General features: G+C 39.6%; 3 protein-coding genes across 3 annotated transcripts; 2 read left to right on the forward strand and 1 right to left on the reverse strand.

The window, feature by feature from the left end:
- Positions 1 to 702: 702 nt before the first annotated feature.
- On the forward strand, positions 703 to 5858 carry oaz1a (ornithine decarboxylase antizyme 1a). The gene is given in 6 exon segments (XM_036586423.1): positions 703 to 884; positions 2748 to 2805; positions 2807 to 2893; positions 3358 to 3533; positions 5076 to 5161; positions 5250 to 5858. Coding segments are annotated over 6 exon segments (663 nt in total). The 5' UTR covers positions 703 to 765; the 3' UTR covers positions 5387 to 5858.
- Positions 5859 to 9536: 3678 nt separating this feature from the next.
- On the reverse strand, positions 9537 to 14557 carry peak3 (PEAK family member 3). Its single transcript, XM_036585947.1, has 4 exons — positions 14233 to 14557; positions 13144 to 13298; positions 9614 to 9908; positions 9537 to 9546 (listed from the first exon to the last, which is right to left on the reverse strand). The coding sequence occupies exons 1-4, from the start codon at positions 14298 to 14300 to the stop codon at positions 9537 to 9539; spliced, it is 528 nt and encodes a 175-aa protein (XP_036441840.1). The 5' UTR covers positions 14301 to 14557.
- A 10243-nt stretch (positions 14558 to 24800) lies between these two features.
- org (oogenesis-related gene) lies at positions 24801 to 28391 on the forward strand. The gene is made up of 7 exons (XM_036587413.1): positions 24801 to 24854; positions 25146 to 25226; positions 26148 to 26373; positions 27213 to 27367; positions 27939 to 28043; positions 28211 to 28253; positions 28345 to 28391. Exons 1-6 carry the CDS (start codon positions 24801 to 24803, stop codon positions 28229 to 28231), a joined length of 642 nt encoding a protein of 213 aa, XP_036443306.1. The 3' UTR covers positions 28232 to 28253; positions 28345 to 28391.
- The last annotated feature ends 24506 nt before the right edge of the window (positions 28392 to 52897 follow it).

A 52897-nucleotide genomic window follows, 5' to 3' on the forward strand; every position in this document is an offset into this window, starting at 1 on the left:
TTAGTTATTTGGTAGCTCTGTACACTCTTAAAAAAGATGGTTCTTCAAGGGTTCTTTAGTAAATAACTGCCGCATTGTGTAGAACAACATGGGTCTATTTAGAACCATGAGTTCTATATATAACTATTTCATGTTTAAATGGGTCATTGCATAGTGAAATGCTTCTTCAAATTAATTCAACAGGATGCTCAGTTGCTGGTTCTTGAGGAGCCTCCCCCCTTGAACAGCCGAGTACGATTTTTGCTCTTTGAGCGGCGAAATTGATGGAGAATGCGCTGTACATGGTTCTATATAGAACCTTTTTGAAAATGGTTCTATATCGCACCATAAAGGGTTCTTCTACTGTTAGGAAGTCAAGCTTGTAACAATTGAAGAACCCTTGCTGACATTATATAGAACCATTTTCAAAAAGGTTCTAAATAGAATCATATACAACACATTCTGTGTCAATCTGAAGTCTGAAGAACACTGTCACCATGCAAAGAACCACTTAAGCATGAAATTGCTCTATATAGAACTCATGGTTCTGAATACAACCATTTGCTTTACTGAAGAACCAGAGTGCACTTCAGCTTCTATTTAAAATAACAGCCAACTTTAGTGTTTCTACTACGTTAACACAGGATGGGTGAGTGGCAGGTAACAGAAGGGAGGCGCTCCGGTGGATCCTCCCCTCCGCCGAGCATAAATCCTGCTGCTTCAGCTCCACAGCGACCATATTCAGCCGAGAAAGGACGAAGAGCAGTGGGCCTTGACGTTGGCCGGATGGTTAAATCCAACCTCCAGACGATCCTGAATAGCCACTGTTTTGTCAGAGAAAAAGAGAGAAATATATCCAAGATGCCAGTAGCCGAAATGACCCGTAATAAACCCGAGATCGAGAGGTATGTTGTGAGTTTAATCTGGTTAGCTTGCTAGCTTTGCGGCCTTGCGTCTTCGATAAAGCCTTCCTGGACTTTGTCCAGCTAGCAAGTAGACTTATATAATAAATATAAGCTCTAGGGTCCCGACACAGAAAACAATGGCCACCATTTTGTTATACTTACTTTAGTGCTTAAATAGACATTGACTTTCTGTTTTCTGGATGCTGTAACGTTAGCTAGCTGTTAGGTAGCTAGCTAGTTGTTGTGTTGATAGCTAGCTAGCTAATGCGCTGCTCCTGTTACCCAATATTAGCCAACTAGTTGGCTAACGCTAGTTACTTAACGTATAACATATAACATTACCCTGCTCTGCCGAGCATATTACAAGTCGTTTTAGAGATAATGTCATTGCTCGCAGGGTTAGTGGATATTAGTAATTACGATGGCTTATTATAAGACGTCCTGCCCAGATATTAATATGCGCAACTCTTTTTGTTTTTTTGTTGGTAGCCGAGTTAGCTAGCCTAGCTAGCGGCCTCAACAAATCCGTTCTTGGCTCTCTCGCCAGTCTATCAGTGACTAACGCAGACCTTGTAGTTACGTGTGTGATCTCCACGTCCTATAAACGAAACCCGACTTTCCTGGAATAATTTCACATCAGCGGATCTGCGATCATTAAGTTAGCTAACGCAACAGCTATGAGTAATCTAGATACCTGTAACCCGCAGGAGTGTAGCGGGGTGTTTCCACGAAAGGGGGCCCATTTGTGTCCCACTGATATTGACAGATATGTGTGAAAAAAGATAAACGACATTTTAAACATAGGTGTCCTTCACAACAATCTGTGCGCATGTTTCAGATAAATAACTTAAAGGGAGACTCTCCCAATTTTTCAAAAGTTTCACGTAATTAAATGGTCAAGATGTAAACAAAGCCGTTCTGAGTGGTTTGGTGTGGAACGCTCCATTGCAGAGAAGACTCGGAATTCTTCACGGTGGTGGTGATGGGAACCAGACGTCTGATAGGTTAAATGCTTCTAAAAGCTCCCTCACAAACTTATTACAAAAACAGGTTATGAATACACAGCCTGATCTCTGAGATATTGTTTTACAATAGTTTTGTAATAAGCTTTGGGCCTAAAACGTGTTAATCAGTTTATTTTAATCTATTTAGGCAGAGGGGTACATGTAGGGCGTTGTGAGGCAAAATAGTCCCTTAATGTCTTCCACCTTTAGCATAGATACTAGTTAACCACATTTTGTGTGTTTGCTAATTATGTGGTTAAAAAAACAAAAACTTGCTTTAACCCTGTTACTCATTTAAACCTTTATCAGCAAAAATTCAACAAAAAATTTGTTTTTGAGATGGGTAAATTTTTATTTATTTATTTATTTTTAAATACATGGTTAAATATATGTTTTCTTAGTGTCAGAAAATAATAAATGAATGTTTAATTTTCAAGTTAGGAGGGACAAATGGCACCTTGAATTTCACCCAGTAACTTGTAGGAGCCTTCTAACTTTTTAGTAGCGAGAAAGTGTATATGCTGAAATGTATTATGTATAGTGTATTTTATGGCCAGCTCCTGTGGATTTTGGTGGGGACTCTTTTGATCTTAGCTTAAAGATTAGCTGAGTTTCCCATTACTGATTTCAGTAGGTCTAGGTTTTTTTTTTTTTAATAAAAAGGAAGTGCTGTGGTCAGTGTGTTTGGCATGGGGGGGTGCTCAGACACTCTACACAGGAAGTAATACACCACCAAGAAGACATAGACATAGATTGGTCCAGGGGTGTTATTCTCTACAAATTTGACTGACTATTCTGAATATTTATATAGTCATTGTATGGTTATTTCTCATTCATGATGTGCATCTGCTTCCTGCAGCCCCCGCCGGTGCCCCCGGTGTTGCAGTAACCCGTGTCCAGGGCCTCTGTGGTGTTCCTGATGCCCCTCACCCACCACTGAAGATCCCAGGTGGGCGAGGGAACGATCAGAGGGATCACAATCTTTCAGCTAAGCTATTTTATTCTGTAAGTGTCTCTCATGTTTCCTTTTTCTGTCTGTGCTTGATGGTTTACATAAAGAATGGATAACCTTGATCAGCAGTGGAGCTGAGTTTAGTTGCTCATCCATGTTAATTCCAAATCGAGTCTTCTTGGAAGGCTGTAAAAACATGGCAGTACTTGTGAAGTCTGAAAGTACACTAAAATAAGTTAATTATTACTTAATACTTGGAAAGTCAGTGGACCTGAAGTTCTTAAGGTACTTTCAGCACATTTTAAAACTGGTTCAACCTCAAATGACTGAGGGAAGTAACTTCGAAATCCACATAATCTGTGCAAGTTGCCTCATGTCCGTTGTACTGATCCACTTTACACTACTTAGTACTACTTGCTTTGATCATGGAAAGTGAGCATTTAGCCAGTCCAAAGGGACAGGAGTGCATTTGTGCACCTATAAGCCGCTGAATCCCCTTTTTCCCTTAATTCAACAGGATGCTCAGTTGCTGGTTCTTGAGGAGCCTCCCCCCTTGAACAGCCGAGTACGATTTTTGCTCTTTGAGCGGCGATGCTCTGACGCTAAGCCGCTTGTATGGAGGGGGGCACTGACGGGGGCCAAGCTTTACATCGAGATTCCCCCTGGAGCCCTTCCTGAAGGCAGCAAGGACAGGTTGGCAAGCTTTTGGTTTCACCACTCTTCTTTGGGTTTTGAAATTGGCAGTGTCATCCTTTTTCTCTTTCGTTTAAAGGATGTGGGAGACAGAGGGGAACCTCTGATTTCTGAGAACTTAAATACGTGTCTAACTTTTAGTTAATCTTTTATTCAGAAGAATCATGCTTGTATTAGCAAGTATTACAATAAAACTTTTGGTTGTTTCAGTTGGAAAGGGTTCAGCTCTCAAAAAGACCGAAGGAAAACTGTCCAAGTATAATTTTTTACCCCCGTGGTATCTAGGTAGATACGGCTAAATGAGCTCTACCATTGGTCAGCACATCACGAATTGGAAAGAAGGTCTGATGTGTTAAACTACCAAAACAATTAGGGAGTGCCAGAAGAATCAGCCAATCACATTGATTTCCAATATGTAGGACCAATTTTTTTGCCCCCTCACCCTTATTTTCTTTTGCCACTTTAAGGTACACCTTCCTGATGGTGATTGGGGTGGGTGGGTGGTGCTCTATATTCTAAGAGCTATGAAGTTCTCTTGAAAAATCTTGTACAAAATGTAATTAGATTTTTTGTGTTAACAGTACCAAATATTTCTTATTGAAAATTTCATGGGTTGTTAATTGGGATGCAAGGATGTTGTTGGTCGTGGTGTTGTTGTACACTACATCCAGATTCAACAAATGTGCAAATGTCCTCAAATATTGTTTTAAGTATTGGTCAAATCTAAATGTCTGATTCAGATATCAAACGTCTGTAAAATGTGGGTAAGAAAATAATTTGGCTATTGAAATCAAAACTCAAGATGCATAATCAAATGTAGTATTTTGGCACCTTGAATCAAATCTAAACAAATCTTCAGGTGCCTCAATCTCCCGTCTTTAATATAGTACAATATGTACAATAATACACACTTAGATTGTAGCACCACAGAGGGTTATGCTATTGTCAAGTCATGGAACCTTTTTGGTAGTATTTAGAACCTTTTTTGCAAATAGTGTAGTCTGTAACTTCTAATAAAATGGCCAGAGAGTGACCTTAATTCAGGGGTGTCTGTAAATGGTCATTGTGGCTGCAGGTTTTCATTCCAACCAGGCAGGTGCACAACTGATTTCTGTTTGATTAATCAGTTGGTTTCAGTCCTCAACAACTGATCAGGTCAACTCCTGCTCTGTTGGATGGAAACCTGTTGCTACACCAGCCTTTTGTGGATAAGACTTGACATCCCTGACTTAATTCCTGAAAAGGAAACAGGAAAAAAATTTAAGATGCTCAACAAAGAAGATGCATTAAGACAAGAATGCATTCAGTTAATTGTTTAATGATGGAAATTAAGTGTATATACAGGAAATTATACAGGAAAAATAGCCTACCTCTATTGCTGTCATTTGTGACCAAATGGTTTAAAACCACAGAGTTATTCAAACTGACAGCTTGCAAGGCTGGATGTATGAGACTTAAATGTCCCACCTTGATTTTGTTCATCCTTGACTTTTGGTGTAGAGATGTTTGTTACTAATTGACTTTTCTGCTCCTGTCTTGCAGTTTTGCTCTCTTGCTAGAATTTGCAGAAGAGAAGCTTCAGGTCGATCACGTTTTTATCTGCTTTCAGAAAAACCGTGATGATAGAGGTAAGTCCTCTCCTCAGGTCTTTGTCTGTCTTGATAGTGTTTGGAATCAGTGCTTGGTACCTTATGCTTTCTCCCTGTCTCCCTTCAGCATCGCTACTGCGGACGTTCAGTTTCCTGGGCTTTGAGATTGTGAGGCCTGGTCATTCCCTTGTCCCATCCCGCCCTGACGCTTTCTTCATGGCTTACAGCATCGAAAGAGACTCGGACGACGACGATGATGAATAATGCTTATTAATACCACGCTTCAATGATTTTTGTGCTCGTTCACCCCAACGTTATCATTGAAAGAATCTAAAAGATTATCAACACACTGCATTGATTGTTTTCTGTGAATTATTCTTCAGTAGTTCCCCTAAAAGTTGTGCTGTATTTCAGTGATATTTGCAAACCAGGATTTTCACTGCAATCATTAGGCCATAAATCATTGTCTATTGGGTTCACCACCTAAAGTAATTGTTTAATGCTGGTTCTACTATTCCCGTTCCCACACATTGCTTTGTAGATTGTAATATTTATGGTTAAAATTCCCATTCAACAAAAATGTATGTAAGTAGTTTTGTTTCCAGTGCTATTTCATATTGATTTTTCATGTTTGTTTTGATTTTTATTAATGTGTGCATGAATCTTCAAATTTTTTATGTTCCAAGTTGGATGAATCTGCATGTTGTAACAGTGCAGAATAAATGTGCTCACCCTATGCAGTGGTTTAGTTTTACTTCTTGTATGTTTGTATGAGTTATGCCCATTAACGCTTCGGAGAGTGTGAGCCTGTGACGAGACTGATTAAGCCTAATCTTAGTCTCCCACTGTCTGTACTAAAAATATGAGATCACCCTTCCTTTATTTAATTTCCACTCAAAGTTGCCAGTAAGCAGTAAGTCTGTAGGGATGCTTTTCCACACTTTGTATAAGCACTTCAGTCTTAGAAATTGCTTGCATCTTGTACTGCTTGTGGTCCAAGTAGTCACACATTCTGCAATGTTGAGGTGCGAACTCTGGGGTGCACAGCCCGTTGCTCCGAGAATACCAGCAGCTTCTTCTTATTTTCAAGTTTTCCTCTTTTTGTGTGTTTCTTTTTTCTCAGTACAGCTTCTTGGCAGCTACATGTCCTTTTATAGACAGAGCATTGAGTTGTCGTCTTACAGTGGAAGAATGGACAAATAACTGTTCTTTCAGAGCTGAAGCAAGAGTGGAGCTTGGTTTCTCTTCTTGCAAAGATGGAAGCTGCTGTTTATCTGATGGTAATAGTTTTAGTAGTTTAGGTTTCTGACATTTACATATTGCTCTACATTCAAGAAAGCAGGCCTTATTTGTGTAAGATGAAAATGAAATGGGTGCTTATGTTTTTGTATTGAAGTATGAGCCGCAATGTTGATCTGTTATGACAACCTTTGCTTATATTTTCTGTTGTTCCTGGTAGACAGCAAATGAAAATTAGACTAAAGTAGAAGTACTAGGTGTCATTTTCTACGTGCTTGCTGCTTTGCTAGCATTTTTTGGAAACACTTGGGCTGTGCAGTGTTTTTTCTTTGCTCTTAAACTAGCCTTACGTTGCTGTACAGGCCCAACTGTGCTGTTGTCTTAAGTACAGTCTCTGGCTCAGCAAGGGCGATATACTGCAGGCACAGATACTCCTCCCAATCCAAATCATTCTGATTTGAGAATAGTCCCTTTTCAGCCAGCTTCAACATCAGCAGCGAGCGTTTCACTGTCAGCCAGTTGTGAAGCACTGTTGTGTTTGGTTGGTTCTTCTCAAAGAGTCCAGCTCGGGGGCCCCACAACAGGGCCTGAAGAACTCCTACTATTTCCACCATTTGAAGGCCTGGATTCTCACCAGTTAGGTGGCTGATCAGGCGAAGCAGGCCAGATGTGTACTCAGTATTTTGGTCCATATGCTGGTGCAGACAAAACTTAAGCAGGGTTCCTAGTTGGAACCCATTAGTTGGCGCATCTTGAAAAGATTCAGCTTGGACGTTGGTGTGGCTAATCACAACACGAGGAGTGCCCCACCTCTCCCACAGTGTATGAATCCTTTTCATGCTCTTGTTCTCATGCAGGATGTTACCCTTGCCAGTACTTTCCCTCTCAGGATAATCTGTGTTTATTCCAAGCCAATTCCTTTTCTTAACTTCCTTCAGATCTCCAACGGCTTCAACCTTCCCCATTGACCTCTTGTTCTTGGTATGCAACCACACCAGCATAATTCTTTGTGGTCTCAGTTCCGCATGCTTGACATTGTGACTGTCTAGATGCTGCAAGCCCAGCGCCAGCTGGACAATCAGCAGGCAAAGCCGCCTCTCATACACATCAGGCTGCGAATGGTGCAGAGAAATTCCCTCCTGGACAAAGTCCTCCAGCGTTCCCCAGGGAAAATCCCTCACTATAGTGACTGCATGGCCTCTTTCCAGGAATGATAAGACTGTGTCCCCCTTAGTGACGGTATCAGATTCCTGGCTTAGCTCAGCACTGCCCTCATGTGATAATTCTGATGCTTTCGTTACAGCTAATAATTTTGAGAGCTGTTGTTTTTCCTGTGCCATGCATGGTAAAAAGTGGGCCAACACTTGTTCAACATTGGGATGAGGCAGCAGTGGGACTGAGCAAATTGATACAGAATCTTTTCGGTGTACCTGAGATGAGAAAATGTAGATACATGTGAGTATTCTTTAACACTTTGTTCAGACTACACAAGTTAATATTAAAGTGGACACAGGTATATTCATTTAAAGGGGCATTCAGGCCTAAAACTAGCTATTAATATGTTATTTGACAGCACTTTATCCCTCAGCCTCACTGGTTTGACAACATTTATGATTTTGTATCCTTTTTCTGTTTTCTTTCGTCACCGTACCTCGCATGCATCATACAAATACCTCATACGGCCACTGCGATTCCCCCCCAACAATGATTTAGAAATGCGCTGATGTAGAGGCCTTTTGAGCAGGTAGCACTGGTGTTGCAAAAGTAAAAGTTGCAAGCACAAATTAAAATTGATGAGATAAAAACTACATAAAATGCTTCTTAAAAGTATTCTTCTAAGCAAGTGGAACAATTTTTAAATTTATTTTGTAGATTAATTGCAGCAACAAACTTCATTTTTCTATTTTAAAGTTTTTTGGCATATTTTTAAATCCTAATTCCCATTACCACACGTGTCCACATACATGTATATAGTTTGAGCCTTTATGTTAATGTTTTCCTTGCAAACTGTAAGGAAGTGGAAGTAAAAAGAAAACCTTCAGTGGCTGTCAGTGTGTTGTAGTGATTACATAAAATTGCAATAAACACTATATTTAATAATTAATAATTACTTAATTAAAAAATTACTTAGCCCGACAACAGCATGGAAATTCTAGAAAGAAAAGACATTACATTATCTACAGATTTACCTTATTTACAACTTTACTGTGTTGCAGCAGTGAGTATCTGGTCACAAAAATGTTACTAAAAATCAATTTAAAATCAAGTAAATCATTCAGGTTTATTTTTATTTATTCAACCCGGCACCACTGTTTGAATATCCAAAAAAAGGAAAACATGAAGTTTTAGTCACTTAATGTAATTAATTCTCTAACTTGAATTACCTGATGGACTACAGTTATCAAAGACTGTGCTTGACTACAACTAATTGACTACAACTTCCATGAGCACTTGCACTTGAAAAATATTTGAATGCCACACTGTCACACTGTACCATCCTGGATGTGATATGCCTTCCTTCTGCACTGGCCAACTAGAGGGAAAAAAATAATTCGAACAGACTGCCCTCCAGTACTCGCCCAAAAGCGCTTGTAGTTTTTTAAAAAATCTCCAAACTTCAAGATATATTCATCAGAAGTATCGATATAAATACAATGTGCATATAAGATGACTTTGAGCCTTTTTCACACCCTCATAGTAAGTCGTTAGTGCCTTTGCACAACACCTGGTGACAAAAAGGAAGTGTGGGTCAATGAGGTTTAGTTCTCTGAGCAGTGGGTTGCCTTATAAGGGTGTGAGTGCTGTCTGTGGCTTAGGGGTACAGTATGGGAAAGTGTCTGTTTAGAACAAAGCCTCTTTTCTTTTGTGCCCCAAGCTGCCTGGCACACAATATTAAGTCTTTGTGCTTATATTTTCCTTGATTTTAACTTATCGTTTGCTCCTGATATTCCTGATATTCCCACTATGCACTGACAGTAATGGCCTACATTTCATAATGGAAAAACAACATTGATGTGTAGGTTTTGCCTCACCTTTGCAGAGAAAAACCCCTCAGGGACTTTAGGGACGTGCACCGCGAAGAAAACATCTTGCTCCGTCTTCTCAGGCTGAGGATTCTCACATATCACAAAGTCCTGAGGTTGGACTGTCCTCACCCACTCAGCTTGCAGTTCTTCTAGGAGGACCTGTGCCTCCAGGTGCTTCACAGCGTTCCTCACAAACTCAAGGTAACGATTCTGGATGCCCACATACACTTGCTCCTGGTGACAGAAGCTGCTGAAAAAGCCTGGAAGATGCTGATCAGGGGTGTCAAAGGTTAACTGGTTGAAGCAGTAGGCCTTAAGGGTATCCTCCTTCTTATGCTCTCCAGAATGGTCCAGTGGTGGGTTTTCAGCCATGTAAGGTGGACTTTCAAAGCAGCGAGGATTCTGGACATGGGGGAACAGAGTATCTGTGGGCAGTGACAAGGTCCGTGCCAACTTCTTCTTGGGAATTGGAGGAGGTGTTTGGTCTGAGAAGAATCTCTCCTGGTGATAGCCTGAAGTTTCTTAAAAACACACACACCAGGCTGACTGGTTATACTCAGGAATACACACTAACATGGGACATTCTGGCCTAAAACTAGCATTTAATATGTTGTCATATTATTCAATATTCTGTAGCGTAGCATTGCATTCCCTGCATGTTTTTGTCCATTTCACTACAATACCCAGCATGCATTGCACAAAATGCATCATACAACCACTAGAAATCCCTCCACTGACATGAAGAAATTGACTGATGTAGAGGCTAATAAACACATGGTGTTCAGCTTCTTAGCAGTAATATTAGATTTTTAGTATCCTTCAGCGATCGCCAACTAACAGGAAAAATGCAAGCAGTCTGCCTAAATGTCTCTGCCCAAAGTCTTTGTAGTTTTCCAAAACTTCCTCCCACCTTCAAGATGCATCATCAGAAAGGGGTTTTCCCAACCCTTACAGCATTTGGCAGACGCTCTTATCCAGAGCGACTCTGTTTTGATAATTTTACACAAGAAGGTGAAGGTAGTGTTTGGAGTCTTGCACAAGGACTCTGTGGCATGCGCAAAGCCCGAGCTCCGCCGAGGGACGCCAGTCACGCGAGTGAAGGCGGGAGGAAGCAGAAACGACAAAAGACTGAGGAGCAGCAGGTGAAGACCCGACAGATGGTCAGGAGCCTGCTGGCGGAGCGGCAACCCTCGGTGTGCGTGGGGGCAGGAGCCCCCCTCTCACCACCCCCCCAAGCCTCCAGTCCCAGCTCCCAGGAGGACTGGAAACGTTTTCCCCCCTCCCCTTCCTGCTGTCTTCGCCGAGGTTCGTCGCCGCTGGGTGTTCGGGGGGCGGGCGCATGCCACAGACTAGTATTGGTATAGTGTAGGGTGCTTACCCAGGTGGGGAGATGAACCTCAGTATACAGCATAGAAGGCAGAGGTATTACCCACTACACTTACTCAACTGACTCAAACTGCATTGTGTAGTAAAAATGGATCAAAGTATTTTAGATTATAGCTGTTTGCGACATACACTCACTGTTCACTTTATTAGGTACACCTACTTACCACATTCATTTCTATGCAAAAGTCAGAGACCATCCTCCATTCATTTAATTTCTAGTTAAAACAGCCATTAAGTACAAATTCATTTCAGCAAAGCAGAAAACTCCTGTATATTTAACAGACAATTTTATATCTTTATCACAGCTTGAATTATATATATATGTATATATATATATATATATATATATATATATATATATAGAGAGAGAGAGAGAGAGAGAGAGAGAGAGAGAGAGTCATACAACTTGGTTGCATTTTCTGTAGAGTTGTCTTCTCACAGTGGAAGGACTGACAGAAACAGCTGTGTATTTTTTCAGATCTGAAGCGAGAGTGAACTTTGATTTTCTTTTCTTTTTTTAAAACATGAAAGAAGTGCTGTTTGGGGACAGTTTTGGTGGTCATTAGATCCCAGATGTTAGGAGTCCCATTTTCTGTCTTTGATAACCTTTTTTCTTTTGATTTTCCCCTTCCTTATGAAAGTGGGTTTTATATCTAATTCCAACACTATACGAACATTGGGAAGGGCTTCCCTTTGCTCTTAAAGCAGCCTGAATTCTTTGTGGCATGGATTCTTCAGATTTTTCAGGTGCACTTTCATGCTGCAAATCTCCCGTTCAACCACTTCCCAGATTCAGATGACTGGGAAGGCCACTGAAGAACAGTGAACTTATTGTCATATTCACGAGCCCAGTTTAAGATGACTCTTGCCTTGGGATATGGTGCATTATCATACTGGAATTAGCCATTAGAAGATAAGTAAATTGTGGCCATTAAGGGATGTACAAGGTCAGCAACAATACTCAAATAGGCTTAGGCATTCAGGCAATGATTGATTTGTATTAACAGGCCCAAAGTGTGCCAAGAAAACATTCCCCACACCATTACACCACCTCCACCAGCCTGGACTGTTGACATAAGGCAGGTTGGGTCCATGGATTCATGCTGTTGGCACCAAATTCTGACCCTACCATCTGTGTACCTCAGCAGAAATCAAGATTCATAAGACCAGACTGCATTTTTTCCAGTCGTCTGCTGTACAGTTTTGGTGATTCTGTTCCCACTACAGCCTCAGCTTTCTGTTCTTGACTGACAGAAGTGAAACCCAATGTGGTCTTCTGCTGTTGTAGCCCATCCGCCTTAAGGTTCGACATGTTGTGCATTCTGAGATGCTTTTCTGCTCGCCACAATCACAAGTATAGAGTGGTTATCTGAGTTATCATTGTCTTTCTGTCAGCTCAAACCAGTCTAGCCATTCTCTGTTGACCTCTCTCATTAACAAGGCATTTCTTTCTGCACATTGTTTCTTTAATGCACTATTTTGAGTAAACTCTAGAGACTGTTATGCATGAAAATCCCAGGAGATCAGCAGTTATAGAAATATTCAAACCAGCCAAATCATGACACAACCAAAATCACTGAGATAACATTTTTTCCCCCATTCTGATGGTTGATGTGAGCATTACCTGAAGCTGCTGGCTCATATCTGCATGATTTTATGCTCTGCATGGCTGCCACACAATTGGCTGATTAGGTAACTGCATGAATGAGAAGTTGTATAGGTGTTCCTAATAAACTGCTTGGTGAGTGTTGATAATGCAAATGCGTTTTCTGACGTTTGCACAATACTATAGGTACACTTTATACACTCTCTACAGTCTGTTTCTCTGCAGAATGTAATACCCCTCCCCTTTCCATTGCATACAACAACTACAGAATACCCCAATATGGTAAGTGTACCTGATAAAGTGAGCCTCAGAGATGCAAGGTACTTAATATCTAATAAAGTAGTCTGTGAATGTTACTATCGCTTTACGCTGAAGTTACTAATTAAAGATCAGGTATTCTTCAGCCTATATAGATGTCTCATATCATGCATGTAAACACAGGCTCACACCTGTGCCATCACCCAGCTGTGATCTAGCACACCATGCAAGGGTATGTTGTGACATTTGCTGAGAACTTGTGCAGCTCTTTCAGTTTTTTGGCACACAAAATGCAATGCGGTTGAGCTGTCAGGTGGCTCACAGGTTTGGTTTCAGATATTACTTCCCCTTATTCATTTCATGAAAACAGAAGCAGGACCAAAAAAGGTGCATACAAAACTCGAGCACGTAACTATGACTACAGTCATGTCCTTATCACCTAAGTTAGGTTACATTACTGTCGAGTTTCAGTTTCAAGAAATTAGCCTTGTTATGCACTTACTCACCATAGTGGTGATGGATTGGGCACTGGGCAGCGTTGCAGTCAGTCAGGGCAGCAAACACCTCAGTAAAAGGTGAGGAAAGAGGAGAAGAGCCAGGCACATTCAGGGTCCCCTCCAGCTGTAGATCTGGAGCAGAACTTGAACTGGAGGAAAGACTCCTGCACAAGCACAGGTTATTCAGCTTGATACGTGTTAGGGTTGTCATGAATACTCAATTAAACATGATGACTCAAAAAAATCTATCTAAAGATTAGATATGAAAATGAGTGTCATTATCTTGGCAAATCTGAGCACAATGTCTGATTTTTTTTGAGATACACTAGTAAAACTCAGAGAAGACACATGTAAGATTACTCCAGCTGCAGGAGACCTATGAGCAAACATCTCCTTTATCTTTCTATCTGGTCTCATTGTTGTTTACGAGAACCTACAGAGATATTAGATTTTTCTTTCCTGTAGGATTTACTTGGTTTGTGAGAAGCAGAAAATGCAACCAACTTCTAAAACTGAACTTTGGAGGTGTGGAAAAACATCCTTGCAGATTTCTTTGAAAAACTGAAAGCAATTCTATTCAGAAGACTGGAAGCTGTAATAAGGGCAAAGACTAAACACAGTGAATACTGAAAGAAAATGTTATATTTGTTGAGGTTTAAGTGTAATTTTCTGCTTTATTTGACTGAAAAATGAATAACTTGCACTTAATAGCAATTTTGACTGGAAATTAAATAAATGAAGGGGTGGTCTCTGAATTTTTATATATAAATATGTATTTCAGAATGTTTGAAGAGCTATGGTTGGTTTTGCTAAGTTAATGTTTATCGTTGGGCCTAATTATCAGAAATAATCGGTAGATCATTAATAGTGATACGGCCTATTTGTGCATCCTTTTCACATAGTTCAGAGCAAATGAGACATGCAAATGCTAATGAAATGACTAAGCATGTTAGTGCATCTTTCATACAGAGTTGCAAGCTATTTTAGTGCATGGTATTTGCAGATTTGCAGTAGTGTTGTAGTATATACAAAGTTATGTAATAGCGTCTATTATGTGGGTCATCAGACAGCACAGAGTTAAAGGTGCCGCTAGTTTACCTGCGCTGTTTGATGGGCAGTGCAGGGGGCTTCCTGTCTGTTGTAGCTCCTTGGAAACTGTAGTCCATTTCTGAGAGCTTTTAGCCAGAGTGGTTTGTCAGCCTCCGTCAGAATGTCTGAGTGTGAACGTACTCACTTCTCCAAATGTCAGTTCCTGTAGGGTTATTCTTCTCATGCGTCAATTCATAGTCTCTCTCTCTCTCTCTCTCTCTCTCTCTCTCTCTCTCTCTCTCTCTCTCTCTCTCTCACTTTCTTGCTCTTACCTCACTTTATCTCTGTCTGAGGTTGGAAGCGGAACACTCGTGTCTTACTGAGCGTCTCTTCCTTGCTCTAACCTCAAGCTTCTAAAACCCGGAACACATCTCCAAAACTCTTGCTGAACTGCTTCTGACTTTTGCTTGCATAGCTGATATTTATTAAAAATAAATAATAATAATTAGAGCTTTTTAAGTAATTTCAACCTACTGGCTGTCTGTCCATTTGACTTTTGAGGCACTAGAGGTTGCACATACTGATTTAGGAAGAGAAGCTGCATGACTGACATAGACAACTTATCTTCTATATCTTTATCTTATCTGCTATGCCGTGCCAAGTCAGAGACCGCCCTTCGTTCATTTCATTTCCAGTCAAAACCTTCAAGTACTTTCAGTTCAAGATAATCGCTTTTGTTCAGCATCAGAAAAAAAGCGAAACACATGTACAGTCCTATGCAAAAGTTTAAACACCGCTGATCAAATGTCATGCTTTGTTGATTTTCTAAGTAAAAATACGTCAACACACCCCTTACAGAGAACAAATGTAAACATTGCATTTTTCTGCAAAGTTCAAATTTCTAAAAATGTGCTGAGTGTAACATACTCTGAAAAAAAACTGAAAAATAAAAAGCTCTATAATTGAGAAAGGCTAAGATTAATATTGAGAAACCAGTCTAGCTATTCTCTGTTGACCTCTCTCATTAACAAGGCACTTCTTTCTTTCTTTCATGACACTGAAATCACTGAGACGGCACACCCCTTACAGAGAACAAATGTAAACATAAAATTTTTCAGCAAAGTTCAAATTTCTAAAAATGTATGTAACATGTTGGAAAAAATACAACTGAAAAATAAAAAGCTCTAAAATTGAGAAAAATTGAGAGATTAATACTGAGAAAGCCTCGTATTGGAAAGTGATGATCAAATCTCAAGGCAGATTCCTGGTACTATTCTAAACATAACATCTAATAGTTTTAAATCTTAATTTTATCCCAAACCCAGCACTTTGTTTACTAAATGATGGTAATTTTTTACACTCAATGAATGCAGAATGCTATCTTCTGGGTTTACTGCAGCTAAAAAGTTTATCATTCAAATCTGGTTTGCTCCTAATTATAAAGACCACCTGCACACAAAAAATATATGAAGCACTACATAGCAGCTTTGTACATCATGCATAAGCTTGAACCTATTACAGACTAATATACTTAAATATTGCCAATCAGAAGATGTTCCAGGTGCTGGCAAGAGCCGTAAGAGGTGACCTGAGGCCTGCCCTCGAGCTCAAAGTGCCATCAAGAGACACGGGAAGCAGCATGAGCCTGCGCTGCTGAATGCAAAGCCAGTGACTTGTTAAAGCTGCACTTTGTAACTTTTGCAAATTTGGGGAACTAGCAACGTTTATGTAAATGCACGAAATGTGGGGAAGAACATTTTGTAACATAGTGTTGGGCTGCAGTGGCGTCTGCTTCACCACAGATAACCGATAGCTAAGTAACATCACTATTCATTCAACAGCTGGGACTAATGAACGTGTCCATTAGTTATGTGAGCCTCCACTGGCTAGTCTTGTTTATCAAACAATGGAGGATGAACTCTGAAGCAAAAAAAGACAAAGTAACTGGCAAATATTAGCCAATTAGCCAGTGTTAGCTATACAGCTAAAACAGCATCACAGTTACAAGGGTACATTGCATTACATTACAAGGGTAACAGATTTTTCATCTGGCTGGCTGTTTTCTGTAGCTAGCCACCTCTGAAAAGCCAAGCCAGTATTGATTCTGGTCTTAGCTCAAATTCTGTTGCTTTCCCTTTTAGCTTTTTCTGACAAATTGTGCTAGCTTGATGAAATGTCCTCCTGTAGCGCATATTTATAGGTAGAGCTCTACATAAAAGGATATTTTGATAGCCTAAATCCACAAGGCTGAAGTCAGCTTCTGTTCCACCTTAAATGGTGTAGCAGAGAAATTTTGCTGCCTCAGGCCACTGAGGCATGCAGGCACCAATTAAGGTGGAATGGGAAAATTTGAAAATTTGAGGAAGCTGGCGGATAAGAAGCTGACTTCTGCCTTGTCTAAATCATAAGTAGTAATATTAATCTGAGTGTACTAAATTAACATTAAAAACATTTCTACGCAATAGCCTACTGATAATATGCGCATGCTCAGTGGGACTGCTTCATTGGAAAGTCAGATTGTTAGAACACCGATTCTCTTCATTTCTACATTTCTTGGTTTTGATCATGGAGGACGACTGGGTTTGCCCTTTTGATATTTCCGTATACAGCGATATCTCTCGCCTTGCTTTCACTTAATTTCACTAAATTTAAAAAATAAATGATTGTAGCATATTGTTTATCATTTTATAAGTTCTTGGTCATGTTGTAACTACTGGGGTGCCAAGAGAAGCATTCGCAGTGGTGCCTACGGCGCAGGTGGGCTCAGAGCAACCAGGACCCCTAAAATCTTTATTAGGCCCCTCATACAGATACTGACACAGTTGTGAATTGTACATCCATAAGTCACAGAAAATTTCTTAACATACCTCACCAGTTAGCTGCCATCGTCACAACACAGACAGCCCTGATGTCTATTTATCTCCCTCTTTTTCATAATGTATTTCATCAGTGGTAACTGTTTTCATCCTTTACAATCTGCAGCATAATATATTCATTATTTAGGTATTATATTAACATTTTTAATACGTGGTCTTATGTAAACATTTAGGTTAGTGTTAGATGCTACTGTGTGGGGTGACGTGTTAATAGGGATAACAATAGCATGTTAGAAAGCAAGTTATTTTTCATTTGTTGAAATTAATTTTTGTGTGGAGGACATTCATTTTTAACTGGGGCCCATAATATAGGGGTTCCAAAAATAAAAACAACAACACAAAAACAAATATACAAACAAATATTAAAATCCTCTTTAGCACCTCACTTATCCGTTGGGGACCTGCTGCACAATTGCTGAGAAAACATAAATATGGCCTGTACAAAAATTATGGCAAATTTTATATTTTCTGTTTTTTTCCCAATATGTTAAACTCAGCAAATAAATAGAAATCATGTGCTAACAAATGTCACATCTAAATGTTTTTGTAAAGGATGTGTTCACTTATTTTTGCTTAAAAAACAACAAACCATGTAATTCGTCCAGGACATTCAAAACACATTTGGGACTATTAACTGACTTGCATGTAAAACCTAACAACTAAAATTCTTTTGATTTGAATGAACCTGTACTTTAATTATGCTTATTTTATTAAAATTGTTTGTATAACATTTTTCTATTTAAAATTAACTCATGATAAACCAAAGTCCTTCAACTTTCAAAGAAGTACACACACACACTATCTAAGCCAGGTGCTGGAGCCTATCCCAGCAGTCATTGGGTGGAAGGCAGGAAACTCCTTGGTCAGGTCCATCACAGGGCAGAAATCAAATATTTATTTAAAAACATTTTTAAAAGGAAAAATATAAATATTATTTTTACATGTTATAATTTAGGGGTTAGGGTTTCGGACATGCACCTCCTATTTGCAAATACCGTATAAATGATAAATTTGTATGTATTTAGTATGTATTACTATCTCTATTAATTCCTTGGATTTAAATAGATCATAACAATCCTTGTAAATGTCTAAGATCTGATTACTTAATTGTTGTTTTAAATAGTTTATTGGGGTGGCAGTTTGAACTAATTGAGTAGAATGGTCCATACATACATACATATATATAGCAATTATTATGTATTTTCCCAAGAAATAATTGGCAATAATTAATAAAAAGCAATTTTTAATATAACAAGTGATTCCAAACTTTTGAACAGTAGTGTAAGTGTTCATTAGCTCCAAACAGAAACCCCCACACTGGCTCATCTACAAGCAAACATTACTGAAGTGTGTGAGATTCACGTCATAGGACTGGATCAATGAGTTCTTCAGCAGATGGAGTGCATATGTGTGTAATTAGTTGCGTGCTGAAGAGGCTATCAGCGTTCAGAAGAGAATGAGTCAGCTTGGCCGGTTGTCTCCCACACACCTTAGTGCCCTAAACCTTTGCCACTGATGTCTGACTCAACCGATACATCATAGTCAAAGAACTGGTCAATCATCTGCAGAACAATAGAGTGGAAGAACTCTTTAGAGTTTTGTTCATCATATACAGAGCAGTAAGTAGGTCTTGCATGCACACATGCTTGTGTAGTCATTGTGGACTGAAGTGCCTGCAGTGTAATGTAAAATCTTTACTGTTATAGCTTTAACAAGCACACACAAGGGCATCCTACGCTGAGCTGCCAGTTTATTAGGTACTGCTTCCAAACACTGGGTACAGTGGGTGAAGGACATGACACAGACCTTTTTTGTCTGACTAAATTTTTTGCCTTTTAAAAAAGAGTTCAAATGCTTAAAACGACAACATGCATATTGAGTATATCTCTCATATATGTATTTACTTTAACTTTTCCATTTTTTGTTTTTTTGTTGAGTTAATTTTTCACTCGGTGAAACAGTCAAAATGTTATTTGGTGTGTCCATTCATCATGTGGAGTAAACATTTATGAAAACAGTTACACATTCAGCACAAGCTCTCAAAGTTCTGTGGTCAGTATATTAATCAGTGAGGCCAAATGCTAAAATTGATACTATTCCTGTACATTTTTTGGATCAGTTTTATGGAATTTAGTGGAAAAAGTTACCAAACTATATAAACAGGGAGGCTGTATTGTTTTAGGACAGGAAAGGCTCATGACTTATACAAATTTGAAGGAAATATTTACCCTTTGATAATTTCTATCCGAATGGGAGCGGTCTCTTGCAAGATGGCAGTGACCCCATTCACAGGGATGAGTATGAAAATGATGTAAATCATATGCAATGGCCTCCACAGTCACAGGATCTCAACCAAGTTGAGCACCTATGGGAGACTTTGAAGTGACATTTTAGACCAATGTCATCAAAACAACAATTAAGGGCTTATCTTTTGGAAAAATAATGTTACATCCCTGCAGTACAGGACCAGCCAAGGGGCACTGAAGCTGTTGTAGTGGCTTGTGTCAGCCCAGTATCCTTTTACATGTACTTGTACCAACACTTGTTGGCCATTTTATCAGAAACATACAATAGGTGCTCTTTGTAGGTTTACAGTTAAGTGATATCTGTTGCTGCACATATAATAAGCCACCCCATTTGTATGTCTACAAGGTGTGCCTACTTGGTGGGAGTGTCTAATGAAGTGAACACCACATGTACCCAGTGCAGAAGCTGAATTAGTGAGCTTTGCTCTTTGCATGTTTTATCTGAATTTCAGCGAGGCTTTTAGATAATGACACAAACATTATCATTTGAATGTCCATCATATGAAGTACAGAGTGCAGATCAAAAGATGAACACTTGCTCTGGGCTTTTTTAATACTGGCCTAAGTGTAGGCAGGGTCGTATCTCGGGAGCTGGATGAATTCAGCAGGCTGCTTTCAATGATGCATCAAAATAAAAAAAAAAAGAAGAAAGAAAAGAAAGGGACAAGATGAGAGCACTGATGAGCTATGAAGTGGCCTTTAAGGGCTTGTGGATAGATCCTTCACTTGCTCCCCACAACACAGGGCATCCCTGATTCACGCATGCATGCTCACGTCAGCAGCCTTATATGAGATGCACAAGCAGGCCTCATTAATGGACGAAGAAGAAACCAGTCATGGTCTACAGACACACAGACCTGTCCTATGTGTTTCAGAGCTCACACAATACGCCTAAGAAAGCGTACAATAAAGCACTTCGCTGGTTCTAAATCATCCTACTTGTACACATAATTGAGGTTTCACTGAAACTCCGTCCTTCACTTTCTCTACTGGTGTCTGTGACAAAGTTTCTGCACCCCACCATCGCCTTTGCCTTCTCTCTGTTTCTCCTCCTGCTGTGAAGAAGAAGCCCATTAGAAAAACTCAAGTTCGCTGAGGTCATTCTTCTTCCACCTCTCCACTATCACATGTCTAATGGTGCACGCAGACAGTCTTTATCAGCTCATAAACCTGTGAATTTTCAGAGTTTACCAAAAGGAGGCACTCTTTAACAAAAGCTGTGAGTAAACTGTAAAAAAAAGAAAATTCAACTCTGACAATGACAGACAATTTTGTAGACTTGCTTTCAGTTTTTTAAAGAAACCCACACCTCTGAAGTTCAGTCTTACAAGTTGGTTTTATTTTCTGCTTCTCACGATCCAATGAATCCCAAACACATTCAGTGATGTTGAGGTACTGGACTCTGGGGTGGCCAATTCATTGTTCTGAGAACACCAACTGCTTCTTTGTTTGATTTGCAAATATCCTTTTCTCAGTAAGAGCTTCTACACAGCTACACATCCTTTTAGACCCATAGTGTTGAGTTGCCTTCAGTGGAACGATGGACAGAAACACCTGTGTTTTTTCAGATCTAAATCAAGAGTGGAGCTTGATCTCCTCTCTCTCAAAGATGAAAGCTTTAAGTACTGATTACCTGATGGTGGTAGTTTTGGTGGTCCACCAGGTCTTGCATCGTTGTTCCCAGGAATCATATTTTCTCTCTATTTTTTCATAACTTTTTGAACTCCGGTTTTGGAAACTCCTGTCTCTTTTTTCACTTATTTTAATTTGATTTTCCCCTTCCTCATAAAAGTGAATTATCTAACATGTTTAGACACATCTCTTGAAAATAAATAATTTTAAAAGAAATGTCTCTGACTTCTGCATAGTACTGTATTATAAAGCCATAGGCTCCAGCAACCTCCATGACCCAGTAGGATAAGCAACTTAAATACTGTGTGTGTGTGTGTGTGTGTGTGTGTGTGTGTGTGTGTGTGTGTATTTTATATCTGGTGCTGGCATTTAGAAGAATACTTTTCATGTTTTAGCATCTTAACCTTATATAATGCAGTATATATCTCATTCTTTGAAGCAGTGCTTTGAATCTATTGATGCATTTACTGGATTTACCTAGTTTCTCAATCTTCACAAATAAATTAAGGCAAACCTGTCACTGCAGTCTGTTTGAATAGCCTTTTATTGGTGCCATGTTATAGAAAGAGTCAGAGAGTAAGCTTAAACTCATAATAATTGCATTATTGAATTAATTAACTGAGTTACTGAATTGAACTGAACTGAGAAACACATTCAGGCCACACAGCAAGTTTTAGTAAAATTAAATCTTTATAGTATCACAGTGATATGAACAAGGCACAGTCAACAAGTCATTATTACAAAAATATAGTCATTCTTGTATTGTATTGGTTATTGTTCTTTATGCTGTATGTTCAGATGGACCCATCCCACTTGGTGTCCTTCTGGCTGGTGAGATGTTTACGCAGGACGCCCCAGAGGCTGCGTTTGGGTCTGCTAGTGGGAGTCTGTGTGGCTGTAGAAGGAGAAGATCTTGAATGTCCCATGGTCTCCCAGGTGTCGTTCCCTTTGGCTGAGGACTGCTTCTTGGGGGCGTTTGCGTAGATGTAGATGGGGAGAGTCTTGCCTGAGGAATTCCTTCTGTTCTCCAGGTTTGGGTTCCTCAGGGGTGTGCTCTCTTCATCCCTGGCCCAGCGGCGGTGTCCTGCCTGGAAGAAGAGCTCCTCCTCATTGGCCATCTGAGGACTCTGGCTGAGGGTGATGAAGCCATATGGGGTGGTGACTTTGGGCAGGTGGGGCAAGGAGAGCGCCGCCCTTGTGGTGGGATCATGGCAGTGTTCACCTTCCATCAGGGGACAAGGGATGGAGCTCTCACGCCTCAGATACGTCCTCTTGATGGTGTCGGGGTCCGAGACGCTCCGGTGGGCCTTGCGTCCAAGCGCCGGAGACGAGTCGAAGGGCGAAGATGAAGATGAGGCGGACGAAGAGAGAGAAGAAGACGGTGAATGTGGATAAGGTGACCCAGTCAGCTCTTCTGTGCTGCCCCAGGCTCCGTCCTGCCGCTCTTTGCACCTGTTCACGTCCTCCACCGCCAGCCTGGGGATGGTGAACTGCGGGATGCTGTCTGGAGTCACCACGATACCCCGCAGGCTGTCCCGGCTCTCGCGGCCCTCCGAGCCCACGGAGCACGAGAACGCGCTGGGCGCGGTCCACGCGAGCGCGCGCAGTCCGGCAGCACTGTGACGGCGCACGAACTCGAAGCCGCTGGGTGGCGCGCGCGCGCTCTCGGCAGAGCGGCTGAGCGGAGAGCAGCCGGCGCTGATAGTGCGCGAGACGGGCTTGTTCATGTTTTCTGCTCGCGCTTGTGATGATCTGGTAGTAAGAGTGAGAATAAGACTGAGAGCGCGGGAAGCCCCTCCGTGTTTTATACCCTCTTCTGCACCACCCTCCACTCTCCCGCTTACGCACGCGACAGGAGCAGGTGGGCGCGTGCCTCGGCGGAAGCCTTGACCAAGTGTAGCTCTGTTGCCGGATCACAATGTAGGAGATGCGTAAACAAGAGGCTCCCTCATTAAAAGCCTGATTCATACAAGGCACAGCTTCCGCCCAGCTGCCTTATTCAAAACAAACAAACAAATAAACAAACAAACCAATAAGTTTTATATGAAATCGTCGCTGTCCACGAAAAGAAAAACAAAAACAAAAAAAACAAGTATCTCCAAAATGGTAACTTTACAGGAGGGGGTAAAATGCTGTTTTTAATGCAAGTGAATGCAAAATATTTTTTGTTCCAAGTAATTCTGAAGCATCTTTATTGGTCTAGCAATTTTGAACACAATGCAAAGTTAATAATTAAAAGTTTTTTTTTATTACTACTATATTCTAAAATGATTTCAGTAGACAGCAATACTGTTTTTTAATGATTCTATCATTTATTATTATCACACTGTAAAGATTGGGAAGTCAGCTCAACATAAAATGATAAGGTAACTGATCGCACTACTTCCGTTGAGGTAACTCAACTTGAGGACACTAAAGTTCATCTAACCCAAACATCTTGGTTTAGTCGAAAATTCTTCTGACTCTCTTTTCTAGTTCTGCATCTCACTTATATTAACAATGAAGGAATTTTTTTTACCCACTTTCCCCACTTGCTGGGACTCTTTCCATCACACAGCCCCACCAGGCATTTTCTCCTTTTAGACATCCAGATAGGGGCAGCTGTGGCATCACTGGAGATCAAACTCACAGTCTCCAGATGTTGGGTGTTGGGGTGAATTAGGCAGTTGCCCCACATTCTACTGAGTTACTTCTCAAAGTCAAAACAACCAACACAGGCTTTTTATTTTTTACAGTGAATTACAAAATCTGAGTACAGTCTCCAGTGATGCCCCAGCCGTCCATAACTGGGGGCCCAAGAGGATGAAACACCTGATGTGATGGAAGGAGTACAAGCTAGAGAGGAAGGCAGAAAACATATTCTAGATTGTTTGCTTAACTGAGATACAGAACTAAAAAATATGACATTTAAATAAAGTAAGAAGTTTAAGTTGAAAGAACACTGTAGAGCTGTTTTAACATCAGATTTTATTATCACTTATTAATATAATATTAATTATATATTATTACTACTCTTATTGCTATTATATTTCCATACAAGTTCCATGTACCTAAAACAGTTCCTATGCTGAAAGATGCTCAATGTTCTAAGTTCCACGGCAGTTCTCTACAGAACTCAGTACTTGAGCACTGTTTTGTCCCAATACTTTTTTACACTTAATGTAATTGTTTTCTGGTCGTTACTTTGATATCAAATTCAGCCATGTCACTGTAGCAACAAAACACTGGGCGCTGGAGTGAGGTGTTTAAGTTGTTCTACCCAAGGTTTTTTCTTCCTATAAGTGGTTTAAGAGGCCCCAGGAAAGGAAAAAAAAAAAACACAAAAAACAAACAAACAAAAAAACTTTCCTTAATGCATACAATTTAGATGTAAATATATCTCATTTCTTCTGTGCAGATTTTGTGTTACTGAGTGTAGCATTTAAAACCTTTTCCTGGTTGAAGTAAATGAAGCATTAATTCTTGCATGAAAAATAATATTACACTCCAATTAACCGGCCTTCTCCAGTCTTGGGGTGCCGCTAAGTAAAAAGCCGCGAGCCAGGCACGTGTAACCAGAGCGCACTCTGCACTACTTACGACGCTGCTTCTTTAAGCTGAAATATGATTGGCTCGCTCTTGTGGTTAATTAGCGGCCGGAAGTAGCGCAACGCGGGCTATGATTGGCTGAGTGTCAGCATTTGCGCAGTACACGCAGCGCCAACGTTTGTGATTGGTCGTGACTGATTGGCTAAGCCGGAGTTTATGATTGGTTGAGCGCCGCCGTCTCAACGCTACATGTGAAGTGCCAAAGCCGCACCTGTGTGAAAGTAGGGAGTTCGAAATGGCCTCCCAGTGCAGTCTTAACACTGAGGCTCAGAGCGTCGAGGGTCAACAGGCAAGTTTGTTCCCCGTCAGTGTTGCGCCTTAATCAGCTGGTGGCTTGATAACTGTTTTTTTAACTCGTGTTGTTGGCAGCAGCTACATCGAAAGAGCCGAGATTGGGCTGGTTAGTCATCTTTGTGCCTAATTGCACCCTTAGGCTACAGCTCAGTAGCTAGCCAGCTAAGGTTTTCTGTCCAAAGTGCCTTTACCGTTTGCCAGGCCCAGGCTGTAGTGTGGTGTAGCAGGCTAGATAGGTCTACTTTTTTGTGTGCTTTAATGGGGTCTGTCCTTGTTCTTTCAGCAGCGGGATGCTGTTTCGAAGAGAGGCGGTGTTTTCACATCCGTTTTCTGTCGAGTTTCACAGTTTTGGCCAGTCAGCTTTGTGGTGAGTTTCAGGATGTGAATTGGTTAAGTGTAGCTTTCCACTACTAGTCTTCCATCATCCACTACTTCTGGAAAATGGTGTGTGTGTGTGTGTGTTGTGTGGGATTTTTTTGTTTTAAAAAATGTACTGATTGTGCAAGTTTAAGGTACCCATTAATGTCTGTATGTAAAAAAAAAAATTAACTTCCTCTGGTGAAATATTGTTGAAAAAATGGTTCTTCAGGGGTCCTTAGTAAAAGGAATCTCAAGCTTAAATGGTTCAAACTGGAGGCTATGTTTAGTTATATATATATATATATATATATATATATATATATATATATAATTATACACACAACCTTAGCTTGACATTAAACTGACTTTTTATTTAATTTTTTGTGCTATGGTACCATTTTCAAAAAGGTTCTATATCAAACCATATTCAACACATTTTCCATCAGTCTTTAGAGCCACTTCACTATGCAAAGAACCATTTTTGGCATGAAATGGTTCTAAATAGAACAATTGAACCATTGTTTTAAGAGTGTGCTAATTTTAATAAAACAAGTAATCCAGACTTGTACAGCTTGTTATAAAATGATTCCAGTGAGTACAGTTGGGTATAGTTATACAAAGTGTCAACACTCTTGATCAGTGGTGTCAAACTGGAGTATCTTCTAGGGTTCAGCATTTCCTCCTGAGGCCTGGCCTTCAGCTGGCTGGTTAAATCAGGCCTGTTTTAAGACTGAACACTAAACTAAGTAATCTTCAGTTTTATTTGGAATAAAGTGTAAAACCAAGTTCTGTTGCAGTTTTCTGTGTACTGAATATAGTTGTTGGAGATGAATGGTGTTTGGGTAAAGTGGATTGGGTCAATACTTTACATCTTGCACTAAAATATATTGAATTGGTGCGTCCTTGATCTTCTGTTGGTCAATTTCAGGTACGTGGTTTTCGTGGCTTGTGGTGGCTGTTTGGGTTCTCCTCTCCCAGAAAGGCCCTCCTCCCTCATCCAGAGGCGGGAAGTTCTCCGGCTGCACGGCAGTGCAGGACAGGCCGAAAGCGCCTGTGGTGGGCCTCACGCCTACTGCTAGCAGTCTTGCCCCGCAGGGTCCAGGGACTGCTTGGTTTCCCTGTCTGCACCAGCATTGGCTGCTCTGTGTCCCCAGGTGTGTTATCGACACTCAGGCATCCTGCTTGAGTTTTTAAATTTTTTTTTAATGATGTGCTTAGTTTTACACTGCAAAAATGGTATCTTATTTCTAGACATTTGTGTTAGGTAATTAAGTAAAATTCTCACTATACACTTAGAAGTGAAGGTTCTGTACAGGTCCTTTTTTTCGTTCATTGAGGTACAAACAATGTAAATGTACCCTCAAAGGTTCAACAGTGGTTTTAAGGTCCAATTGTGAAAAACTAAGTTTCTCCTGGTGAAAAGTACATATTTGTACCTTTTCATAATGTAATGTTTTAAAACAGAACAATAAAATAAAAAGCCTTGATGTGACTGGGTTTGTGGAGTTAATACAATTTAGAAAATATTTCAATGGATTTTGGTACAATTATGTTCCCTTACTAAAGGTACTGAGATGTACCCAATTTTATTTTATTTTTTTTAAAACAAACAAAATTATCTGCCAATATAGTGAGAATTAACTAAAATTACTAAAAATGACTGAGCAATGTCCAGAAATAAGGTAAGTAATCTTAAAATAAGCTTACAACAATCTTAACAGGAGAAATTATGTTTATTAATATTTCTATATAAGATGGTTTTACCAGACTTTTGGTGCGGTGTAAACTCAGCACTGTCTTTGGTTGTTGTGGTTAATTCTCAACATTCTATGATGCACCAGGTATTTTGAGAATAGCTTGTCTATACAGGCTTTTGTGTCCTGGTTTTTCATGCCAGTCATGAGCATTTCAATGTGTTAACTGTTTGTGCCATATGGGGAGTTGCAAAATAACACCATCAGTGTGACTTCATTTTCTGCCAACCTTCTAGTAGAGGTGCGCTGCTCTCCCACTAAGCCCTGTGGGAAAGGCAGTAAGCGGAAACAGGATGACATGGATGAAGATGATGAGCCAGAGCAGCAGTCCTGGGTGGAGGCTCTAACCCAGGAGCTGACTGATGAGGACCATGCCGATGATCCAGACTATGAAGTATGCTGACCCCTTTAAAGTTCTTAGCCAGGAGTGTTTTAGTAAGCTGGTACCTGAAGCTGAAACTAAAGTAAGAACTGCCCCATAGGAATGTTCCTTCCCTCTTTGCTAGTTGGACCTTTTGGCAGACAGTGTCAAAGATTTTTCCCAAGGGACAAACCAACTGAGTGTACAAATGGCATCTGTGCATAAAATGTAGCTGAGTGCTGGGCTTGCATTCATCTCATTTGTTATGAATAGACCCCCCCCCTTTCTTTTCTTTAGGAAGTGCATTGTAATCTCACTTTACCCTAATTTGTTATTCATGTTTAAAAATACTCATTACAAGTGTAATGGGAGAAACTATCTACACAGTAGTGGACTAGTCCAAATCAAATAAGATCTTTTTACATTTTTCAGCAATGCCTGGAGTTTTCTGTAAGCCTAAAAGAGTAGTGCTGCCTGTCACACCTCTAAAAGCAACTTTATGAACACTAATGTATGGAAGAACACTACATTAGTTGATTTTGAACGGTGCTTAAGCAAGTTTGGAATCCCAATGTTTTGCTTAAGTTTCTTTGCCGTTTTGCAGCCCAGTGCAGTTGAGACGGACAGTGAGGAGTACAGGTCCCACAATGACACGGAGAGTGATATTGAAGTGGAGAAGGGTGTTGTTGTGATCAAAGATTTGGAGAAGGTATGGGTTTCTCACTACATTATTTGGAGGAGGGGGCTTAAGTACAAGCTAGTTATGAATTCATAAAGCATTCATCGTATCTTATGCTGCATGTGCATGAAGTCACTTAATGTGAAAGGGGAAAGGTCACTGAACCAATCAATGCAAACTCTATTTTCTTATTGCAGGGAGTTCCCCCTGAGGCATAGTGATGGCAGAATGGCATGCTGGGTACGTATTTGCCACTGCAATGATATTGGGTTGAATTTAAGCATCAACTGAATGTGGGTTTTTTTTTATTTTCTCCCTGCTCATATTGTAGGTGTTGCCAAGAGCGTCCTGTCTTGCCAGTAGCGTTTTCCTTTTTTGTGTGTTTTTTCAATGTATTGTTACGATGTTCTGAAATAAAACTGTATATATTAAGGCTGCTTTATTTGACTGAGTGGTGCATGACTTCACCAGCAGATGGCAGATGTTCACTTAAAGTAGATATTTTCTGCAAGCACTTATTCTGAGCAGTCACCAAAATGAGCTTCAATTGAATGAAGAATAAAATGCAGTCTAATTTATTTAGGATACAAACTGTCCCTCTGCCCATGAAAATGGTGCACAAAATTTGATGTCTGTTATGGGAGCCTAATCTCATGGTGTTTATTTACTGTCTGACATGTAGGTTTACTGGCCTCTTTATTAAAAATAAAATAAATTGATAATGGTTGCCAAAGTAATCCTTTTTTAAACATGAAATGGGCCAAAAGCTTCTCAAAAGCAAGTCAGGCAGTGTAGCTGTGGCCAGTAGCTTTCAGAGGCAGGTTTCTTCAAAGTGTTTGAAGAGGACAAATCAGTCTGTCCCAAATATTCACACTTGTGGTTTTGTGTGCCTGCCAGTGCATTCATGTGTCCAAGTGTGTCCCACTTCTCAGACGTGTAAAAGTACAATGCCTTAGACCACACTAAACGGACCCTGTCCCAAAGACCGTGTATAAACAGTATTGAGCCCAGGAGAGTTTACATTTACCTCTATGCTTTAGGGTTGGGCCAAATTCATGACAAAGTAGTGATGGCTGAATACACTTTTAATGCATTCAGTAGTTAATTACATTGTAGTTGCCTTTAGAATACATTTACAATATGTCTTGGTAAGACATGCGGGGGAGGATTTATAAAATTTAACTCATTCTGTTACTGTTTGGTTGGCAGTTTTCTTTTATGTACTTTTTTTAATGAAAAAAAAAAAAAGTTTTAAGTTCTCAATTTCTCTCCACCTGCCTTTGTGGAGTGCTGTTCACACACTTCCTCCAAGCAGGAGTCCAGTACAACACCGATGCTGAACTTATCACAAACATTTCCACTACTAAGGATGCTATTAGTTTTATCCTCCCTCAAGAGTTCAGTAACACTGAGATTAAAAACTGATCACATTGGTTTATCAGTCTATTCAGGCTTTAGTAAGAATCTGTTAATTATAAGTTTTGTCTAACAAGCATGTTTGCTACATGCCATGCACTGATTCTAAAATAGCTGATAAGCATTGATGGTCTTTCTTTTGAAGATGGTGTGTGTATGTATGTGTGTGTGTGTGTATATATATATATATATATATAGTGGGTGTATTTAAAAAATATTCTCTAAGCTTTTAAAATATAACATTTAAAAGCTGCCTTTTCAAAATGTAACTTGGACTGAATACAGCTACCTAATTCCTGTATTCTGAGAGTGTACACCGATCAGGCATAACATTATGACCACCTCTTTGTTTCTACGCTCATTGTCCATTTTATCAGCTCCACTTACTATATAGGTGCACTTTGTGGTTCTACAATTACAGACTGTAGTTCATCTGTTTCTCTGCGTACTTTGTTAGCCCCCTTTTACCCTGTTCTTCAGTGGTCAGGACCCCCATGGACCCTCACAGAGCAGGTACTATTTGGGTGGTGGATCATTCTCAGCACTGCAGTAACACTGATGTGATGGTGGTGGTGTTAGTGTCTGTTGTGCTTGTACGAGTGGATCACACACAGCAGTGCTGCTGGAGTTTTTAAACACTGTGTCCACTCACTGTCCACTCTATTAGACACTCCTACCCTGTCAGTCAACCTTGTAGATGTAAAGTCAGAGACCGTAGCTCATCTGCTGCTGCACAGTTTGTGTGAGTCATTCACTAGTCCTTCATCAGTGGTCACAAGACGCTGCCCACAGGACGCTGTTGGCTGGATATTTTTGGTTGGTGGACTATTCTCAGTCCAGCAGTGACACTGACGTGTTTAAAACCTCCAGCAACACTGCTGTGTCTGATCCACTCAGATCAGCTCAACACACACTAACACACCACCACAACGTCAGTGTTACTGCAGTGCTGAGAATGATCCACCCAAATAGTACCTGCTCTGTGAGGGTCCATGGTGGTCCTGACCACTGAAGAACAGGGTAAAAGAGGGCTAACAAATTATGCAGAGAAACAGATGGACTACAGTCTGTAATCGCAGAACTATAAAGTGCACCTATATAGTAAGTGGAGCTGATAAAATGGACAATGAGTGTAGAAACAAGGAGGTGGTCATAATGTTATGCCTGATCGGTGTATACCTAATACTTGTATTCTGTTATATCCTAACTCTTTAAGTATATATCCAGCAGTTCAATACATTGGTAGTGTTCTTGCAAACTGTTTTGGGAAAAATTGGGGAAGAACATCAAAATTGTGAGAATGTTGGCAACTGCCACTCACACTAGGAGGTGATCCCTATCCTCACGCTTACGGTCTTAACAAATAAGTACACACTTAAGCAAAACCACAAACCTCAAGGGATGGGCTGATAATGTCACTGACATCTTTGGGAACAGCTTTTTTTGGGAGGATGCAGCTGTTACTTGTTAGTTGTAAGAGTGGAAGGGTGGTAGAGTTAGTGTCAGTAGAGGGCACAAAAAATAAAGAGTAGACAAATACTGATGGATTTGATATACTTAATGTTGGAGGCTGTAATTTTGTTAAGTTTTGACTGGAAATTGAATAAATGTAAGACTGGTCTCTGACTTTTGCACAGTATTGTATGCCAGACTTGCTGGAATAATTTAAGTGAAATGAATAGAACAGCTTTTATGAAATACTGCCCACAGTGTGGCACAGATAAATATTCTGCAGCCTATAGCTTTTACATGCTGATGTAGTAACAGATCTGATGTGTTCTGTTCTAGTAACGTGAAACATGAAGACTGCTGACTTTGTTTCAGTGCATGTGGACCTGCGCCAGCTAAATTCACCTTCTACTGTACCAAGCTGATCCCTAACACTGAATGGCAGTACATTAGGGTAAGGTGTGTTTTTCTGACCTCCTTTTTCAGTTCTGTTGCATTATGTTGTATGTCTGGTCTAGTCCACACAATAAAACTGAATAACAACTACAGCAGTTTCCTTCCACCTGCATTTATTACGTGCATTTATTCATATCCATGTGTTCTCCAAACAAACACTCACCTTCCATTATGGGCAAGAACATCCTGTTCTAAATCACTGGACGTATGGCACAGTGAGCCGGATGCGAGTGATGGTCACATAAGCCTGATAAGGACATAAAAGCCTCTGTGCTCAAGGTTCCTCCACCCACACTGGACATTACTATTGTATCTCATAGGCTATTGGCACCCGTGGTTGCACATTTTCTGGGTACCTCTTGACTGAAGTAGCCTGTTTGATTACCCTCTCGAAAACATGGTCACATTCAGCAGGTCAGTTAAGTGCACCTGTTTGGGGCTGAACAGGAAATATTCTCAAGTAAATCATCATTTTCTAGTTCATGAGCAATTCTGTTTAGGCTGTTACTACAGAGTAGTTTCCGCTTTGGTGTTTGGGTAGGATTCAGGCTTGACCTTGTAAGGCAGAGAAAACAGAATGGATTAAAATGAGGTTGCTTTAGGAGGCTTTGGAAGGAAGAGAGATTGGGAAGGGTGGGGGTAGCCTCAAAGCGTGGATTGGATCTGTGGCCTGTTGGGAATTTCCGTCTATCTGGCTTTTTGAAGAGAAGACAGTTGAGTGTAGAGGAGAAGGGTGTTTTTTTTTGGGGGCCTGAAAATAGCATGCCAGCACACCAGCAGCACCCATTCTCCTCTCGCACATACTCTTTAATGTTGACGAGGCTTTGAAAGACACAGCTGGATATGCATACTGAGCTGAAGTATCAATGATGCGCATTTAGAGTGCCTCCGGCTCTCGCTGCAGCATGGCATTATTGGGTTTGCCGAATATGCAGTGAGTTACATTAGCCCAGCTAACCAACATAGCCATGAAGAGAATTCCAGAGTTATTCCAAAATGTTAATGAATCAATTTGATTGAACTGGCCCAAGCTAAATAAGGTTCGAGCTGTTTAATGAATTTTGTCATATTGGGAAGCATACTGTCATTTACCAGAGATATTTGTTTTGATGTTTTGATCTAATAAACTGCTTTTTTACGCTTCTTATGAAGCGAAGAAATGAAGCTACAAAGCTATTAAATTCTTTACTCGTCTTCTCAAACAGCTTTCAGAATATCATGTTTTATGCTGAGCTTGACTTTGACAAACTGAAGAAAATAAACAAAAAACAAAGCTCAAGTAGACAGAGCTCATATCACATCATGAACACAATGAAAATCATAGTCTTAGGTGAAAGTTAGCATGTCAGTGTTGAATTATCAAACTGCACAATTAAAGAAAATAAAATACAAAATCCAGTCCATGTATTTATTTGCTGATCAAGTGTACCTGTCAATGCAAACTCCACTAGGGGGCATGAAAATACCTTGAGTAAGATGACGAGTCCTCATCAGCATCCAGTCTTGTAGCAGTTAGCTGTAGTTTTAGCTCACATCTGAAGAGCCTCTGCTCATCTAAGAAAGAAATCAGTACTTTTTGTGTTGGATAAAGCGGAGACTGACTCTTGAGATGTGAGCTAAAACTGCAGCCTGAACACTGAATAGTAGGGGTGCGGGAAAAAATCGATTCTTAGATGCTTTGCGATGCGGACGTGAACGATTCTGAATTGATTCACAAATGTCAAAAATCGATTTTCTAAATATTTAATTTATAGTGTAATGTTGACGGAACGCAAAAGGCAGAACTTGGAAGTGCAGAAGTGCAGCGCCTGGACAGTCTGTGGTGGCACATAACAAAAACACAACTGGATGAGCGAGAAATCCGACCGGCTCAGCCAGGTTAGGTCAGGAGTCACAACACAAATGATAAGAAGAGCCATTTTGTCCTTTCAACAAAAATCAAACCACCTTGGGAGCCGCAACATTTAATGTCCAGTATGTCTCAGTGTGTGTTAATGTCCTAGTATAGGCTAAACAATATAAACGAAAACGCAGATTTACTTCGCTCTGCTTTAAGCTCAGCTATAGCCGCTTTCCTCCCATCTCCGCCAGAAAACTTTTCCTCAGAAGTAGATCAGTTAAATGTCTCTCAACGTTCGACTGTTTTACGAGGCTGAAGTCGCTTCTCATTCTCCAGCTTCTTGTTCAAATTTTCCCGTTCCACCTTAAATTCTAACTGAGCTGCCGATTGTAAATGCGGCACCATTTAAGGTGGAACGGGAGAATTCAAAAGAGAAGCGACTTCAGCTTCACCACTTTTTAGTGTGTGACAGTCTCTCGTTGCAGATTTAACGTACCAGGAAACCAACTGCGGTGCTTATAAATGTGAATAACGCATCGCTGCTACGTGACCTACAGTCTGCACGCCGGTTCTTAGTCGTTGCGAAACAAGGTTTTCGCGCTATGTTGCACATGACCCGTAGATACTTTACTGACACAGTGATCCCCCCGTCTCTACAACGAGACCAAAACCGAAGTTATAAAATCGCTAAAGAAAACGGGTAGAATAGCTGTAACGCGCTACGTGGACATCCATTACCACTGGATCTTATTTCACCGTAACTGCGCATTTTATCGCAGATGAGTAGCAGCAGCTTCTCGTGCTCCAAACGAGAGCACTGAATAAGAGCCTTCCAGTTCACTTGCCACATCACTTCCATTTGTTTTATTAAAAAAGATATTGGAAGTAAATTCATTATGGATCATTACAAATACTTTGCTTTAAAAGTACCAAGTCACTTCAAAATGTATATTGTCTCTACATTCTGTATATATTTTGTGTATATTTAATATATTTCAGTTGGTTTTTCTTGTATTTTTATTTTTACTTATTTACTTTCTGTAGAGTGATTAGCTGAGCCTCACCACAAGCATTTCAATGCATAAATGTCCTGACATGTTGTGCAAGTGACACATAAACTTGAAACTTGAACTCGAAACTTGAGCTCACACAGTGAGAAAATATAAATGCTATATAGAAAAAAAAGATGAATCGAGATGCATCGATAATCGTTTTATAATCGCATCGCACCCCTCTGAATCGTAATCGAATCGAATCGTGAGGTGCCTAGAGATTCCCACCCCTACTGAATAGTATAAAACATTTTAACACCACTGTTATATATGTTGTAAGAGCTTTTGAACTCGAGTAATAGGAGTTTAAAACGGCGCCTCACGTACGTCCATGACGTCAGTGAGCACGAACAGCCAATGAGCTGCTCTGCTCACCAGCCTGTCAGCACTCAGTAGCAGTAATTAGTGTCCTGCTGCTCAAAACCCGTTTGCTGTAGAAAAAAGGAAACATACAGGTCTATTTGCAGACCTTTTTTAGTGAGAAACTTTATTAGTGAAATACATTCTTCTACTTTCTAAAATTAAAGGAAATTTCTGGGCGAGTGATTAGAAACCATTTTAACTTCTCGTTTTTAGCCGTGTGGCTCTGTTTACCCCCATTCATTGAGGACTTGCTCACGGAGGCCCTCTGGTGTTTGGAAGTCATGTTCTTGATATAATGGGGGAAATAGGTAGAGGCCAGGCTCCTCATAAACCGGCTCTGGAGGAACCTCTAAAGGCATACATAGATACGTACGTGTCTGACTTTTTGTAAACTTAAATATATTCATAAACAAACGCAACAAAGCTGGCTGGCATGGTAACGAAAATGTGCTAACTTGCTAACTCCCGGCCCTGTGTTAATTTTGGCTGTACTTGACCGTTATTTTTTTCCCTCTCTGCAGTTAACCGGATATTCTTTCATTATCTCTTACGGTTTTAGCGTACAGTTTTTAAACTGAAACTACAGCTGTTCAGAAACCATCCTTTTTATAACCACTTCAGTTGACTTTAGCTTAATTAGTAGTGCTCTTTTTCATAAACCATGCAGTTTTCCCAAATGAGTTACATGGGACATTTATCTAAAATGCTGTTGACTTCTTTCAAGCTAAAACTTGTAAAGACTGATTTGGTTGACCAAAGCACATAACTCAGTTTCTTACTGATCGTACTATACTGATACACATCTATCTTGCCCTTCTTTGCTTTCATCCTTTCATCCGATAGAAAGACATTGCATTTGCTACTTCTTGAATTTGGACAAAAAATGTGGACATAGAGAAAGCAAAGCTGTATCTTGTAGCCATCATCTGTCAAACCTCACTATATTTTCTTTTCTTTCCACCATTTCATAGAAATCCATTGATTTCAGTACTCCTTCAATTTTCTACGTACAACCAATTCATTCTGTTGCACAAAAACCTATTAATTTTCTTCTTGAATTGTCTGGATTTCTGTGGTCTTGGAATGAACTTTGGTTCACCAACTGGACCAAGTTTATCCACAAACTGTACATTATTTATACCAGTTTTTTCAGCATTCTGCACCGTGATCAGGTGAATATTGTTTGGTTCTCTACTCCAGCACATATAAAATAAAGAACCCTGAGTTCCTTTAATCCACAGCTGGAGAAGACACTAGAATAAACAAGCATGTACACCATAAAAAAGATGGTTCTTCAAGCGTTCTTTAGTAAAGGGAATGGTTCTGTTTAGACCCATGAGTTCTATATAGCACAATTTCATGCTTAAATGGTTCTTTTCATGGTGAAATCGTTCTTCAGAATGATGAAGAATGTTTTGTATATTTAAAAATGTTCTATGTAGCACCAAAAAGGGTTCTTCTGTATAAAAGCTTGACAATCTAAAAATAGCACAACCCTTTTTGGTACTAAGAACCAGTGTGTTGTTTTCAACGAAAATGCATAAAATTATGAACATTGCTGAAACTTAACACAGCTGTTATTCAGTATTAGTGTTATAAACTCAATCCTCATTTCACAAGGAAACAGACACATTGTTTTTAAAATCTAAATACATACAGGAAAATATACACTGGAGTTTTCCTGTGTTGAACGCTAGATGGAGCTCTACATGCAGAGCAGCCTCCCCACCTCATCACTGCCATTATGTTTTCTGACAAGCTACGCCCTCTACGCAATGAATTATTTATGAAATATATAGAATATTTTAGTAATTATAATCCACATAAAGAGACGAAACAATGCAGACACTAATCATAAGTTTTAGCTTTGTTGAATGGGCCATTCTGATATAAAAGCAAAGCACCGAAACTGACTCATCACTGCAATCCTGCCACGTCATTCTAATTATTTTGTAATTGTTTACATTTAAAATTCTTAATTTATAAAATATAATAATAAAAAATGATGGAAAAATCCTCCTTCCCCTTAGCAGAGATGCTGGGTGAAACTTAGGACCTATTTAATGTATGCAGCGGGATGGGATACAGGTCCCATGTCTAACTACGCTAACCCGGCATATGTGGAGGTCAGTGCCAACAAAAAGAGTCTGTCACTTTAAGAGAACGCACTTTCTGATGGATTTTGTTAGGCATTAATTTTTATTTATTTATTTTTAATTGAAGCAAAACATAGTATGCATCTTATGCATATAAAAATATACATATAACAGTGTTCACATACATGAATTCATTTGCTGGGGGGATATACACAACTACATAAAAATCCTGAAGAACATACACGCTTAAACAGTTCTAAAAGCTTTTCCTGTGAATGTGGGCTGTTTTCATTCATGTTCCATCTCCTGTTCAAAGGTGACAAAAATTAGCCTTTTGCCTGAGAATTCACACTAATTAATATAAAACGTATAAAGATTTATCATATACACGTGTGTATTTAGCTCTAAGATTTTCCAAAAGACCAAATAATTTGTGTTTCCGCAATAAACAGAACTTCACATCACTATTATAAGCAATAAATGCACTGATTTATTTTTGATTTATTGCTAACATGTTTTTACATATTAACAATGGCAGAATAAGTGAATGGATAGTTACTACAGAATAAGGGTGCTACGATTATTCAACATAGTTGACTAAAATCGGTGACCAGATTAGTTGTCAACTAATTTCACAGTCATTTAGTTGGTGACATCATTACACGTTTTGCTTACGCTCACTAGGAAATTTTTTGATATTACCGCTTTCTGGAGAGTACGGAGCCCAACTGGAGACATCCTATAAATACAAAAAATGCATGGCCACGGCTTATTAAAGTGTGGGAACAAGATAATTAAGTTGTGGCCCCAACTTAGTAAGGCGTGGGAACGAGATCCTAATGCTTGGCCACGACTTCGTGAAGCATGATGTCATTCCCACGCCTTACTAAGTCGGGTCCACGCATTAGGATCTCATTCCCGCATGTTAAGGAGGCTTGGCCATACATTATTTTTATTTATACGGGATGTCACCAGCAGGGCTCCGTAGGAGAGTTAACAAAAGCATAATGGCAGCCTTAAGAACAAAATCCTCAAACGCGTGGGATCATTTTATGCCAAACTCAGAAAAAAAGGTTGTCAGTTGTGCTGCTTGTAAAGCTGACCTCAGCTGGCATGACAGCACATCCCTCACGTCGGAACATCTGAAGAGGAAACATGTCGGCTCACCCAGAGATTCATCTTGGTAAGATAGCTGTGCTAGCTATTTAGCTAATGTTAAAATGTTAATGTTAAAAGCCATCCTACTTCATGTTATGAGCTGTAGCATCTATTTCGAAATGCATGCGTTAAAATTCGGCGAACACAGGGCAACATTTGCAAACAGTTACAAACAGTGTTCTGTTTTCTGCAAACGCTTGCCATCACTCGCAAATAGTTTCAGGAGGTAGTTCTACGAGATAATACAGGGCAGCTGGACGGAGGGTTACCGTTGAAATGAAATGTTTACACAAAATTGTTCAAATTTAACTGTTTTTCTTTTCATCCTTGTAACAATAATAGATCTATAAGAACTTTGCTCCAATACGATATTGTTACACTGCCTCATGTTATTTCAGACAAGAGTCGGTTTCTCGAAGACATTCAGTGGAAGAAGGTCTGACTGCTTCCTAACAGATACCTAATTACTAATAAAATAAAAAAAGTGTCATTTAAACATATACATTAAATCTACCCAGCTAAAACTTACTTCAGTATTCCAAAAAGATAGAATTATGCTTGTATAAGATCCTTATTGTTCCATATAAAGTAACTGTGTGGTGAAAAATTATGCTTCTAAATTAGTGTCCATCCTACAAAGGCCTGGTGATGAAATGCAGGCATTTTGACAATTTTCAAGTAAGTACTCTAAGCTGTTTTCAAGGCTATAAATCATATATTAAATGATGAATTTTGAATGAAATTCTCCTTTGATGTTTTGCAAGATAAGGACTGGAGCGCATGACAGAGTCAATACCATAGATTTTCTATGTTCTACCAGGATGTACTCTTTTCGCAAAGAGATGAGGTAATATGAAAGTTAAGGATGTAGTTTTGGGCCCGAGTGTAATTTCTCTGTCCTCAACCTCACCTCAGGGAAGGGTGCAGACCGTGTGAGGTGTATAAAACTTGGCTCAGGTCACTAAATCTCTCAGCAGATTTTGGCACAGGCCCTCTGCCTCTGTGTGTGTGAATGACCGCAGGTGTCCCACTCAGGGCACACTGACCTGGATGGTGCTGAGCACCAGATTATTTTGTCCTTTTTAAGCACAAGTACCTCTCTCTCTCTCTCTCTCTCTCTCTCTTTCTCTCTCGCTAAAGGATAAACTGTAAAAGTCATCCTGCTTTGTGTTTAAGCCTTAGAAGCAGAATTCATTTTATATTAAAAGCCAAATTTTTAGCTAGTTACAGATCACGTTTCTTTAAAATGTACTAAAACTTCAGCTGGATTAGCTGGTGTGCTTGTTAGCAAACATGCTTACAAACATTAGAGTAACCAGCCATTTTAAGTTGCTTCTGACTGAAGGTTTTTCTACAATGAAAGGCTCATTATTTAAAGATGTGTCAAACCTGACAAGTGCTACTAATAATGAGACTGAAATTCTCTACTAAAGACCTGAGACTTGTCTTGGATCCCAGAGACTCGAGACTTGACTCGCATTCGCATTTCAAAGACTTAAGAGCCGACTCGCACTCACACCCTGGAGACTCAAGACTCGACTTGGACTTCAGAGACTCAATAGTTGACTCAGAGTCAGTCACTCACTTCAGACTTGTGACTTGCACCGCAGAAACTCAAGATTCGACTTGGACTTAAGTTCAGATACACAAAAGTTGGCTCAGAGTCGCACCCCAGAGACTTGAGACTCTTTTTGCACTCACATTTCAGAGAGTTGAGAATCGACTCTGACTCGCACCCCGGAAACTCAAGACTCGAGACTCACACTTGCACTTCAGAGACTTGAGACTCATCTCAGACTTGCACTCTGGAGACTCAAGACTTGACTCGGACTTCAGAGACTCAATAGTTGACTAGAAGTCGCACCCCAGAGACTTGAGACTCGCACTTCAGAGACTCAAGACTCATCTCTGACTTGCACTCTGGAGACTCAAGACTTGACTCAAACTTCAGAGACTCAATAGCCAAATCGGAGTCACACCCCAGAGACTTAAGACTCCACTTGGATTTCAGAGACTTGAGAATCAACTCTGACTCACACCCCAGAAACTTTAGCTTCAACTTGGACTCAGTAGTTGATTTGGTGTCACACCCCAGAGACTTGAGACTCACACTTGCATTTCAGAGCCTTGAGCATTGATTCTGACTCGCACCCCTGAAACTCAAGATTCAACTCAGTCTCACACCCTGGAGACTCAAGACTCGACTTGGACTTCAGAGACTTAATAGTCGGCTCAGAGTCAGTTACTCACTTGAAAATCGACTGTGACTTGCACCACGGAAACTCAAGATTCAACTTGGACTCAAGTTCAGATACTCGATAGTTGGCTCAGAGTCGCACCCCAGAGATTTGAGACTCTATTTGCACTTACATTTCAGAGACTTGAGAATCGACTCTGACTTGCACCCTAGAAACTCGAGACTCATCTCAGACTTGCACTCTGGAGACTCAAGACTTGACTCAGACTTCAGAGACTCAATAGTTGACTAGAAGTCACACCCCAGAGACTCGAGACTCACACTCACACTTCAGAGACTCGAGAGTCAACTCAGACTTGCGCTCTGGAGTCTCAAGACTTGACTCAGACTTCAGAGACTCAATAGCCGACTCGGAGTAACAACCCAGAGACGTAAGACTCGATTTGGACTCATAACTTGACTTGGACTTCAGACACTCAATAGTTGACTTGGAGTCACACCCCCCAGAGACTTGAGACTCATCTCGCACTCGCATTTTAGAGACTTGAAAATTGACTCTGACTCACTCCCTAGAAACTCAAGACTCAACTCAGTCTCACACTCTGGAGACTGAAGACTTGACTTGGTCAGAGAATCAATAGTCGACTCGGAGTCAGTCACTCACTTGAGAATCGATTCTGACTTGCACCCCGGAAACTCAAGATTCAACTCAGTCTCGCACCCTGGAGACTTGAGACTTAACTTGGACTTGCAACCCAACGACTCGAGAAATGACAGACTCACACCCCAGTGACTTGAGAGTTGACTGTGACTCATATCCCGGAGACTTAAGACTCAACTCGGTGTGGCAGCCTGGAGACTTAAGACTCGACTTGGACTTCAGAGACTCGAGAGACAACTTGGACTCGGACTCACACTCCGAAGACTCGAGAGTTTACTCAGACTTATTAAATGCCCATTAAATGACTTGTTAACATATCTGGCTCCAGCTAATCATGCTGAAGTCATAAGGAGTGTTTCAGCCCTGAATGAGACAACATACAGGACAGAAAACTACAGGATACAGCCCCTTTAAGGATGCACAGTATTTATGATACATTGTTTACTACATAGTAAATCATTTTAAACCTCATTTATACTGCATAAGGTTGTGATTAGCCATCTGTCATGATTTGCCTGTCTAGCTGTCGGACACATCCTCTTCAAAAGGCTAGCTGAAAACCCTGCTGTTTCATAATGGGTTGATGCGTTAGTCATGTTCTTTTTTTGCCTCACTGAGGGCACAGCAGTCTTTTCTATCCCAAAGGTAATTAACGTATAGCAGCATCAGAGAGAGTGCCATTGTAATCTCTGTGCAAATTGTTCAGTCAATAGATTTCAGTTGTGGGATGGAAGGTGAAGCAGTAGGACTGTGGATTTGCGAGAGGCTTTAATGAATGCGGCTTTTGTTGCTGCAGTGGCAGATTAGAGGACTAGTCTCTGTCAAACAAAAGACACTGCACAAATAATGACATGAACTATCTGTCGTGGCAGCAGGTCTTTTTGAAGTTCATTCAGCAGTCTTTTAGAAGTATTTCAGAATAGAGCTTGACAAAATCTGTATGTATCTTTTAAATGTCATAATATTGTATTGTATTCTAAACACTCTCTGTTTGGGCTGTTTGATGTTGAATTGCTCCATTCTCCATAGCCGAAATCCTAAGACTTTATATTTTTCTGGTCTTTTGATAGCATTTGATAGCTCTAGCAGCCAGAAATAACCCCTAGACACCTACCCACTAGTGATTTAGGTAGTTAGGGACATACAGTATGAGGCAAAAGTCAGAGAAACTCCAAAACTGTGTTTAAAGATACAGAGAAAATTTACATTTAGGACTTTGGCAGACACTCTTTTCCAGATCATTTTACACAGGTAGGCAAAGGGTAGTGTTAGGAGTCTTGCCCAAAGACTCTTAATGGTACAGTTTAGGGTGCTTGCCCAGGCAGGGAATTGAACTTCAGTCTACAGCATAAAAGGCAGAGGTGTATACCAACAAAATGGGACCCCTAACAACCGTACAAGACCTGGTAGACCACCAAACTGATACCATCAGATAGACAGTACATAAAGCTTTCACATTAGATAGAAAATCAAGCTCCACTCCTGTTTCAAATCTGAAAAAATCCACTAGTGTTTCTGTCCATCCTTCCACTGTGAGAAGACAGCTCAACGCTATGGGTCTGAAAGGATGTGTAGCTGAGAAGAAGCTGTTTCTGAGAAAAGGAAATAGACAAAAAAGAAGAAACTCACAAATCAAAAAAGTAGCTGCTGGTGTTCTCTGAACAATGGACCAACCAACTCACACCTCAAGTCCACACCTCAACATCATCAAATGTATTTGGGATTATTTGGATTGTGAGAAGCAGAAAATGCAACCAACTTATAAGACTGAACTTTGGAGATGTGGAAAAACATCCTTGCAGATTTCTTTGAAAAACTGAAAGCAAGTCTCCCAAAAAGAGTGGAAGCTGTAATAAAAGCAAAGAGTGGACACACTAAATACTGAAAAAAAGATATTATATTTTTATGTTTTTTTTTTTTAGCTGAAACATGAATAACTTGAGCTTAATGGCTATGTTGACAGTAAAATAAATAAATGAGGGGTGGTCTCTGACTTTTGCACAGTGACATACGTCTAATTTTTTATTAGAAAAAGATAAGCCAGTAATTGACAAGGACAATAATTATTAGGGATGAATTAATTCTAAATTTTCAGTCCCAATACTGATTCTGATATCTGAACTAAGAACACTGATCCAGTAACAGTGCTCTGTTAAGGCACCCATTTCATACAGTAGAAAAGAATCAGCATATACAGTAGAGAAGACACTGTATAGTCTCTTGTTGCATTGCTCTGCCTAGTAGGTAGCTGATATTTCTATTACTGATGCAAGCATTGCACTGCACAGGCCTACTCAGAAATGTTTTTTTAAATTGTACTATATTCCAGGTTTTTAGTTACACCATAGCAAATAATAATAAACGCCAATATACAGTAGACACCAATGTACAGTAGTGGACACCAATACTAGTGTGAGTAACTGGAAGCATTGAGAGGTCTCCCAGTGGGCCAGAAGGGTTTTGGGCTGGTTACCTTGGACCAAAAATATTACATTTATAAAATAAATGACTCACTGTGACTGACCTGTTTTTTCTCCCACACATGTAAACACAGGAATGCACTAACAAACTGTAAATGACAAAACCAAGTCAATATTTTTGTAGTCATTTACAGAGGTAAATTTGCAGCCCAGTCCTCCAATGATGTACCTCATTTGTCAGTTGATGGCTTTCATAGAGCGATGCAGCCCATTCAGCCCTGCTGTATGCCTCTGGGGCTGGTTAGCACAACAGACGGTGTGAACAATGAAGCCAACTTCATACGTGAATCATGTGAGGACAGACAACAGCAGCAAAAAACAAAAGCGCAAATGTTGAACAGAAAAAAAGCACATGAGAAGAATCCAGAGAAATGGTCAGTGAACATATATTCTGAGCTGGACAGCGTGAAATGTGTGATATGTTGCATACTCATTAGGTTTCAGCATGTTAACTGGATTCATTGTGTCACAAAATCTTGGTTTGGTTTTCATTTTGTCACTGGCTGGCAAGCTTGGTTATCCTCACCATAGCAAAATAATAAGAGTTGGCAATATAGATGGAATGTTGGGATGAAAATGACCAGATTATTATAGAAAAGCAGTTAGCTAACCTAATTTGAGCACAGTGGTTACCTACATACTTTCTCTGCATTGGTGCCAGCATCACTAATTATTATTATATGATCAAGTCCATAAATATTCCACCATTGACAAAGTTAGTGTTGTTTTCATCTGTTTACCACAGCACATTGGAGTTGAAATTAAATAATGATTATGAGTTAAAAATGCAGACTTTCAACTTTAATTTGAGGGTCTTTACAAATTGGGTGAACAATGTAGAAATTAAAATCATTTTCATACATTGCTCAAAAGGAATTGGACAGTTGGCTGCTCAGCTGTTCCATGGCCAGGTGTATTTTATTCTCCATATTTCATTTACAAGAAAGTAGATAAAAGGTCTAGAGTTGATTGGCATTTGCATTTGGAATATGTTGTTGTTAACTCACAGCATGAAGTGCAAAGTGCTGTGGCTGCCAGTGAAACAAGCCATCATTAGTTTGAAAATGAAAACAAACCCAGAGAGATAGCAAAGAAAAGGAAAAAAAGAAAGAATGTACTGCTGAGCTCAGAAATACCAAAAGGCCCAGAAGACAATAGCTTTAGCAAAATCCCTCAGAACTCATTGGAAGGTGCTTCATAGTGCAGATGGACAATGACCTGAAGCATTCTGCGAAAGCAAATGAAGACTTTTTAAAATGCAAAGAAGTGGGATGTTCTTTAGTGGCTAAGTCATTCATTTGACCTCACTCCAGTCAACTGTGCATTTCACTTACTGAGGGCAAAAGTGCAGTAAAACTCTGTTTGCAAATCCAGCATCTGGTGATGTCAGATTTCAGGATTTGCAATCAAGTATTAAAAATTACAACTTAATTTATTATTATGTTTGTCCAGTTATGGGGCAATTTATAATAATATTTGTAATTCCCACACTGTTCACCTGATTTGGGTGCTAATATTTTCAAATGTCAACTCCAATTTGCTGTATTAGACACCTAAAATAACAACAGCTTCCAAAACGTCCAAATATTTATGGACCTGACTGTATGTATGCATATTTTGAGCACTGTTGGAAAACTCAAAAATAGTCATGGAAGCTTATCTTCCCACACTTATTTTCTGTTAGTGAAGAAAATCAGCAGTGGTGTTACTAATCTGTAGTTGTCCAGCATACTTCCAGTCTATTAATATTAAACATACTTGAGATTTATCAGTGACCATGCCACTGACCTGTCACTGTAATGTAGAGTGCTCATGTGAAAGTTTTTCATATGATTTCCCCTGACGTCTCTCTGCAGTGGTCCATATGTGCTTGGAATTCTTGAGATGTTCTTCATGTAATGCTGATGCATCGACTTTCAGCATCTTAGTGGTGACAAGTTAATGTCACTCGCCGGAAAGAGAGATATGGTTAAAAGCATGTTAGCTGCAGGGCCTGTCAGCACAAATTTTCTCCTATAGCCCTCATGGACAGAGATGTCATTGTGCTCATGCTTGTAGATAAAATTCTTATTTGCAGTTTGTGGCTGTTCCAGTACCATTAGTACCAATGTTAGTCAGAGGCAAACTTGCTTTGGCATTACATGACATACGTCAGGAAAGTAAGTTAATAAGGAAAAAAAAACATAAATGAAATTACGTGCAGTTACATGCAGTGGTTGTTTTTATCCTCTCTCTCAGGCTGATTTTTTTAATACTAGCCCTGTCCTTATATACACCACTCAGGCATAACATTATGACCTCCTCCTTGTTTCTGTGCTCATTTTCCATTTTATCAGCTCCACTTACTACATAGGTGCACTTTGTAGTTCTACAATTACAGACTGTAGTCCATCTGTTTCTCTGCATACTTTGATAGCCCCCTTTTATCCTGTTCTTTAGTGGTCAGGACCCCCATGGACCCTCACAGAGCAGGTGCTATTTGGGTGGTGGTGGTGTGTATGTGTGTGTTGTGCTGGTACGAGTGAATCAGACACAACAGTGCTGCTGGAGTTTTTAAACACTTGGTCCACTCACTGTCCACTCTATTAGACACTCCTACCTTGTCAGTCCACCTTGTAGATGTAAAGTCAGAGACAACAGCTCATCTGCTGCTGCGCAGTTTGTGTTGGTCATCCTCTAGTCCTTCATCCCAAATAGTAGCTGCTCTGTGAGGGTCCATAGGGGTCCTGACCACTGAAGAACAGGGTAAAAGGGGGCTAACAAAGTATGCAGAGAAACAGATGGACTACAGTCTGTAATTGTAGAACTACAAAGTGCACCTATATAGTAAGTGGAGCTGATAAAATGGACAATGAGTGTAGAAACAAGGAGTGGTCATAATGTTATGCCTGATCGGCATATACTTCAATTTGCTGAAAAATGCCATATTTAAGTTTTTTCTCTGTGAAGGATGTGTAAACATACACCATATAGACAAAAGTATTGGGACACACCTCCTAATTATTGTGTCCAGGTGTTTTTGAGCAGGTAAATGAACAAACTCAGCTGGACACCAGCACTCCAGGAGCAGAGTTATGTGCTCCTGTTCTACACAATTAAATGCTCCTGAGTGTAACAGAGAAGGTTAGTGCACTTTAGACAGGCAGATATTAGTGATTTTGTGCAGTGGTCGTGTAGTCTGTTCATTCTGTGAAGACTATATTCATTGTACAGTGCAGTGATGTTCTTGTCAAGGTCAAACTCAGGCTCTGGAGAGATGCTGCCCAAATTATTCTCACAAAGCTACTGAAGGCAAGGCCCTTAATTGTGCTGTGTTCAGTCAGATTCTGGTCAAATAAAAACAACTGCTGTAAACAGATCTTGATATCTGACCACAAAGTCCTCAAAGTGTAATGGTCCAACAGTATCACCTGATTTCTTAGTATTTCTCTCAAGTACTTGTAGAAAATGGCCTTAATAAGGCACCCCAGTAAGTATATGGACAGTTACCATGAAAATGAGTTTTTGACCCTGTTTACAGTTGATCACTTAATGCATCTTGAGTATCAGGATTATATCTGAATAAGGCCAAGCCACATAAAAATGCAAGTTTAAATGCACCTAAGATTCATTAAAAAAAACATATAGGCTACGTTCACACAGCAGGTAAATTGGCCCAAATCTGATTTTCTCACCAAATCCGATTTTTTGTTTGGCTGTTCACAGTATCTTTTAAATGTGACGCGACATTAGTCTGAACAGGTCACACTCCTAAACTGACCTGCATGCACAAAAGAACAATGCTTCACATTGCTTAATGTGGGGCACTCATCCATTCATATCAGATACGTATCAGATTTCAGTACCACATATGAAAGCGGCTAAAATCGGAATGGAAAATGTTAGATTTAGTGTGTTTTTTGCTGTTCACACTCCCATACAGATAATACCTCTGTGATCCAGGTCTGCAAGGAAGATCATGGAGGAAGCACAAGGTTGGGGACCGGACAAAATGAAATGCTTAATAGCAATATGGACAGGCGCTGCTGTGCAAAACAAACTGCAGATGACTTAATAAACAATTGGTAATTGGTTGCTGCGTAATGAGCGCATTTGACATTCTGTCCCACACAGCGATCAGATTTCAGTCTGACTAACTGGAGATGCCTTTGACTGCCAAGTGTAAATGTATGTGTCTATAATCTTATCCAGATACAATCCAGATACTAGTCACATGAAGTGACCAGGTGTAAACAGAGTCTTTGTTTTGTTCTCCTCTCCAGCACATTGAATATGAAATAGGTTAAGGTGCAGACTGCCTCTAAAGAAATGGTCCAAAGAAATGGTTCAGTGAAATGTATAGCATACTTATCATTTCTACTAATAGGATCTATCATCCTCTTTAATAACAGAACTATGAGAACTTAGAATAGGTTAAAGTGCAAACAACCTGCTTTGTATTCTGAATATATATACAGTATGTGCAAAATCCAGCCAAGAAAACAGTTTTTCTCTGTTTTTGCCAGTAAAAACACAACATAATGATAGAATAAATATCAATAAACATAAATACAGTGAAACATAACACAATGTATTGCTTATTTGTGTTAATTGTAATATTAGTTTTTTTAACAGACTTTTGATCAGCACTGTATGTCTGCAATTGGTGAACAATTTTATATGTTTTAGAGGATCCGAAATAATTGAGCGACTGTCTGCTCAGTTGTTTCTTGGCTGTGTCATTGTTAGTTCTTGCAGAACAGCTAACAAAAGGTCCAGATTTGATTATAGATGTGGCATTTGCAGCTAGAGTCTGTTGTCACTCAGTATGAAGATCAAAGAAGTGTCAGTGCCAGGAAATGAGAACAAATTAATCAGAGACGTAGCAAAGACGCAGGGAAATATAATGAGAATACCTGCTCGGTACAGAGAACAGATTAGTAAGCTTAACAATAGTAAACAACTTGCTCTGATTTTCAGACATGAGGAAAACCTTTTCAACAGATGAAGAACAGGATGAAAGCACAGATGTCTCAAAGACTACCAGAAAGATAGGAATACAGCTGGACTGCACCAGTGCGTTAAACACGAGACGCAAACCACTGGTAAACGTCAAGTTTAGAAAGACCAGGTTACAGCAGTTTTCCATAAAACTTGGAAAATGACCTGGACAGTGACCTGAAATATACTGACTAAAGCAGCTGTAGAGTAGTCTGGGGACAAACTGTAGAATATACTTGACTGGTCGTGTCTGTAGTATCTCCTGACCTCTGAACATGCATCTTACTTAAACAAGGTAGAAACAAGTAGGAACTGAAAATGAACTGCAGGCCTAGCTGAGCATCTAAATGATATCTGGTATCTGATGATGTCTATGGGTTATAGACTATTTGCAACCAATTACTAAACATGACGGTGGGGTTGGGCAGTATAACAGTAATAGGTAACAGTAACACTGCAATACTTAAAAAATGATACTGGTGTTTAAAAATGTTGATGGTAGTTAAAAATTACGATGTATCAAACTTCTATTCCTTATCTGAACAGCTAAACACATTGCACCTCTTTAAATTTTAGAGGGGCTCCCTGATTGGTGGTGTGGGACCTCATCAATAGGTGGTGCTGATAGAAGTGGGGGGAAATTAGAGACTTAAAAAGCCTAAAAAACTTAGCCATCAATGAGCTACTTTCATGCTAAGAGCTACACTCTCACTGTTTACACCAAACACTCAACTTTGCGCTCTCAGATGTCCTTTAAACGGGTCTCATTTTAGCATCAGTTAGCTGGAACCAAGCTTGTGCTGTGGTGTCTGGCGTGTCTGGCCTGCTAGCTAAGCTATTGTTAGCTTTGCCAAAATGCTAACAGCCCTTAACACACAGAGTAGATTTGATTTCAGCTTTCTGTCACTTTAGTCACTTGACTTTTGCTCTCTCATACATCTCATCTACACTTATTTTAGCAGAGCATTGGAATCAAACCTGTACTGTGGTGTGTGGCACTGTTTGGGGGTGAAGGCTGCTCATTAAGCATTAATATTGTTTGCCGATCAAGCTGCAGATCCAAACATCACGGAACAGGTTTAATTCCTGTCCGTTAAATGCCAGTTGCTTGACTTCACTACGCTTTAATTAGCCAGTATCAGTGGTCATGGTCTATGGTGAGCAGAGCTGTTGTCATGCTAACTAAGCTAATGCTAACCAACCCCTTTCTCCTAGTTAGCAGCACTATTTAACAATTTAACAATTTAGCAATTGTTAGATAGATGGTTTATCATTGAAGTGAAGCTTGAAAATCCTACACTGCGTTCACTTATTTGCTGACCACATAAGCGAACTAAACTAATTATTTTGAAATAAATCCAGACCCCATTTGTTTGTTTGTTATTTTTTCTATTTATTTGAAGTCTTTGTATAAAATGGCTTTTTTTTCTACATGATTCACTTGATATAGACCTTAAAATTTAAGCTGACATTCTGTACATTAACTCCAGAATCATTGCTTCATTTAAATTCCAATTGAATACCGAGCCAAATAAACAAGAACTGTGTCACTGTCCAACTAAATACGGACTGCACTGTATTATCTCCTTTCAATAAAGATTCAATTAATTAGTGTCTGCTTGATTAAACCACAACACTCTCCTGACCTAATTCTTTTGATGCCGCATTAGTGTTTAGAGAAGCTGAAGATGTAAAAGTTTAATTAATAGATGGAGGGGATTGGGAGCTCCCTGAGCTCTTTGCCTAAATTCGGTGCATCTTGACTTGTTTATTAATTATACAGCTACATTCTTAATTATGCATGTCTTAGTCTCCTTTGGACATGAGAAAAGTGTAAATGTAACATCTAGTGTTTCACTTACAGTGAGTCTTATTATTGTGCTCTCAGCCATCCACTCTCAAGCGTTTGTAAAAAAGGATTTGCAGGCAGTTAAGGTGGCAGCAGAATTTTGGCTTTGACGTGTAATATCACTGTGCTTGATGTCAAAATGATACTGTGACATATGAGCACTCATTGTGTATAGGACTGAACACAGAAAAACATTCAAACTTTTTGTATTCAACCTTTTTTATCGATACAAACCCTTGAAATGTTGAATTAAAGAGTAAATAATTTAAAGGCCTCATTCAGCAAGTTCTGAAAGGAAAGCTGACAGTGCCATATATACAGTTCAATATACAATATAGCCTTTATCTTTATCACTGTGTTTTAAATGAATATGTCATGATGCAGTTTTTTGTTGCTGTTGTTCATGCTATGAAAAAACAAACAGCAAAATGTCTTCAAGTAACAAAAATATGTTTTTGCTCCATACAAAAAAAGGCAAAGGGTGGGCTACTTTCTGTTTTGGTGAAGTGACAGCAGCACAGTGACATTCACCCCTTCTTTCATAAGTTGAAATTTTGAGTGTTTTTGCATAGCTCAGATGCCCATAGCCAACTTTGCGCTTCCTTTGGAAATGCACAGAATAGACGGAAAAGGTAGCGATGGCTGAATAGTGAATACACTGTCCTAAATTTATTCAGTACTGTGTTCTATTGCAGTGCATAAAAAGAATACATTTTAATAAGACACAATGGAAAACTCTGCTGTAATTTTTGTTTTATTCATACTATTCCTCACTGTTTGACAAGTTTCTTCAAGAAATTCATTGCTATTATTATGTTGTATATTAAAAATTCATTTATTTAAATGAAGTTACAAAATTCTCAAATTGTTTTGGTTCTCATAACCTGCTTCAGTCCACTGCTCTCATAATCCCACTGCCACCTCCTGAACTAGGCTAAGCTCAGTAACACTGACATTAATAACTAATCATATTGATTTATCAGTCTACTCAGGCTTTAGCAGAGCTCAGTAACACTGAGAATAATAACTGATCACATTGATTTATCAGTTTACTCAGGCTTCAATTTTTTTTGTAAAAAAGTTGTTCTTTAGAGTGCGTCTTTACACGCCGTGTGCTGATTTTAAAATGGTTAATAAGCAATTATAATAACATGGATGGTGTTTCTTTTAAAAATGGTATATATTTTTTAAATTAGTGGACAAGTATTCTAAACATATTCTTCTAAAAATGTAAAACATAACTATATTCTGAATACTGCCTTTACTAAATGTAACTTAATACTTAATTTCTGTATTTCTGAAAGTGTATTCCCAATACTTGTATACTGTCATGTCCCAACCCTGGAAATGCAGCACAGTAAGAAACAAAGCAGAAGACTAACCTTTTAACATTTGTTTTGAAGTTGCTGAGACACAACTGTCCAGTCAGCTTGGCTGATGCTATGCCAACCACAAAGACAACAAAGACTGGCGGAGTGAGTTTCATGTCCCCTTTGAAAACACAAAGGAAACAGGGTGTAAATAGTGTTGCATTTTTCGCCTTACAAACAAATCATGTTTAGTGTACAACAGTGGTTTCAATGTAATCATGCCATTAATCACCCTCTTTTTATAATGCATATGTAATCTGATTACTATCTACTGTAATGGAATACAGTTGCTTTTTTTGTCCCTGATTACGTAACACTGTTCCATGTGTTCCATTACTACCTATAACCACAGTGCATTAAAAACAATGAGCTTTTGATTCATTGTCAAACATTACTGGAAATTGTAGAGATGGAAGTGCTGTGGCCTTCATGATGGTGAGAGATGTTTTGCAATAGTTTGTGACAGACTTGGGCCCAGAGGCCTTACCATTTCCTTGATGGACCTGCATCACCTCTGGATAGAGCCTTCACTCTCCAACATAAAATAGCTCTCAAGGATTCTAGGTGCCGGAGGGTCCTCTGAACTGTGAGGCACAAATGGCCTCAACAGACAGGTCTGTTAAGTGCACAGATGTTGGCAGATAGAAGCCCCTGGAGAATCGCCTCCCTGACGCTGTAACCATGCCACCATAGAAACGTTTGGTTCCTGTGGTAAGAAAGCTGTGTGTCTACGAAATGAAAACTTAGTGTCTGTTAATGGAACCTAGAAACCTGCAGCTGGCATTTGTAAACAGTATTTAAAGAAAGTGATAGAGTTAAAGTTATGAGGTTTTCCAGTGGTGAACTGTGATCGTTAGAGCTAGAAATTCTGTTTAGGCCAATAAAGTGAAAACACAGAATTGAATCAGAATTGTTCACAGTGGTATAGCAACCAGATGTTTAGATGTAAACAAGAGTTTAATGCATATAAAAGTTTCTTCACACAAAGTTTACATAACATGGATATGAATGGTTATAAATATGCTGTCTTATGAGACATTTATGATTGCATTATGATAATTTTGAGATAAACGTTTGGCCTTAAACATATTTTTAAAAACTATTCATGGTGGAGAGGTACAGTTAGGGCATTGTAAGGCAAAACAGTATCCAAGAAAACTTATTTGTTCAGATTTATCACTATTTTACCATTATCAACATTGCGTTATAAAAACTGGTTGTTTTGGACAGTAAATTAAATTGCTATATTTGTGTTGTAGACATTGCGAACCCTGCTCAGTTAGTTTGAACCATTTCACATCAAACCACTCTGAATGACTTTGTTACATCTCATCTTGTACGTCTAACAAACATGATAATTCTATTAATTACTTAAAACACTATATTGTCCACACAACATAAAGGACAGTCATTTTCAAAAGAACCCAAAAGAACTGCAGTGATGAGGTTTGCTTTTAACAGCGAGGATTCGCGTTTTGTGAACGCGTCATGTCGGAGCACTTCATTGTAGCTTCTCA

Source organism: Colossoma macropomum, unplaced genomic scaffold (assembly GCF_904425465.1).
Source record: "Colossoma macropomum unplaced genomic scaffold, Colossoma_macropomum, whole genome shotgun sequence".
NCBI classification, from domain to species: domain Eukaryota; kingdom Metazoa; phylum Chordata; class Actinopteri; order Characiformes; family Serrasalmidae; genus Colossoma; species Colossoma macropomum.

Excerpts from the sequence above, each read along its gene's own strand:
- peak3 (XM_036585947.1), bottom strand. The coding sequence starts at position 14,300 with ATGGACTACAGTTTCCAAGGAGCTACAACAGACAGGAAGCCCCCTGCA. Across the intron at positions 13,299-14,232 it reads CTGCCCATCAAACAGCGCAG|GAGTCTTTCCTCCAGTTCAA; the intron begins GTAAACTAGCGG and ends GTGCTTGTGCAG. Across the intron at positions 9,909-13,143 it reads CCCAATCCATCACCACTATG|AAACTTCAGGCTATCACCAG; the intron begins GTGAGTAAGTGC and ends TGTGTTTTTAAG.
- org (XM_036587413.1), top strand. The coding sequence starts at position 24,801 with ATGGCCTCCCAGTGCAGTCTTAACACTGAGGCTCAGAGCGTCGAGGGT. Across the intron at positions 24,855-25,145 it reads AGAGCGTCGAGGGTCAACAG|CGGGATGCTGTTTCGAAGAG; the intron begins GCAAGTTTGTTC and ends TTCTTTCAGCAG. Across the intron at positions 27,368-27,938 it reads CCGATGATCCAGACTATGAA|CCCAGTGCAGTTGAGACGGA; the intron begins GTATGCTGACCC and ends GCCGTTTTGCAG.